The following is a 60,948-nucleotide window of genomic DNA, read 5'->3' as shown; positions in this document are numbered from 1 at the left end:
TGGAAAATATGTTATTGCTTGATGTTAGTTATTAATAACTTTTTAATGTTTGTTTTTTCGTTTTATGTTTTATTAGAATAAACCAGACTCCCTGATGAAGATGTTATAAAAAACATCGAAACGCGTAGGAGAATAAGAAAAAACAAAAGTTTTTGTCTTTTTATTTATCGGCCGAAAAGCTCCTTTTGGAAAAATTAATAAAAACTATACTCTGGCCCAAAATCACTAATAATTAAGAAAGTTTAATTGGCCCTTAAAATTTAAAGTCGATTAGTGTCGATAGTTTGAAGGAAAAGGCCAATTTTCGCTGAAAGTCGATTACAGCTCTGCCATCCTTAGTTTAAGTTTGCATTTTAGGACTTTATGACAGGTGATAGTTAATTTCATTCTCTTAAGTAATTGAGTTTTAAACTTTTCCTGACATTATTGTTGATAAAGTTATAAGTCCTGCGACACAATGCAGTGCCGTGCCTGTAGGAGGTCCGGTTGCGAAACGTCAATGGACATGGGATATGTTATTCCGACTGATGGGAAAACCTTGTACGACTACTTTAATGATTGTACGCAATTGAAAGCCACCACTTTTGATAATCTTCCTAAAATTTTGTGTATGAATTGCGCTAAACTTTTGCAACAGGCATACGATTTCAGGCAAGAAGCGCGTAAGTCTGACGAAGAACTAAAAAAGTCTTTGGTATTAGCACAAAATAAAGCAGCAGCGCTTTGTGATCCTCCTTTTGGTCAGTCTGCAGGCGTACAGGTTTAAACAGTCTATTCTATTTTTATTAAAAACAAATTAAATACGTCTCATTATTAGAATACAGAAACCGCTTCTCCGTTCCACCTACTATATGTGTCGCCGAAAATAGAAACTGCATTTGTTGATCCTGAGCATGCTAATGTGTCACAGGTCAAATATACACATCTATGCATGTATTCAAAACGAAAACTCAATACATCTCTTTTTATTAGGACACTGAAGTCGATAAATATTATGATTCTGAGCCAACGAAAAATGAATCTCTATTGCTTTATGAAACTACGGATCAGGGTGAAGGATCGAAGGTACAAACTAATATTGCATATAAATTAAGACATTACTATCTTTTATTCTTTTCTTTATAAGGATAATGATAGTGCACCTACAATCGATCCATTAAATATGCTTAAAGACGAAATAAAGCTTGAACTTTCTGACGATATGTTAGAGGAGTCCAACGAAGAGCATTCTGATGACAACATAAACGATACTAATGATAATAATAATAAAGTGAGACGCAAGAAATCTTTTAAATGTGACATCTGTGTTTATAAGGGGCGGAGAAAAGCTGAATTGAAAAATCATATTTTTGCCGAACATAAAGGTAATATCGACGAATTCAAATACTAAACTGATATAAATATAACAGTTTATGAACAGATGCAATCCTATGTGAAGAATGCTGTAAAGTATTTGAATTCCCGGGAGAAACGCAAATGCATAAAAAACTAGTTCATGAAACTGATATTGATATGTGCTGCCCATGGTGTAAGAACTCAAATCTTATGCGAAAAGATATACTCGCAAAACATCTAGAAAAAAATCATAAATGTAATTATTCAAAATATTTTCCCCGCTTGAGAGTGCTCTGCCGTAAAGAAGATGATCCCTTTCAATGTGAACGTTGTCCAAAGTTCTTCCCATCAATTAATGAGTTAGCTGATCATATACAGGAACATACATATGATTGTCCAATGTGTTCAATGAGCTTTAAAAAATTCTTTGGTTACAAAGCTCATATGAAACGTATACATCATCAAATAGTATCTAGCATTGGAACACATTATACTGGAAATCGCCAAATTAATATGCAATTTGATTGTCCTATTTGTAAAATACAATATAAACTAAAAGAAAATCTGCGAAAACATATGCAAACTAAACATAAAGAAGGCGTTTCCCATTCTAAAAATGGTATACCTCAAGGCTCATTGAATGAAACCGGTGGGCAGAAGGCGAGCTTCGAGGATGTAGAAGAATCAACGAAGTTAGTTGAAGGAGAAGAGTGTAGATTAGGAGAACAAGAAAAACAAAATTCCAAAGGATCAAATAAGGAGAAGAATTATATATGTTCTTACTGTCGTGAGTGAACAATACATTCTCACCTGGTTTTTTATATATAGCTAATTATTATTTTTCATGTTTTTATTAGCGCGTGAATTTACAAAACGAAGATATGCCAGCATACATGAACAGACAATTCACCTAGGAGAAAAGTCCCTGCGCAAGACATGCCCAATATGTCAAAAAGAAGTTGTTGCAAGATATTTGAATACACACATAACAAGTATGCATACGTCAGAACCTACATTCGATTGTGAACTATGCGGTGATTTATTTAAAACATACGCTCTTCTTTCAAATCATAAAAGTCGCAAACATTTGAACCGCAAATATCCATGTACTGTGTGTAATAAGCGTTTTATATGTGCGTCTGAGCTTAAAGTACACATGCGAATGCACACCGGAGAAGAGCCATATGCGTGTCATCTATGTGAACGACGTTTTAAAATCAAAGGTTTGTTAACTTATCATCTACAAAAACATGCTGGAATAAAGCGGGACTGTAATGTATGTGGAAAAGAGTTTAACAGTATTGCAAAATTGAAAACTCATTCGTATACACATACTGGAATGCCATATAGATGTCGTTGGTGCGACTATGGATGTGTGAAGCGATTAAAGTAAGATAATAAATGAAAATATTTCTTAATAATGTTCATATGTGTGTATATGCTAAATCACTCTTAAATGTGTTACGTTTTACAGGTTTAAAGAACATCTATTACGTATTCATAGCAAAACTTTAACGGAGACTGAATTATCAGATATTTTCAAAGCGAACACTGGCCGAGAATCTCGGGCAAGATTAGGTTTAGAAAATGCGGATGATGTAATGCAAGACACCGATTATTCCAACTAAAATAATTAAGCGCAAAACAATTTCTTTTAAAATCTAATTGGAATTTTTAATATTACTTAAGCAAATAAGAATACTCGCCTAGGGACTTAGGCCCGGTTTTTCAGTACAAGTTCAACTCAATTTGTCAGTTAAACCACGCTTAAACTTATTCTGCAGTTTTTCAGTCTACCTTAAGTGAATTTTAAGCTGAGCTTAAGCGGCCGATCTGGCAGGGTTAAACTCTAGTTAACCTATCAGTTATTTGCGTTCGTTCGAATTGGCGTCGAATATACCCATTAAGCATTTGGGCTTGAGTACCATTAGAGCGCATGTTGATAACTAGCATACTTCTCAAATCTTAAGAGTTGTTTCGAAACAGTGGCTGAATTCGGGAATCATAGCATACTCAGCAAAAGAGGGAATTTTTTATAAAGCAAAAAATGCTATAAAATTGAAAAGTGGCTTGTGGTTCTCTAACTGTACTCAAATGTAAGATTCCATACTATAGTATTTTCACGAAAATAAATAAAATATATATACTTTATTTTTGATGAATTAGAGTTCATTACTGGTATCTACCAGGTGTTTATTTCTCACAATAAACCGCTGCTGGTTTTGGTGGTACCACCTTGGCGATTTTTTTCAACTCCATCTCAACTCGATATCCAATGTAGGATATCAACTGGAGAAATGTGTTGGATATTCATTTGAGAACTATAGGTTAGGTTGCAAGGGCTGAGCTGGACACTATGGTAACAGCTCACTACTTAGGCCACCAGTGGGCCCATTGTAATACCCTATACGGTCTCAAAGAGGACCCCTACCCTGCCTAAAGCGGGTCAAATCACCTCGTGGAAATTATAAATTTTGCTAGAGCCTTTACTTCATAGCAAGAGACCTCAGCGAGGTCATTTAGAAAAGGTTTACCAAGGATAGCCATCCTACGCCTACTAAGCGCTGGACAGTGACAGAGAAGGTGCTGGACGCTATCTTCTTCTTCTGTACATCTGCAGCTGCGACAATAGTCGAAGGTCGTTACCGCCATTCTAGCACCATGCGTGCCTATTAAGCAATGCCCTGTTAGAACCCTTATCAGGGACGATAGAACTGATTTTTTTAAAAATCAGAAGCGCTTCTGTGCGCCTCTTGTCATATGAGGGCCAGGTTTGCCTGGATGTCTCACACGATGATATGGCTGACCATAGTCCATTTGCTATTCTTATAGTACTTGTGTTCACACGAAGCCTGAAAGTGGCCATGGGTATACCTACCAAATCATTTCCCGGAAGGATATGGTCGGTGGTGCCTCTTCTGGCCAGCTCGTCTGCTCTGCAATTGCCTTCAATATCCCTGTGCCCAGGTACCCATATAAGGCTGATACTGAAGTGCTGAGCCATCTCGTTAAGAGATCTGCGGCATTCAGTGACCGACTTTGCGTTGTCGACGAATGAGTCCGCGGCCTTTCATGCGGCCTGGCTGTCTGAGAAAATAAACACCCGTTTACCATCCTTAGGCATAGACCCGAGATGGTTCACAGCCCTGTGTATTGTCAGCATTTCCGCTTGGTAAACACTACAGTAATCTGGTAGGCGAAAAAAGACCTCTAGACCCAGATCCGGCGAAAAGAGGCCTGCTCCCACCTTCCCGTCAAGCTTAGAATCATCCGTGAATATGTTGATGGCACCCGGTACCGTATGTTGTCTGGTATTCCAGTCCTGTCGCGATGGTATATATATACTATAGTTTTTAACGAAGACGTTTTTTGGCGTGCAGTAGTCAGTGCGCACCGGTATTTGGACTGGGGCGTTCGTGCCCAGGATTGTTGCGTGTCCACTAGATCCATTTGACCAGAGACCTGTTTCCTTTATGCGTAGAGCGGCGATGACCGCTATTTCCTTCGCCACCAGGCCAAGAGGTGGAAGGTATAGCATTGTGTTGAGTGCTTCAGATGGAGTGGAGCCGAGAGCCCCGGTGATGCAGAGCTCCGAACTCCGTTGCACCTTTTGTAGCGTTTTAAGATAGGTAGTTTTAGCTAGTGCGGCCACCAGACCAAGGCACCATAAAGAAGAATCGGGCACACAATGGCTGTATAAATCCAGTATGTCACCTTGGGGGAGAATCCCCAGGAGCTGCCAATTGCCCTCTTGCAGGTGAACAGCGCTGCTGCTGCCTTCTTGCATCGCTCCACTATATGGTCACTCCATAATAGCTTCCTATCCAGAATTACTCCCAAATACTTGACTCGATCGCTAAACGCTAAAAACGTACCCCCAATTCTTGGCGGTGTTAGATTTGGTACTTTGTACCTCCTCGTGAAGGACAAGCTCGGTTTTATCCGGGTTGACTTCCAAGCCTGTGGCTGTGGCCCAGTGCGAAATTTTGGATAGTGCCCCTTCCATTAGGTTGCAAAGAGTTTGCGGAAATTTCCCCCGCATGGTGACGCAGATATCATCTGCATACGCGATCACTTGGTGACCTTCTGATTCCATGAGGTTGCGAAAGAAGCGACGGCTCAATCCTCCTCCTGATGTGGTCCACTAGAAGTCTTTCGAGCGCTTTAAGCAGAAAAGAATAAAGACCACGTTGACTTCCCTCCATGATACTGGTACGTAATTGAGCCTAAGACAACCTATAAACATTGTGATCGGTCGCGGCTGTTAGGTGGGGCGAAGCATTGCTACAACAACAACAACAACAGTAGGATGAAATCGCTTCGTGGATTTGCCGCTCTCACGAAATGCCTGATATTATCCGGTGGTAATGAGCCTTGGTGATCGTGCGCTAGGTAGAAGGAGGTGTTGGGTCACCCTAATATACATACGTAGTATGCATACATTATTCTATACTTATCATGACTATTTTTTATGTACAAAAACTAATTACTCTAAACCATACATTTTTGCTCTCCTTATAAACACATATCCTATTCTGCACTTCATGAATTCAATAAAAGTTAGTACTTGTATAGCAATCGAGCGGTCGCGTTCTTATTTATGTTCGGTGAAAAAGGTGCTAAGTGAGAGCAAGTGAACTGTTAAAAGGCATTAGAATACAAGCTCCAATACATATCATTGCAGCAACAAAAAATTAAGCTGCAAAGTCAAAAAAAGGCTTTTGACTATTCATTTTGGCGCCCAACGTGGGGCCTAGTGTTCTTTAAAATAAAAATAAACAATAAATAATTTGTGTAACATTGATTTAATCATACATACTCGCATAAAGTGCACGCACATACATATATGCGTTTTTTATCACAGTCGCTCGGTTAAATACAGTCGCGACCCTTTTCACCTTCACGTGAACTTAGTTCGATTCTCGAACCGTTACCGGTAAATTCTATTTGCTCATTTGCTCTTTGCAAATAACTAAAGTCATACATCTGTCGCAAGTGACGTCATCGCACCTTACGCCAACTCTTCTGATGCGCCTTTGCTAGCATTTCAATAGGAGTATATTGTAGTTTTTGCTGCATCACAATATTTTTTTCTCCGTACGATTCTCAGCCTACGTTTCTTTTGTTGAAGGTATCGCACCACCATTCTAGTTGTTGTATTTTTCGCAAAGTCTCGCTCAAACATCATTGGAATGACGGACACACTCAAGCAGCAACGAGCCAACACAAAAAAAAATATTTCGCGTATTAAAACAATTATCGAGACTAATGGTAAAGGAGAAGGGAAAGGCTTAGAAACTATTGAGTTGAAGTGTCGCTTAGGAATACTGGAGTCTTATTTCACTCAACTCATGAGTTACCAAATACAAATAGAAAAGCTAGAGCCCGATGATAACATGAGAGGTGAGTTGGAAGATTTGTATGTAGGCGTTAAAATTGCTATTCAAGAACAATTGGGTGAGGATTTGAATAGCAGCATATTGGGAGAAAAGCAGGTTGTGATTCCTACTTATAACTCCAAGTTGCGGGTGTTAAAATTGCCTACATTTACTGGAAAGTACTCAGAGTATAAAAATGTCATCACTTCGTTTAATCAAATAATTGATCGTGAGCTTGGCCTTTCCAACATCGAAAAATTCAACCACCTTCGGAATTGCTTGCAAGGGCAAGCATTGGAAACGGTGAAGGTATTCCAGGTAAGCAACGAAAATTACAAAAAGGCACTCGATAGGTTGAAATCGCGCTATGACAATAAAACGCTCATTTTCATGGAAAATATAGAAACTCTTCGAACTCCCGCACACAAAGAAACAAAATTGCATTCAACTTCGTAGTCTTATTGACAACATCTCTGCACTCCGTGATTCCTTGCAATCTCTAGGCACGGACACAGATATTTTTAATGCCATGGTGATATATATTGTTATGCAAAAGGTGGATGATGGCACTGAAAAAAAGTCGCTAGATTTTATAAAGTTGCCAACCTGGAACGACTGCGCTAAGGTGCTTGAAAGACGCTGTCAGTTTCTTGAGAGCATCGAGTCTTCGAATTCTACTGTATAAACAGCAGGTAAGCTTGACAATAAGCCTGTTAATTAAGTTTCCCTCCGCTAATAATTTTGGGTCACTTACTCTCACTGAGGCAGACATAGTTGAGGGGATTAAAAAACTTAAAAATTCCTCCAGAACTGATGGTGACAATCTTTCAGTTATTCTATTGAAAAATTGTCCTTCGCTAGTACGACCGTTAATGATTATATTCAATAAATCATTGGCATCGAGTATTTTTATTGATGACTGGAAACAAGCATCCGTCACTCCCATTTTTAAGTCTGGCAACAAAAGTAACTGTTCTAATTACAGGCCTATTTCCAAATTGTCTACAAATTTGAAGCTTTTCGAATGTGTTGTCAATGACAAGCTTTATTTTAGTATTAAACACCTGATTTGCGCCAATCAACATGGTTTTGTCCCGGCCAGATCCACATTAACGAACCTCGCTGTGTTTTCTGAGGATTGCTACGCGGCATTTAGGCGGGGTTTTCAGGTTGATACAATATACCTAGACTACTCCAAGGCATTCGATAAAATTTCTCATAAAATTTTAATTGCGAAATTAGCTTGTTATAGGTTCCACTCTACGTTCCTACAGTGGATTATATCTTACCTGCACAACAGAAGTAATGTTGTAAATATTGACGGTGTTTATTCGAAACCATTTTGGGCCACCTCTGGAGTGCCACAGGGCAGTATTCTGGGCCCTTTACTATTTATCTTGTTCATTAATGACATTAGCTCTTGCTTCTCATCTACCAAATTTCTGCTTTATGCTGATGATCTCAAGATCTATTCTGAGATCAGTTGTTATAATGATGTCGTTGTTCTTCAATCTGAGATTAATAAGCTTTATATCTGGTGTGTTAAGAACCGTCTTTTCCTTTATATAAGTAAGTGCCACACTGTGACGTATGGTAAACTGCTGAGGCCGCTTCATACCTCCTATCATATTGCAGAAACCTTTCTTCGTACGACTCCTGAAGTTAAAGACTTGGGGGTATACTTCGACTCAAAGTTTAATTTTAACACTCACGTCAGCTTCACAATTTCTAAGGCGCTTTCAATGCTTGCTTTTGTCAGACGCCACTCCGCAAACTTCTCTGACCCCTACACACTCAAAGTTTTATATACGTCCTTTGTGCGGTCCAAACCTGAGTATGCGGCTTTCATTTGGCGGCCCTACCACGCAGTTCACATCAACCGCCTGGAGCGGGTTCCAAAAATCTTTATGCGCTTCGCGCTTATTTCATTACGTTTCTCTGAACCGATCCCGTCTTATGAGTCCCGATGCCAACTAATATCCTTACTATCCCTAAACAGTCGCAGAATTCTTTTGGCCTCGTTGTTCATTTTCGATCTTTTCACGGGCAAAATTGACTGCGCGCTGCTTCTTGAAATACTATGCTTAAATACTCCCTGTAGAAACCTCCGCCACTTTAAAATCGTTTTCATAGGGCTGAGTAGAACTGTTTATAACTCAAAAGCGCCTATTAACAGAGCCCTATCAGAAATTAATTGCTTCTCAAGTGTTTTGGATATTGATTTCTCCGACTCAAAATACGCTCTTCAACTTAAACTAAAAAATTACTTAATATGTAATAACATAAATTCTTTTTGCTAGTGTTCTCCATAGCTTAATATAAGCTGGTCTATGTAATTTAGTCATAAGTGTCTGTAATAAACATTTGTTACTAGACTAAATAAATAAATAAAAGGGGTAGTAAGCAGCAGTCGACAAAACAAAACTATTCCTTTACCTGTACCAATCGCGCATGTATTCTCTGTGCAAGCACTGAACATATTCTCGGAGGTGGCTGTCAACGATTCAACGATATGAGTATTGCTGATCGTTTCAGCAATGCGAAAAGACTTTCCCTTTGTATAAACTGCCTCTCGAAAAACCAAAAGGTTACCCACTGCTCATCGGCATTCAAATGCAAGGTTTGTGGCCGGGCTCACCACACGATGCTTCATCGCTCAAAGGTATCGCCTACTCCAATTTCATCATCATCTTTGGCTTCGCCCGTATCATCAACTCAACCACTCTCGGCATCAACTCAGAATTCTACATCGGCTGCGGTTCACACCCACCTTGAAACACCATCGCAAGACTCCGTGATTCTCGCTACGGCTGTTGTTCTCGTTCGGGACGCAAGTGGGTAGAGCACTACTCGATTCTTGTTCGCAAGTCAATCTTATCACCGATGGTTTCGCACAAAAACTTCACTTGCCACGTAAGAAGCACAATGTTCATATTTTAAGCATTGGGGAATCAAGCACAAAAATTAAGCACAAAACTTCAACTATCATTAAATCTAGCTTCACTAACTACCAGCTGCCCTTAACATTTTGTGTGACTTCACACATACCGTACCAGCCAGAGACTGAGATAGACATTTCACCTTGGAATTTGCCAGAAAATACCACGCTAGCTGATGAAAATTTCTTTAAATCTAATCGCATAGATTTGTTGCCTGGTACGGAGACATTTTTTGATATGTTATCTGTAGGTCAAATAAAACTAGGCGTTAATTTACCAAAAAACGTTGCTGGGTTGGGTAGTGTCGGGGAAGTACAATGGCTCGCAAATATCCTCATCCTCGCGGACATGTTTGCTTTCCTGCGAAGAGTCAATAAATCAACATCTTGAGAAGCTTTGGAAATTGGATGCAATACCGTCACCTTCTACGCTATCTGATGAGCAGGCTAGTTGTGAATCATTTTACATACAAACCGTTTCACGCAGCACCACAGGCCGAGTAATTTTTCGTTTACCCTTTAAAGAAAGTCCACAGTCTCTTGGAAATTCAAGATAAATAGCTGTGCGTAGGTTCATCGCGCTAGAACGTCAATTGGCACGTTCACCAGAAACAAAGGCGCAGTACGTTAGTTTTATGCGTGAGTACGAGGAGCTCGGCCATATGACCGCTGTAAAAAACCATAATATCACTGTCCTGTAGAACATCTACACAGAAGTCACTCAACGAAATTTTAATGGTAGGCCCAACTATACAACAGGATCTGTTCACGCTGTTACTAAAATTTTCGCATACATCGCTACGTTATTACTGCCGACATCGTTAAGATGGACAGGCAGATCAGCGTCGATGAACAAGACCGGTGCTTTCAATATATTTTATGGCGTTACTCAGAGCACGAAAATGTGGCCACATATCAACTTAATACTGTGACATATGGCACAGCAGCTGCTCCATATCTTGCGGTAAGAAGTTTGAACTACTTAACAGACATCTACACTAGTCAATTTCCCTTGGGTGCAGAAAGAATCAAATCGTCTTTCTACGTCGACGACTTCTTGTGTGGAGCCAATACTTTAGAAGAACTATCACAAATAAAATTTGAAGTTACTACTATTTTAGAAGAGGGCGGCATGAAGCTCGCTAAAGGGCACTCGAATGTTGAGTCATTCGTAGATGACCAAACAATGAATGAGCTCAACATCAACGGCTCAAATAACCAACGCACTCGGCATTACTTGGGACCAACATAATGATATTTTTTTATTTTCGTTTTTGCCCAGGGTTCTAAAGTCGGACAAGTAGACAAAACGCAATATATTGTAACTAGCATCGTCGCTTTTCGATCCTCTCGGTCTCCTTGCTCCGCTGCTTGTTACAGCGAAAATCATCTTACAAGAGTTATGGTTACTCAAGCTAAATTGGGACGAATCGGTGCCCCAAAATCTCCATTGTGCCTGGCAAAACTTGCTCAAAGAATTCTCTTCGTTGTCATTATTGCAGGTCCCGCGCTATTGTTTACAAACTACTGTTTTGTCAACTCAGCTTCACGGTTTTTGCGATTCTTCCATTCGCGCCTATGGATGTTGTGTCTATGTTCGTGCCGAGGATAAAAATGGTAATGCCACAACAAGATTGATAACAGCCAAATCTCGTATGGCTCCAACAAAGAAAAAATCGCTACCAAAGCTTGAACTCTGTGGAGCGCAATTGCTCGCACAACTAGTTTCAAAGGTCAGACATATATTCGTTGATCAAGATTTGGTAGTTTACTTATGGACAGATTCGCAAATTGTCTTACATTGGCTACGTATGCATTCCTCCACTTTATCAGCCTTCGTTGGCAACCGTGTATCTGAGATACAAGAGTTAACTAGTAATTGCCATTGGAGACACGTACCGACGCAACATAATCCTGCAGACATTGTGTCCAGGGGCTGCACAGTATCAGAGCTCCAAAAATCTATATGGTACTCGGGACCACCATTTTTAAAACGTTGCTCAGAATTTTTGCCTGAAAACTCGCAATCCTGCCCTGACATGGATGAAATCATCAAAGAAAAACGCAAAGCTATATTTTTCGCCGCTGAGAAGTCGAACTACATCATTGAAGGTATCGCAAAATATAGCATGCATATGACTGGTGTACGTGTCATTGCATGGATGTTCCGGTTTTATAGAAAAACCAATAAAGCAAGCAAAAATATCATCGACACTCCAAATTTATCACCGCAAGAAATTGAAACCGCGCTTTGTTGCATAATTTGGAATATTCAACAACAATATTTTTCAGAAGATATATGTTGCGCTAAGAAAGGCAAACCAGCTGAAAATTCGCTCAAATTTCTAAACCCGTTCATGAGCGACACTTGTGGCTTTAACTTTCTTAAAGTGGGCGGCCGACTCGAATTGACATCTCTGCCACACACACAGCGACATCCTGTACTTTTACCAAGCAAATGTCACTTTGTTGAATGCTTAGTGCGCCATTTACACATTACAAATTTTCATGCCGGACCCAAAGCTCTAGTTGCTCTCATTCGCCTCAGGTTTTGGGTCATCAATGCTAGAGATGCTGCTCGTCGGGTTGTTCGGTCGTGTATACACTGTGTGAGATATCGTCCAAAGCTGCTGCAACAAATGATGGGAAACCTCCCCGACGAAAGGCTCACGCCCTGCCGACCCTTCTCTCGATGTGCTGTTGACTTTTGCGGCCCTGTTAGCACGTATCTACGAATTAGAGGGAAAACTCCATACAAAACGTACATATCTATATTTGTCTGTCTTTGGTCAAAGGCAGTACATATCGAAGTCGTCTCAGACTTGTCAACAGACGCATTCATTGCAGCGCTTAAACGAATGATAGGCAGAAGAGGTTTGCCAACAGACATATTTTGTGACAATGCCACAAACTTCGTTGGCGCTGATCGTAAACTGAGTGAGCTGAAGCAATTTTTATTCGATCCTAACACAAAAAACAAAATTACACATTTTTGCTCAAACGAATTTTTAAACTTCAAATTCATTCCTCCCAGAGCACCACACTTCCGTGGCCTATGGGAAGCCGCAGTAAAATCAGCGAAAGGGCACCTAAACCGAACGCTGGGTAATGCGCGTCTCACATATGAGGAACTGACAACGGCAGTTATAGAGATAGAAGCCATTCTCAATTCTAGGCCACTCACGCCACTTTCCAGCGACCCAAATGATTACGAGGCTCTAACGCCTGCTCACTTCATAATTGGCAGCTCATTAAAAGCAATCCCGGAGCGAAATGAGGAAACAAATAAAGAGCTACACAACATAGACCGATGGAAGCGCATTAGCGCAGTTAAGCATCACTTTTGGCGACAGTGGTCGCGCGAATATTTAAGCGAACTGCATTCACGCAATAAATGGGTTCGAGATCAACCAAACGTTCACGTCGATTCCCTAGTGATCATTCACGAAGATAATGTGCCTCCGCAGCGTTGGATAACAGGCAGAATCGTAGCTGCCATTCCCGGCAAGGACAAGCGCGTTCGAGTAGTTGATGTGCAGACATCTATGGGCATAATAAGGCGTCCCATCCACAAAATTGCATTGGTCCTGCTTGAAACTTCTTTCAACGGGGGCAGATGTTGGGTCACCCTAATATACATACGTAGTATCATACATTATTCTATACTTATCATGACTATTTTTTATGTACAAAAACTAATTACTGTAAACCATACATTTTTGCTCTCCTTATAAACACATATCCTATTCTGCATTTCATGAATTCAATAAAAGTTAGTACTTGTATAGCAATCGAGCGGTCGCGTTCTTATTTATGTTCGGTGAAAAGGGTGCTAAGTGAGAGCAAGTGAACTGTTAAAAGGCATTAGAACACAAGCTCCAATACATATCATTGCAGCAACAACAAATTAAGCTGCAAAGTCAAAAAAAGGCTTTTGACTATTCAGGAGGCAAGTTTAAAGCTCCTCCCTAGCACCTCGACGCTGACCGCTGTCAGATCCCCATCTCTATAATTGGGTAGAAGAAAAACATTAAGAGTAGATTTAGCCAATATACATGTGCGAGGCTTACCCTTTTCCTGAGCGTTATAAAGCTTATACGTTGTTGTCCGTAGGCACAGATCCTATTGCCAGCGATCCACGGCTCCTGGACTAGTACGATGTCTACCGCACCTGAAGACAGGTGCAGTAGGAGTGCAGCTGATGCTGCTTTGCAGTGATGCAGGTTTATTTGGAGGACCCGGATCACTGTTTGTTTGTGCTCTCCTCCGTGAGCGTCACGTCCGAATCGCCATCCTCCAGAAGCTGACCCTCAGAGTACAACCCTCTGAGAGCCAAGCTTCCGCTCGAGCCTGACGAAGCGTAGCCACCAGCTTCTTCGCCCTTGTCTACCTCCATCTCGTCTTCACTGGGAGGAGTTCAGCCACCTCCGTACGAGACGAAAGGTTTACCAAGGCTTCAACGTCAGCCTTATAAACCTTAAGGCTTATATTTTTGAAGCCGTAGCTTACCCTGAAATCCTGCCTTTTCAACGCTTCGACGATTGTGCTGTCGAGCAGCAGGACTATCTGCATCGTTGCCCGTTCAGTCTTCTCCACGTTAACCACCTTCCAGTTTTGGGTCGGTAGACCCGGGTTGTACTCCTGGAGCAGCTCCAGGATATCAGCGGGGTCCGTTGGCGTCACTGGAACCCAGGCTCTCGCCCTTGGTCGTGAGGGGATATCACACGCTTCCACTACCTTGAGGCGCGCGCCCGTATACACCTCCCCTATCAGCGAGACGGCGGCTTTGTAAAGCTTCGCCGACCTGACGTCGTCACACGCAATTAGTTTGATATTGCCCTGGAACCACCCCGCATCGGTATAAGAAGGCGGCGGACCAGGGTTATCTTTTTTGACCTTAACGGCCACAGTAGCGAGCGCTGCCTCAATCCACTTCCACTGCTGTTTCGGGATCCTGCCATCTTCACTGCTCTCGTCAATAACACCAATGATCCGCCGATCCTTGGCTATTTCGGCAAAAGACCGAGTCCAGCCTCCCTGCGTCTTGGCTCTTTTCGGCGCCGTAGGGTTAGATTCATCCATAGACCGCTGGCGCTTCGAGGCTTCATCGCTCTCGACCCAGTGCAGCCTGGGCTCCGGCAACATCTTCTTCGCCCAAGTAAGGTCGTGCTGAGCCTTCACCCAGTCCTCCGCGGAAACTTCCCTCTCCCTTATCGGCGAGGAGGCATTCCTACGCAGGATCCGGGCAGCCCACCGCTTGTCCTGATGACTGGGCTTTTTGACTCCATTGACCCTATAGCCGGCCACCCCCACACCCCTGGAGCCCCCAGCAGCCAAACCGCCAGACGCTTGACGCCGAGTGGCAGCCGTGCTGGTGGCTACGAGATGGGCGGCAGCCGCCCCAAGGGCCTCCCTGTCGGTGGCCCCTCCCCGAGAGGTACCGGCCTTTGGTATACCAAGGCTGGATTTTCCCTCAGCCCTTTCCTGCCTACATTGGCCCTTGGCCCTATAGCCGACCGCCCTACCCCCCCCCCCCCCCCCCCCCCCCCCCCCCCACACCTCGATCCAGCCCATTAAGGAGAAGGGGAGAGAAAAAGGAAGAGGAAGAAGAAAGGAAGATAGGGTTGAGGGGGGTGGGAAGAAAGGTCGCCGCTCAAATTAGCCGCCGAAGCGTTACCAGGTGCCACCACGAGGAGGCTCCGCCCCTACATGAGGGAGGGAGGGTGTAAAAAACACCTACGAGTCGACGGTTTGGGGTGACGCCGGTGAGTGCAAGGCGCAAACACCCCCATTAAAGGCACTGTAAATTTCCCAAAATCTCTCAAAGTTTGGATAATAATTTTATAATGATAATAACGTTGGAGATCAACTCGAAAACTCTAAGTTTTACAAAATTCCTCAAAGGTTGGATAGTGATTGGAGTATGAAGTTGGATATCAATTCAGAACTATTTCGTTTAAGAATAAATTAATAATGATGTTGAATATCACCTCCGGACTAGATATATACTTCGCTGGAGAAATATTTTTCCCATGTTTGTTGGGTAAACAAAATCCAGCTGTTATCGTATCTACAATCCATCTAGATAATAAATAACATAATTTAAAAAAAAATTTTAGTTAAACGGTTTTATTGAAAACAAGACTTACATGAAGTAATAATAATACTAAAAGCTAGAAAATAATTAGGTAGGTCCTAGGTACTAGTCATCACACTCCCCATCGATCTAGGGCGTTAATCAGACAATTAAGTAAAAGCGTTGGACGCGTGAAATTTCTAAAACTGTGAGGCGTAGCATAACCTTATTAAGGTTCATTTGGTCCAACGCTTTTATTTAATTATCTGATCAACGCCCTAGATTGGTGAGGAGTGTGATGACTAGTACCTAGGACCTACCTAATTATTTTAGAGCGACATGACACGACCAAGTTGGCCAATTAGGCAAAAATGCCGCGAATATTTTGTGGAACGTGTCGGTACGTGTCGCGTCGCCTAGGGTGAACGGACTTCAATTGGTGATGACGCTTTAATTCATTGAATGGGCCAAATACTTCGATTTATAATCGACCTCCCTAGCCACGGTGCGGGAATGATTTAAACCAGGCATGCTTAACCAACGAACCGATATCATATCGTTACGATAATTAACGTTAGTAAACGAAACAAAGTCATTTCGTTTCGTTTATTAACGTTAAGAACATCAAATTAACGAAATGATTTCGTTTCGTTTTCTGCCATATCAAAACGAAATCAAATCGTTTATGTTGATTATTATTTTCAAGCTATGCTGGCAAAGCTGACTGATGGCGGAGTCATTAAAGGTGAAAGCATTAGCCAAGCTGATTGCAACTTTTCTCATGAATTTTGACAGTACGAACATTTCTCAGAGTATTTTTAACATTACCACCAACGAATTACACAAACAAATTACATGGAGTTTGTGTGTGTATGTGCGCTCGTTGTTACCATCTTACGGCTTCATCATGGCTATAGCATTGCCAGCACAATTCAAACATAAAGTATCACGTTTTTGTTAACGTTTTTAACGTTAACGAAAGCTTTTCGTTTCGCTTAAAAACGAGATACAATTTATCTTGGTAATTTCTTTATCGATAATATTTCGAAGTGTTTGAACGGAAACGGTGGAAATTTTTTGATAAACGATTAGCTTAACGTTAAGGTGCATCCCTGATTTAAACCAAAAAAAACAAAAAAAAAATTGTCATTCAATTCATGTTCAACATGTATGCAACGTTTCAATAAAATTAGTGTTCGCTGAATGCGTCCAATGAATTTCAAAATATCGTTATCGACTGCCGAAAGTATCGAAAAGCTAACGTCTCAGTTGAAGCACCATCTCCTGTTTTGAAAGTGAGAGTTGTTTACTTTATTACATGATCCACTGATGACACATGATCTATTATCATTTTTAAATAAGTTTGCAAAATGCAATGCCGTGCCTGTGCTAGTTTCAACTGTGAAGATTCATTGGACATGAGTTTCGTTCCACCATCTGAAGGGAAAACCTTGTACGAACAGTTTAATTATTGTACGCAGCTGAAAGCTACGGCCAAAGATGCTCTTCCGAATATTTTATGTATGAATTGTATTCAAAGTCTACAACAGGCATACAATTTTAGGCAACAAGCGCATAGGTCGGATGAAGAGCTGAGAAAAACTTTGGTATTAACAAAAATTGAAACAGATTTGGTTAGTGATTCTGTTGAACAGCCTGAAGTGGTTGAGGTACAAAAGAAATTGGATTAATAAATTAAAAACTAATTCAAAACATTTTTTTTTGTTAGAATACTGAAGCAGTTTCCTTGGTTCACCCATTAGCCACACCGCCGAAAATAGAAACAGACTACCCTTCTGGTGCTGAGCTATCCAAAGTGCTAGATGTACAAGACATACCATAACCCTCTTATTCATAAAAAATAAAATTTTAATAAGCTCTTGCAATTAGAAATTTGTATTGAAATGTTATCTTAAGAAGTTTATAAATTTTTGTATTATTTGTGAATAAGGGGTGAAGCTATAAACCTATTATAATATTTCATAATTTTATTAGGGTATTGAATGCGCTACATTTGATATACCGTCTCCCCCAACAAAAGATGAGTTCACTGAAGTATATGAGGTACAAAGGCAAAATTTCATACATTTAGAAACTACAAAATGTCTGCTTTAATTATTTAACAGGATATTGACGATACACATATAATTGATCAATTATCTGCATCAGGATATGAGAGGCGAAGTGTTGGTACAAAAACAAGTGATTTAAATATACTGAAAGAAGTAACCAAGGGTGGACTAACTAATGACATGTTGGAGAATGTCAACGAGGGGCCATCGCATACTGATAATGAAGACAATACTAATAATCACGTAATAAAAGCCAAGCAAAAATTTAAATGTGGTTTCTGTGATTTTAAAAGTAGCAAGAAAGGTGAATTAAAACGTCATGTCTTTGATCTTCATAAAGGTAAAAATTATGTACTTTATTTTTCACATTTAATTTATTTAATATCCCTTTTTACAGATACCATCTTATGTCATATATGTTTCAAAATCTTTGAATTGCCAGATGAAATGGATATACATAACAAACTTGTACACGATAGTGATTCTGATATGTCCTGCCCTTGGTGTAAGAACTCTTACACTATGCGTATTGATGAGCTCATTAAACATCTACGAATCAGACATCCTTTTGTTTATAAAAAATATTTCCCTCCAAAGCGTGTGCTTCGTAGAGAAGATAATCCATTACAATGTGAACGTTGTCAAAAAATTTTCAGCTCAATCTATGATTTAGCTGAACATAAACGTGAACATAAATTTGACTGTGCAATTTGTTCTTTGAGTTTTGAAAAAAAGAATGTTTACAAAGCACATATGAAACGTATCCATAATAAAACATTAACTACTTTAAAAGAACCTTCAACAAAATGCCATGAGGTCAAAAAAAGCTTATCCGGTTTACAAATTGATATCAATACTCCAGACCAATTAGAGATCTTGGATGATGCCAGAAAACAGCAAGAAGTACCATCGGAAAATGAAAAAAATGGAAAGAAATTTCTATGTGCTTATTGCCGTGAGTATATTACACGTGTTCATACATATTTCGCCCTAACGGCTAGGCATGTTTGTAAATGTACGAAATGTTATTTTAATTTTGCAGCACGTAAATTTAAAAACTCAGCTCATGTTAAAACACATGAACAGAAAATACATCAGAGCTCAATGACGGAACGGGAGAAATGTCCAATATGCAAAAAAATACTGGATGCACAATATTTGAAAACCCATATGGCAAATATACATAATCCAGAGCGTAAATTTAAATGTGAGATATGTGGAAATTCATACAGAAGTAACGCTCAACTTTGGAATCATAAATACTTACATTTAAATCGCAAGCATCAATGTACTCTATGTACTAAACGATTTGTTGGTTCATATGAACTTAAAGTGCATATGCGTGTGCATACCGGGGAGGAGCCATATGCCTGTCATTTATGTGACCGGCGTTTTAAAATCAAAGTACACCTAACCTATCACCTACAACAACACGCTGGAGTCAAGCAAAAATGTAAAGTATGTGGCAAAGAATTTAATCGTGGATTGAAGCAACACTCGTATACACATACCGGCATGCCGTATAGATGCACTGTTTGTGATTTCAAAGTTGCGAACCGAAATGCGTAAGATTTAGAAAACAAATCATTATAATTCTTTACACAGGCGATCCCGTTTAACATGGGGGTCACATCAAAGTTTTTATTGAAAATTGTCGATTGATATATGAAAAAAAAAAACAATTTTTCACTTTGCTTACGTCCAAAAATATCACTAAAAGCGTCGAAAGACGCATTTTGAAGCCAGGACTGCGAATCCGAAAGAAGAAAGTTGTGATGTATATTGAAACGATTTTCCGTCATCCCTTGTCGTTCGAAGAACAAAAATCGACACTGGTGATGGCGCAACGCCGAAACCGGTTTGTCTCAAATCCAAATTTGACAAGGGATGACGGAAAATCGTTCCAATATATATCATTTATCCACCCTGTCGGAAATTCAACAAAACAAAATAAGTCAAGAAAGTATGTTCTATGGATCCCACGCCCGGTATCGAAGCGGTCCGGGGTAATTTTTCGGCGTTTACTTCTTTATATTAGTTTCGTTTGACGTTTTTATCCCAATTTCCATACAAAACTGGAAAATCTTGCAATCTTTTTTTGAGGTACTTCCCGGAGAGCTTGAAACTTGGAATACACATCAGAATCCAATGACACTTGACCATGAGGGAAAAACAAAGCAATTGGCCGCTCGCTTGCATGCTACGCGTCCCCGATATGGTTGCCGAGCCTAGGGCCTACTGATTGGATGAAAATGCAGTCCTAACAAAGCACTGCTCTCAGAATCGCTACGGGCTGTCTTATGTCCACAAAACACCATGCACACAATCAGGCGAGAGTAGTCTCCATTAGGGAGTGAAATGAAATGCGTACAAAGAGTTTCTGTTGAATATACAGAAACCTGGGCATCACAACAGATATCTGGTTGAATATGCCCCACATCCGAGGACCTAAGATGTAGGGGTGGGACTATTCGAATACAAATTATTCGAATAATAAACTCTTTTATTCGCCAGGTATTCGTAATCCGAATAATATTTATTCGAATTTCTTATTCGTTTATTCGCTTTCATTTATTCGAATTCCTTTCCTTATTTTTAGGATAGTAAAATAAAGACATTACGTTTATGTTACGCTCATCGCTTGTGCAGATGAGCATGCACATATATGTATACGTACATATATTTATGTGTGTATAGATGCATATGTGCATATATTTTTGTTTGTTTGGAGTTGCTTTGTTAATATTCTTTTATTTAGTTACATATATTTACGTGACCAAAGTTGTGCTTGAGTCTTGAGCTAGAAATAGTTATCGGGGTCGTTTACTGCTGTACTGATCATAGAACTTTGTTTATTAGTAAACGGGTGTGGAAATGTTCATACATAGTGGTACATGTAAAATATTGTACCTAATTTTAATAAGATTAATATGGTAGGGATTTTTGTTTCCCATATACATACATACATTCATACATACATTCAAAGTGAACAATTTTTTTTAATTTCATGATAAAATTTCTTTTATTTATTTCTTTTATATACATACAATAAAAACAATTTCAGCTTAATTACTCATTTCAGTGTCATATAAAGCTGATTTTCTTATTTATATATATGTAAATGATGACTTGGTTCTAAAATCTGTGTAAATATTAATTTTTTTTTATTTAAAAATATTAAAGCTGATACAAGATATGGTTTAAGTTTACTTCTTGAAGGCTTAACAATATTACCTGCACTTGAGAAATCTCGCTCGGAACATGTAAAAATATTTTTTTAATGGTGACCAAAAGATATCAAAACAAAATTTTTCCATACAACTTACATACATACATATGTATGTAGGTATGTATATGGGAAACAAAAATCCCTACCATCTTAATCTTATTAAAATTAGGTACATATTTTACATATTTTAATTCAGAAACAAATCGATCTCAGATTATATTGAAAACTTAAATGACAATATTAATGATGATTACAAAATATGGAAAGCTACGAGATACCTGAAACGCCCAAAAAAGAGAAATGTACCTATAAAGGACTGTAATGATGTATGGTGTAGATCTGATAAAAGCAAGGCAGATGCATATGCCAAACACGTGGAAACAACATTCACACCCTATACAACCAGTCATGACAACGAAACCGATATTCTTCAGTTTCTTGATGCTCCATGTCAATTATCGTTGCCTATCAAACATATAACACCTAAAGAAATTCGTATTGAAATCGAAAAGCTTGGCAAAAATAAGTCTCCAGGATACGACAAAATTGATGCTAAAGTAGCCAAGTGCTTACCAAAAAAAGGTATAATGTTTTTGACACTAATATACAATTCTATATTAAGGTTAAGTCATTTCCCTACGCAGTGGAAATGTGCAGAAATTGTGATGGTCCCCCAGCCTAACAAACCAGAAAACGAAATAACCTCATATAGGCCCATCAGTTTATTGACACTGTTCTCAAAAATATTTGAGAGAATATTTTTACGTAGAATCTCGCCAATACTTAAAGAAAATAATATAATACCTGACCATCAATTTGGTTTTCGGCGATATCATGGTACACCTGAGCAATGCCACCAAGTTGTAAATTTCATTGTTGACTCTTTTGAACGAAAAGAATACTGTTCAGCTGTGTTTTTGGATATACAACAAGCATTTGATAAAGTTTGGCACTATGGCTTGCTATATAAAATTAAAGAATTATTCCTCTCACCAATTTATCTGATTCTAAAGTCGTATCTTGCTAATAGATCCTATTATGCAAAAGTTAATGATGATACCTCTACCATAACATACATTAAAGCAGACGTACCTCAGGGAAGCGTTCTCGGACCAGTCCTTTACACAATTTTTACATCCGACATGCCAGAAACTGAAAATGTATTTATTGCTACATATGCTGATGACACGGCTATACTAGCGTCCAATGTATCTCCAATCGAAGCTTCCAACCTAGTCCAGAAGGAACTAAATGAGATCCAGTCCTGGTTAGACCGTTGGAAAATGAAGGTCAACTCAAATAAATCTGTGCATGTGTTATTCACATTAAGGCGAAATGACTGCCCCCTTGTCGTATTTATGGTAATACCATTCCAAAACGTGACAGCGTCAAATATTTAGGCTTGCATTTAGACAAGCGGCTAACATGGAAATGTCATATTCAAGCCAAAAGAACGCAGCTAAAAACTAAAACTAAAAAACTATATTATATAATTCACCTCTATATCTCGAGACTAAACTCTTATTATATAAAGCTATATTAAAACCAGTATGGACTTATGGCATACAGCTTTGGGGTACAACATCAAATTCAAATATAGAAATATTACAAAGATATCAGTCTAAAACCTTAAGATTGATCACAAATGCGCCCTGGTTCATCACAAATAAAGCCATCCATTCAGATCTAAATATTCCGTTTATAAAAAATGAAATTAATAGATTCAGTGCAGCATACCTACGCAGAATCAGCTATCATGACAACCTGCTGGCTATTACGTTATTAGATGAAACCAACGAAATCATAAGGCTTAAAAGACATCATGTTCTAGACCTACCGTTTAGAAACTAACTAAAAAAAAAACGAAAAACAAAAAAAAAAAAAAAAGTAAAACATAATAATCAAACTACTAATTAATTGATTCTTTCTTTCTCTACATCTAAATATGTATATGTTATCATATGTATATGTACGTTGTACATTTGTCACTGTATTATTATTGACCTCGCTGGCTTATTGTTCTATGAATAGATTGCAAATATATATATACAAAAAAAAAAAAAATATTTTACATGTACCATTATGTATGAACATTTCCACACCTGTTTACTAATAAACAAAGTTCTATAATCAGTACAGTGGTAAACGACCCCGATAACTGTTTCTAGCTTAAGACTCAAGCACAACTTTGGTTACGTAAATATATGTAACTAAATAAATGAATATTAAAAAGCCAACCTAATATAAACGCACGCAAGTCATTTTCTGTCAAAAATGTCTCATGCACATACAACTTGTATGAGAGCAACTCAAATTGAATTTGCTGCGTGAAAACCTAACTCGATTTCCAATTTTTGTTCTGCGTGAAATTTCGATTTGACGTTTGCACACATGCTTAACAATATTACCTGCACTTGAGAAATCTCGCTCGGAACATGTAAAAATATTTTTTTTAATGGTGACCAATTAGATGTTTATACAAGCCAAAAGATATCAAAACAAAATTTTTCCATACAACTTACATACATACAAATGTATGTAGGTATGTATATGGGAAACAAAATTCCCTACCATCATAATCTTATTAAAATTAGGTACATATTTTACATGTACCATTATGTATGCACATTTCCACACCTGTTTACTATTAAACAAAGTTCTATGATCAGTACAGTGGTAAACGACCCCGATAACTATTTCTAGCTTAAGACTCAAGCACAACTTTGGTTACGTAAATATATGTAACTAAATAAATGAATATTAAAAAGCCAACCTAATATAAACGCACGCAAGTCATTTTCTGTCAAAAATGCCTCATGCACATACAACTTGTATGAGAGCAACTCAAATTGAATTTGCTGCGTGAAAACCTAACTCGATTTCAAATTTTTGTTCTGCGTGAAATTTCGATTTGACGTTTGCACACATGCTTTACATTGTCGCAACGCATGCTTAAGCTGGAGTCATTGGTGCCGTATGTCGTATCGCTGTATCCGTATCCCTAACGTAATCAGCTGTTTATCGTTACGACGGTGAACCAAAACCCAATTGGTTGGCTACGATATGGTTACGACCTTAGCGGCACCAATAATCGATTGCATTGATACTCATAAGGTTGGTCGAATCAGCTGTTAAAAGGTTACCGATACGGTTACCGATAAAGCACCAATGTCTCCAGCTTTATGCTGCAGACATTGGTGCTTTATCGGTAACCTTATAACAGCTGATTCGACCAATTTGAGAATCAATGCAATCGATTATTGGTGCCGCTAAGGTCGTAACCATATCGTAGCCAACCAATTGGGTTTTGGTTCACCGTCGTAACGATAAACAGCTGATTACGTTAGGGATACGGATACAGCGATACGACATACGGCACCAATGACTACAGCTTTATTTGTGTTAGGGCGAAAAACGCCGCCCTACAAGACAGGTACCCGTTACCTAATCGATTACTTAATCGTTACCAATAACTTCCCTACAAGAATACTGACTATCATCTGATTGTCAGCAATATCAACCTAACGATCAGCGCCTCATACAAACTTTCTATCACAAACTTAAGGGGACTTGCGCAAATGTGATGTAAACAACTGTGTACGTTTGAGTTTTTGTCTCCTTCTTATACACCAACATGGCCTACTGATTAAGTATATAGCCGTACTGCTCACTCTCATTCATTTTCCTGGATCAGTGCTGACACTAACTATCAAAAAGTGTCATAAATGATAGTTTACTGTAGATATCAGGTTTGACTGTTATACTATCATAAATGACCATTGATATATTCCGCCAAAAATGAAACAATGCTTTTTGCTTTTTATTTACTTTATTTCATTACATTTTTAATTTTGTACGTGATAAAAGCATACGTGTTTCTTATTTGTTTAAAATAAATAGTTTTATAAGAATTCGAGTTCAGAATGTTCAATTTAAATTCAGAAAATAAAACAACAGAAGAGCGCTTTCCTCATGCGGAAACACATTTAAAAATGAATCACCATTAACCACTATTATTTTTCGCGTATCAATTTTTTGAGTGCGCCCCATACATTCCGACAGCTTTTGGTATTTTTTAGTATTATTTTCGATTTTTTTTCTTTTAGCATGGAGCTTTGAAATGCTATCTTTTTTATTTTTTAAACTTATTTTTTATATGGTCTTCGTCGGTTGAAAATGGTGGAATTTAAAAAATAACAAAACAACCGTGATAATCATTTGATTGTGATATGACAGTCACTAGTGACAACATGATTATATCGGATAAACTGTTTTCGCATACATAAAATTCCGTTGAGAATTATGTATCTGACTCACATGCATAATGGTATCTGCTGTATGTTCTTTTGTTCTGTACCAGGTGTCCGAAGCTTTCCCAGTTTGTGTCCTTTTTCATGATTATAGGCTGTCGTTGGGAACATGCTGACATGCGTGAGCGAACAAAGGAACATACATAAATTTGAGTATCAATGTTTACGTCATCGCAGGATCAGCATTGTCAATTACAAGTTTGAGTGTATTAGTAAAACTATCAGCGTTTCTTGTAGGGTTGGTCACCAATTATCGTCTTAATGACTTTTACATTGCTGTCGTGAAAAACCCTACAAGAATACTGATTATCATATGACTATCATCTGATTGTCAGCAATGTCAACCTAACGATCAGCGCCTCATACAAACTTTCTATCACAAACTTAAGGGGACTTGCGTAAATGTGATGTAAACAACTGTGTACGTGTGAGTTTTTGTCTCCTTTTTATACACCCACATGGCCTACTGATTAAGTATATAGCCGTACTGCTCACTCTCATTCCTTTTCCTGGATCAGTACTGAAACTCTAACTATCAAAAAGTGTCATAAATGATAGTTTACTGTAGATATCAGGTTTGACTGTTATACTATCATAAATGACCATTGTTATATTCCGCCAAAAATGAAACAATGCTTTTTGCTTTTTATTTACTTTACTTAATTACGTTTTTAATTTTGTACGTGATAAAAGCATACGTGTTTCTTATTTGTTTAAAATAAATAGTTTTATAAGAATTCGAGTTCAGAATGTTCAATTTAAATTCAGAAAATAACAAAACAACGGAAGAGCGCTTTCCTCATGCGGAAACACATTTAAAAATGATTCACCACTAACCACTATAATTTTTCGCGTATCAATTTTTTGAGTGCGCCCCATATGTACATTCCGACAGCTTTTGGTATTTTTTTAATATTATTTTCGATTTTTTTTCTTCTTTTAGCATGGAGCTTTGAAATGCTCTCTTTTTCATTTTTTAAACTTATTTTTTATATGGTTTTCGTCGGTTGAAAATGGAGGAATTTAAAAAATAACAAAACAACCGTGATAATCATTTGATTGTCATATGGCAGTCAGTAGTGACAACATGATTAAATCGGATAAACTGTTCTCGCATACATAAAATTCCGTTGAGAATTATGTATCTGTCCCACATGCATAATGGTATCTGCTGTATGTTCTTTTGTTCTGTACCAGGTGTCCGAAGCTTTCCCAGTTTGAGTCTTTTTTCATGATTATAGGCTGTCGTTGGGAACATGCGGACATGCGTGAGGGAACAAAGGAACATACATAAATTTGAGTATCAATGTTTACGTCATCGCAGGATCAGCACTGTCAATTACAAGTGTGAGTGTATTAGTAAAACTATCAGCGTTTCTTGTAGGGAAGGTAACGCATGCGCTCTCTCAAAATAGTGTCCGTGTGACTCGCTTTCTCGCTCTTACCTATTGTGTTTTCGACATTCCTTCTCGCTCGATGTTATTTACATTTTTAAGTTACTTCATTAGGTATGTTTTCGTTATCGCTAACCAAAATATATGCAACAACAACAACTCGGGTAACTGACCTATCGGTTACCCGTACCGGTTACCTTCTGTCAATTCGCTTTTTATATGAATGAAACGCGTCCCTTTTGTTTAAATAATATTTAATTATGAATAAATTATGTATACAATGGTTTTTACAAATAATTTCCTTAATTTTCTAGTAAGCCTTACATATGTGCATATTTATATGTACAAACTACATATGTAAAGACATAAACTTATTTGTAGTCGTGCCCTTTCTGAAACCATTTTAAGTTTCGAAGCTCACACTGATGGTGCTCACTTTTTCCTGCGCGGGTGGTGTTGTTAGCATCAGTTTGCATAGATATGAGTGTTGAAGATATAATACCGGAATATATGCAGCCCCATTTCGTGCTATCAAAGTCGATTTGCAGGTGATGTTGAGCCTTTGAACTTGACCCTTTCCCATAATATGCGTGGTAGGGCCTTATATGTGATACTAAAAAGGCCGAGGGACAGTTGTCGCAGTTTTCTTGTAGTTTGAGCAAATGTACGTTCTTCTTACAGCCACAGCTGGAATATTGCTATGCCCACATCATCAAATCGAATTACCTAGAATGAAAAAGAAACGAATATCAGTAAGGATAGATGATAAGTTTTTAATATAACCGGAAGTGCTTAATAAATACAAGATACTCAAGGGGATTTCAGATAACCAGAATCAGGACCTGTAAAGTAAATTCAAGTGAACCTCCACCATGGTCCCGAAGATTATAACAAGGGATAATTGATAGATGTTGGAGTAATATATAGTAAATTAGGCGTGCTACAAAAACAAAAACGAATAAATGCAGATGACTGTTTAATCCATTATGCGAAGTTCTTTGAATGGATGTGCAAATTGAAACGGGCAAAGTACTGCTAAAACTGCTTTCCCCGAGTAACCCGGGAACGAATTGATATGACTACGTCTATTCTTCTTTAGCAGCAGTGCCGAGCACCAGTTCTGTTTTGGACAGGAAAGTAAACGTTTGGTTGTCTGCAAGTTTATCATATGCCAGTACAGAACATACTCGTTTTCTGGATCTGAGCAGTCCATCTAATTTTCCCAGATTTTCTGGGCTCAGCGAGGGTATCCTCCTGAATGGTGCATGTGTACCCTGCTGCCTTGCCTGGCCGCTCACCCAACAACACCAGGCACGACGGAACTTGCCTTGCGACACCCAAAGTGCACTCACGCTTCTCATGGCTCCAGCGGGTTAGTGGGCTTAGAGTATACCCGTAGCTATGCCTGTCGTAAGAGGCGACTAAAATACCAAATTGATTCAAGGGGTTTTGTAGCGCAATCATTTCAATGGGTTGCCAGTGGAATATATAGCCTCTCCAACCCAATTGTCAACGTCGCCTACCCGTGGCGAATCCTGTTTCTTTAACAGCCGAGGCTCTGGCGACCTCATGTTCCTTATGAATCTACATTTGAAGGCGCTTAGTTAGCTGACATCGCTTACTTAACCGGTAGATTCTAAAGTAAAAACCAAAACACAAAATATAGGTTAGGTTGAAGTGGCCGGTTCATGAGGATCTCACATAGACTGAATGAGTCCGTAGTGTTACCAGAAGTTTGTTTTAACGACCAAGCTGAAAACCCTATCAAGAACCAGGACCTATGTTATAAAAAAACTCCGTCCTCTTGACAAATACTAGAAGCTTCCTAGGACTTAAGCCACTTGCTGCTTCTAGATCTGACAGCTTTATCACTCCTAATAGCTGGAGCCTTAGCCTGGCAAGCGCTGGGCACGATATTTCTCAGGGGGCCCAGTATTTCTCGGGGGGCGCCCGCGATTTAGAGGTACTAAGAAATTTTTTTTAATTCAGGAGAGTCTTTAGTTGTTCCATGTTGAAATTTTAAGCCGAATTTCAAAAGCAACGAATGTTGATAATGATTTTTTACCTGGTCCCTCGAACAGTGAGGAGACAATAAAAAATCAAACAAAAATATATGTTTACATGAATCCGAAATCGTAAAGTTTTCGTGGTAACACTGATGAAGGTTCATCTTCAAAAAGCCTTCCAACAATACCACCAACTCTGTATCAAAGTCTAGATTATTTAAACGACTTCGATATCGGTACCATGAATAATGAGTTTTTGCGATCTGAAGAAGTCAACGAAATAATTCGTCGAGGTCATCAAAAGTGCCCTGTTATTTTTCCACGTGATTGTCATGACGAGGCATTTCCTACCTCGTTGTTAAACAGAATCTTGCCAAATGGAGAGAAAGTGGAGCGTCACTGGTTGGTGTGGAGTGCCAGTAGCAATGCTTTTTATTGCCTACCATGTCGTCTGTTAAGCACCAATACTTTAAATCGACCTAAAATTTGTTGTCCTGGCGAATATTCGAAATTCCAGGTATGGAAGAAGCTATACGCTAAACTGCCATCACACGAAAATACTGAAGATCACATTAAATGTTATATTCAATGGCGATCTTTACAAAACCTAATTCGAAAGGAGGCTACAATTGATACACTTATCAATGAACAGCTAATCACTGAAACTCAAAAGTGGAAAGAAATTTTATATAGAATTTTGGACACTATTTTTTTTCCAAAAAGCGAAAGGATGGACATTTTTTGGGCATCTAAGATCTCATAAGCCATTATGATCCGATACTTAGAGATCATTTGGAGAAAGTTAGGATTTCACAATAGCAGCACAAACGTTTACAAGTTCACTATCTTTCCCCAGACATGCCGAACGAGTTTATAGAAATTTGTGCAAAGCATGTGAGGGAAACTATATTAGATCAAGACAAGAAAGCTAAGTATTTTGCTATTATCGTTAATGCTATGCTTGATGCTAGTCACGTTGACTACGTTCATTTTGCGCTCACTCCATTTCAATTCGAAAGCAACAAATTTACAATTCCAGAACAGATTTTGGCTTTCGTGAATTGTAACCAAACAACTGCTCAGAAAATCGCTGATCTAATTTGCCATACATGATTGAAGATTGTCGTGCACAAGGGTGCGATAACGGCGCCAATATGAAAGGAGCTTACAAGGAAGCACTACGTCACATTCTCGACAAAAACTCGAATGATGATTACTCGCCTTGTGCAACCCGCAGCTATGATAGCGTTTTCTTTTCTGGATAAAGTGTTACGCAAGCGTTGTTGTTCTATTCTAAAAAACAGGCAAAGCCTTTACGGGGCATTTCGTTCTTTTGTGAAAATTCTTGCCTGCTAGCAAAACGCAAAAGCGTTACACTTTTACCCTGTATAAAATGGCGGTGTGGCAGTGCAACTTTGTGAAACTCTCAATTCGCTCTTAAGTTCCACATATACTCTGTTAATATGAGTGAATTTGGTGAGTTGAAATGTTCTTTGTATGCACTATAAATGTTGACCATTTTCTGGGGTAGGAGTAACTCTATTGCTGTTGTTGTTGTTGTAGCGATAAGGTTGCTCCCCGAAGGCTTTGAGGAGTATTATCGATGTGATGGTCCTTTGCCGGATACAGATCCGGTACGCTCCGGTACCACAGCACCATTAAGGTGCTAGCCCGACCATCTCGGGAACGATTTATGTGACCACATTAAACCTTCAGGCCATTCCCTCCCTCCCTACCCCCAAGTTCCATGAGGAGCTTGGGGTCGCCAGAGCCTCGTCTGTTAGTGAAACAGGATTCGCCGCGGATAGGTGAGGTTGACAATTAGGTTTGGGGAAGCTATATATTGCGCTGGCAACCTGCAGGGTTGCGCTACACAGCCCCTGGAATCTGATATTTTAGTCCCCTCTTACGCATACGACAGGCATACCTACCGCGGGTATATTCTGACCCCCTAACCCGATTGAGTAGAGTATTACCATTTACTTAGGTAACAATTTATTTCAGAAAAGAAAACGCTATCAATTTATGTGATGTTGATGCTGCAGAATGTTGTACGGCTGCAATTATTTTCTTCGGCAGCACTCCACAACGATGTGACATCCTCAAAAAAAATGTACCTAGCTCTCTTCATAGTCTTTCAGCCAAAAGCCAAATTTGACTGCGCAAGCATACGGCGATGTTACCGGCATTCTCAAGTACATCAACAAGTTCGAATGTATCTTGCTGTCCTCAATTTGGTTCAAAACCCTACCATTAATGAAAGAAGCGTGGTCCTCCAAGCGAGAGACGCCACCACAGATGTTGAGGTCCGACATCTAGATGCCTTATTAGCTGCTTTGAAGTTGATCAGGAACCAATGGGAAACAATTTTAAACGAATGCAAAACAGTTGCTATTCAATGGAACATCTCGCCAAAGTTTCCGGACATTCGAAAGAGAAAACCCAAAAGGCGTTCTGAAGATAATTTAAATGAGATGATTACGGATGATTCAGAGTCTGATTTCAAAAACAATACATTCTTGGTGATCGTTGATTCAATAATCACTGGCATTACTGAACGATTTGCAGCTATGAGAAATTTGAACGAAAAGTTTTCCTTTTTGTGGCAATTTAAGACATGGATGAAACTACGGTTCGGGCGAGCGCAGCAAAATTTGTCGAAAAATACAAGTCGGATATTTCTCAAACCTTAGAATGTGAAATAGTTCACTTGAAACACATTTACGAAGCAAATTTTGATAAAGGTCTGTCACCATTGGAATTGCTAAATGCCGTCTATTTTCAAAATATGTATACAAATTTCCCCCAACTTTTGTATTGGTTTACGTACCTTTTGCACTTTACGTGTCACTGTATCTAGTCCAGAACGTTCCTTCAGCGTCCTTTCAACAATGAAAGACTTTCCAAGATCGTGTTCATCTAAAGAGCGAGTTTTAGGACTTGCCACGCTTTGTGTTGCATCCATTTTGGCAAGACAGTTAAATTTTGATATTATTATAAAAAATTTTGCAGCGAAAAAAGCATGTAAAGCCACTCTTTGATATCCGAACATTCTATATTGAATAATTAAAATTTATAATCATCATTAAATTTATCAGAAATGTATGAAAATGTTACCAAATAACTAGAAAAGATTATTTGAAATAATATGTGGCTGTTAAAAGAGAATTTTATTTCTACGTTACAATAAAATAAAACAAATAGTAAATATTCTGTGTTAATTTTATTGTCAGCTCTTAGCCAAACATCATTTAGTTGTTGTGGCAAAAATTTTTTTTTGATGGAATCCATCAATAATGATTTATGAATGAAACGTCATTAATTCACGTTAATCAAATGAATTAGTGGATTTTTTATAGGGGGCCCATACATTTTTTTAGTCCCGCGCCCGGATTTTCTCTCTACGGCCCTGGTTCGAAGACGCCAGAGGGGATTGAAGCCAGAGTCTCCGTACCCAGAGCCAAAATATCAGTACCTCTAAAAGCACATACGAGCAGCTTTCAAGCGGAAGTATTCGCCATATGTTGGTGCGCTAAGCTGAACCTTCAGCGCTGATACTCCAATGAAACAATTGCCATACTCAGTCAGACAGTCAGGCCCCACTAAAGGCAATTGTGGCGTTCGAAATAAAGTCAGCACTGGTCCTTGGGTGCACAACGTAGTACTGTTGCACTGGGTCCCAGACCACAGGGGAGTGCAGGGTAATGAGCAGGCAGACTCTAGTGTTTAGTTTGTTGCGTACCTCCCACAAATTATCATCCTCCCAGCAGATTCATGCAGCGGGTCTGCGCCATACTCTCCTCCTCCGGGAAGGTATCGAAACCAATCCGTGTCCTTCTGACCCCAGCCATGAGAAATGGTTTTGCTGCGTTTGCCGGAAAAGAATCTTTTTAGGACGGTCATACTCTTGTCAGTGTGTCACGTGCAAGGGATGGTTGCATCGGACAGGTTGCTCTGGGCTTGATCCCAAAACCCGACGTCCTCGTAATTTTTACAAATCTTTTGTGGCTTCTTGTTGTTCACGCCCTCATTACATTATGAGAAAATACGGGACCTGAGAACACAGCCGTATGAAGCTGAAAAACACAAGCAGGTCCTGAGTGAACTCCACAAACAGGCGTCGGACCTCTATGCCAGGAATTGCCCGGTGAATCCTGTACTCAAAGAAAAAAACTAGCAGAGTAGGAAAGCACTCTCCCCAAGGAATTGGGAGTCACTCTAGCCCAACTTCGATCTGGATACTGTAACAGGTTAAACTCTTACCTATCCAGAATCAACCCCGACATACAAAACATATGTCCTGCTTATAATGTGTCCCCACATGACACCAACCATCTCTTTAGCTGTATTGTGGAATCAACGCCTCTAACACTCCTCTCATTATGGTCCACCCCTGTTGAAACTTTCTGTTTCCTTGGACTCCCGTTAGAGGACATTGATGACAATTTGTGATCTGTCGCACCTATTGGATGGGGCGAAGCACTGCTACAACAAGAGCAGGCGGACAACCCGGAAAGAGAGGCAGGAACTGCATGACCCATCGATCCCGAGCCTTTCCTGTCAGTTGGCTCACAGGGGTTTTTAGTAGGAGAAGGGGGGGGGGGGGGGAGAGAAGAACACTGGAGCAATACGCCAGGTTTGAGACAATCTAAGTTACTGTTAGGAAGTTATAGCACAAGTCGCTACAGGGCAATAATAGACCTATCGAAAGATAACCGAAGAATCCCAATAGCTATTCTTACAGGTCATTATAGACTGAGCAGCCGTATGCAGAAAGTGGGCATACTATCGAATAACACATGCCGATTTTGTGATCGATCAGCAGACGGCGGACCATATCCTCCAAGAATACGAGGCAATCTCAAAACGTAGGGCTAAGTTTTTGGGCTCACCATGGCCAGTGCATTCCCACATTTAATCCCTCAAGTCAAGAACTCTGCTAGGGTTCATCAAAGAAGTCGGCTACGATGAGGTGCTGTGAAGGAGATGTGCAAGTCACTGTGCAATCCTCAATAAATTATCTATCTACGTTCCGGTAACAAGCACCATTGAGGTACTAACCCGACCATCTCCGGACCTATTGATATGACTACATTGAACCTTCTAGGGATTGAATATTAATAATGACCGCAATGCGAAAGTCTGCTAAAATTTACCATTCTCCATGGAATGCTACATATATAACTACCCACGTTTTGAATCAGTAATGAAAAGAGCAAAATTTACTAAAATTTTAACTGGTTGTGGGTAAGGTGTTGATGTCCTCTCTTAACGCAATGTAATGGCAACGGCGACGCAGGGAAAATAAAAAAAATCCTATAAATCTACTGATCATAATTAATTAATCCCTCCCTTTCTATGCAGTTGTATGCATACATACATATGGGTTTTGTTCTCCAAACGCTATTTAAAGAAATCAATTGGTATTTACATGAACTTCGAACTCTTTGGTATTTGCCTTCTTCAGTTGATTATCAACAAAAGCATGACAAATTATCACTAACAAATTCATACATGTTGTTTATATATTTAATATGGTAAGCAATTTACTTACCCTTTCTGGTGCGATGATCCTGTACAATCGGGCTTGACTAGACGAGATTTATTTTGCTTTAACATAGCGTGCTTAACGCGAACCATATCATGTTAGGGCACAATTTCGATTATGCAACCAATCAAAGAAATGTCGTGCTTGTAATACTGCTATGATAGCAGCAGCAGCTCCCGGTGGCGGCACATAAACAACAGTTGCATGCGGATCAGTTGCATTTTTTGCTTCGGCTACCTATTCAATTTTAATTCACATTACATTATCTACTATTGCAATTTTTAATCAATACAAATCAATATAAATTACCGAAGCAAATACTGGCAAACGAAGATGCGTAGTTCCACCCTTTTTTGGGAAAATACATCCAACCAATTTTGTACCGTATTCCAAAGCATGTTGGTTGTGGAAAGTACCTTGTTTACCGGTAAATCCTTGGCAAATGTCACGTGAATCTGCATTTAATTGTAGGTTTCTTGTTGTTTTGGCATATCCTGAGCTGAATCGCACCCCGGCAGAGATGATATATATTAGAATATAACATTTTTTTTTATTATTTAAAAATACACATACGTATGAATGAAAAGCAGAGAGTAAATGATGTTGCTTTGGTTGTAACGATAAGGACACTCCCCGGGAGCGATTTAGTATGACCACCTGAAAGCTTCTAGGCCATCCCGTCGATTCTATACAACTTTCAGATTCTAAAAACGGATCTCGACACGCGTCTTTTGATCCACCTTTGTTTAGGTTGTGCACTGTCTTGAAAACGGTACCTTTTTTGGTTTTGGAAATCGAATCTTCCAATTCCAATTGGTGGCAAGAGGACTTGGCTGCCTCTAGTTAATGCGCCAGGTTAATTTAGAAGTGCCTAAACAGCTAACACACGTCACACCTAAAAGCCCGTAGCACAAGCACTTTTTTAGTTTTTTAGTTTAATTACCACAATTATAGTTTTTCATCGTTTTAAAATGTTTTCCGGAATAATTAATAAATTGTCGTATTAAGATGACGCTGGATTCCGTTCTTGTCTTTTCGCGCGAGTGGACGTGCAGTGTCATCCTCAACTCAACGTCAATTTTCGGGCTTTTTTGCGTTGAGTGGAAAATATAAAATAGGCCTCAAGGTTGGCTACTTTGCTTCCCTCGGGCGTTTTGGCGGTGTTAGGAGATGCAGTGCCTCCCTGACCTGGAGTTAGGGTGGTTTTATGCACTCCTAATAGGAATCACCATATAGGCGGCCACCGTGGTGTGATGGTAGCGTGCTCCGCCTATCACACCGTATGCCCTGGGTTCAACTCCCGGGCAAAGCAACATCAAAATTTTAGAAATAAGGTTTTTCAATTAGAAGAAAATTTTTCTAAGCGGGGTCGCCCCTCGGCAGTGTTTGGCAAGCGCTCCGGGTGTATTTCTGAAATGAAAAGCTCTCAGTGAAAACTCATCTGCCTTGCAGATGCCGTTCGGAGTCGGCATAAAACATGTAGGTCCCCTCAGGCCAATTTGTAGGGAAAATCAAGAGGAGCACGACGCAAATTGGAAGAGAAGCTCGGCCTTAGATCTCTTCGGAGGTTATCGCGCCTTACATTTATTTTTTTTAATAGGAATCAGTGACATTAAAAAATGGCGTGGTGCCAACTAAAAACCTAACCTCAAAATTATAAATACATACATAGACTAACAGAAAACTTAGCGTGATGCCATAAAAATCAAACGGTTTTATATACGAACGGGACTTTTACATTGGAAATATGGCGTGGTGCCAAGAAAAAACCTAACCTTAATATTATACATACATACATACATAAACTGATGGAAAACCTGGCGTGACGCCATAAAAATCAAATGTGTTTTATATACGAACGAGACTTTTACCCATAACGGGATACTGGATTTATCACGAAAAAGGAGGGATAACCTGGCTGTGTTGGAGCACTGCTCCTTGCCATCAATTTCAAACTCAAAAAAAAAAAAAAAAAAGATGACGCTGTCATTTCGATGACAGCAAGAAACGTCGATGTGTTAGCGGAGAGCGAAAAAAGCTTTGAATGTGTGGGTGAACTAGTTATCTCCGTCTTGTAGGGCGGTTGTTTGCGTGCGCTAAAAAAACGAACGCAATGTCTTTTATTTTACTATCCGAATAATAAGGAAAGGAATTCGAATAAATGAAAGCGAATAAACGAATAAAAAATTCGAATAAATATTATTCGGATTATTTGAAACGAATAAATTTATTCGTTTATTCGAATATAATTCGAAAATAATCCCACCACTACTAAGATCTAAGATAAGATCTAATCTAAGCAAGCATTATGTGGAAATACGGCACCTGAGAACTCAGCCGTATAAAGAAGAAATACACAAAGAGGTGCTCAGTGGCGGATTTGCTCAGCGAACCCCGTTCTTAAAGTTAAATACAGTGCGCTCGAAAAAGAGGATAACAATGCCCCCATGTAGACACGCGTCACTGTAGCTCAACTTCGATATAGGTACTGGAACAGGTTAAACTCTTACCTATTCAGAGTCAACCTCGACATACATAATGTATGGGTACAACGCGTGCCGACATGACACCAACCTGTCCGATGCCAGGTTGGTCACGGAGATGGTCGATTTCATGAAGCGGCACAACATCCGCATTGCTGCGATTCAAGAGACTAAACTCACAGCAAGATCTGCACTGCAGACCTGTTCTGGGTATAATGTTCACAGAAAATATCGCGAGAGCGGAAATAGAGGCGGCCTCGCCTTTATCATACACCACTCTGTGCAGTATCATATATTTGATCCCGGCATCGACCGCGGGGACAGTGTCTTAGAGTGTCAAGGCTTATCTGTCCGGTCAGGCGATGTAAACCTAGATCTCATCAACATCTACATCCCTCCTGCCACCTGTTGCCCCAGTGGATACCGCCCTAATATTAGCGCTTTACTCACTAGCAACAATCGCATTATCTTAGGTGATTTCAATGCCCATCACGATCTATGGCATTCAAACTTGCGGGCGAACAGTAGGGGTGAGATGTTGGCGGATCAAATAGAAGAAACGACGTTCTGCACAATAACCGGAGACGCCGTCACACGTATGGTAGGAAGCCGCAGTCACAGTTCGCCCGATATTTCAATCGTGAGCGCAGAACTCGTAAACTGCGTCAACTGGCAGCCGATGGTAACATTGGCATCCGACCACCTGCCTATACTTTTTTCGCTCGAGAGTTCCGCCGACTTCGTCGTCACAGAAAAACGCACTATCATTAACTTAAAAAAAAGAAAGTGGGACGAATACAAATCCTTTACAGACAACCACCTTGCTGCCCTCCCTATCCCGACTGATGCCCACCAAGGGGAGCGTGCTTTCCGCAAGGTCATTGAATCCGCCTCGGCTCGTTTTATTCCCTCTGGTAGAATTCCCGAAATTCGGGCCCACTTCCCGAGGGGGGTGGGGGCGCAAGTTTAACGAGAGAACTTGACCTTATAAGACAGCTCGATCCCGGCGACCCACAACGCATCAGATTGCTTGTGGATGAACACAAGCGGGCGAAATGGGAGGGGGACCTAAGCGGTTGTAACCTCTCTGCCGGTGTAGGTAAACTTTGGTCCACCGTAAAGTCCCTATCGAATCCGTCTAGGCACAGTGACAAAGTTTCCATCGCCTTTGTCGATAAAGTGCTGTCGGATGCGAAAAAATGCGCGAGCGCTTTCTGCCGACAATATATAATGCATTCTACGGTCGACAAAGATAGACGGAGGGCCAACAGACACGCACATAAACATAAATTCAGCGCGTCACCAATTACCATCACCGCCAAAGAGGTTGAGGATGCCATCGGCCATGCTAAACCATCCAAAGCAGTTGGCCCAGACGGCATAGCCTTGCCGATGCTTAAAAGCCTAGGGAAAGAGGGTTTCAAATATTTAGCACATGTCTTCAACCTGTCTCTTTCCACCTTTGTCATACCCGAAAAATGGAAAATGGCCAAGGTGGTCCCGCTACTAAAGCCTGGGAAACCAGCTAGCATAGGAGAGTCGTATCGTCCGATATATCTCCTATCGCCAGTAGCCAAGACGCTTGAAGCCATTTTGCTCCCCTACTTTAAAGCAAATTTGCAGCTAGCCTGTCATCAGCATGGCTTCAGAAAACTCCATAGCACCACTACCGCCAAATGCCATCAACACCCAGATAAATTGCGATTTAAATCAAAACCCCACCATAGAACAGTACTCGTTGCGCTAGACCTATCAAAAGCTTTTGATACGGTCAACCATTGCACGTTATTACAAGACCTAGAAGGGTCTACCCTTCCACCATGACTTAAAAGGTGGACCGCAAATTATCTGGGTGGTCGGAAGTCATCGGTGCAATTTAGAAACGAAACATCAAAACCAAGAAGAATTAAACATGGCGTACCACAGGGTGGTGTTCTATCCCCACTTTTGTTTAATTTCTACATATCTAAGCTACCTTCGCCACCAGAAGGAGTTACTATCGCTTCCTACGCCGATGACTGCACAATGTGCCATTGGCCCAGGCCCACAGATCGATGAGCTTTGCAACAGAACAAACGGCTACCTCCCTGATCTCTCCAGTTTTTTCTCCTCGCGAAACCTGGCATTATCACCGACTAAATCCTCCGCGATCTTATTTACAACATGGACTTCCCAAATGTGGACCATTTTGAACATCCACGTCGAGACACTACGCTACTGACTGTCCTAGACCCCAAAATCTTGGATGTGTCGTTTGATCAGGATCTACATTTTGGTGAGCACGCTGCCGCAATTGTTCCGAAAATCCATAGCCGTAATAAAATCCTCAAATCCCTTGCTGGCAGTACTTGGAGAAAAGACAAAGAAACGCTCATTACCACATACAAAGCAATTGGCCAGCCGATTGCGTGCTACGCGTCCCCTATATGGTCGTACTGCTCTCAGAATCGCCACGGGCTGTCTTCTTATGTCCCCAGAACACCATCTACATAATGAGGCGAGAATACTCCCCATCAGGGAGAGAAATGAGATGCTAACCAAACAGTTCCTTTTGAATACCCAGAAAACTGGGCATCCCAACAGACATCTGATTGATGAGCCAACACCACCTAGGGGCTTAAGGAGTCATCTCCGTAAGCATTTTGAGGAAATACGGCACCAGAAACTCAGCCGTATGAAGCAAAAAACACAAGCAGGTCCTTGGTGAACTCCACAAACAGGTGTCGGAACTTTATGCCAGGAATTGCCCGGTGAATCCAGTACTCAAAGCACATTACCCAAAACTTGCAGATGAGGAACGCATACTCCCCAGGGAAACGCGAGTAACTCTAGCTCAACTTCTTTCTGGACACTGTAACAGGTTGAACTCTTACCTATCCAGAATTAACCCCGACATACAAAATGTATGCCCCGCTTGCAATGTGCCCCACATGACACCAACCATCTCTTTAACTGTAATGTGAAACCAACGCCTCTAGCACCCCTTTCATTATGGTCCACCCCTGTTGAAAGAGCAAGTTTCCTTGGACTCCCGTTAGAGGATATTGATGACAATTTGTGATCGGTCGCAGCTGTTAGGTGGGGCGAACCATGACACCAACTATCTTTTCAATCGCAATGTGGAACCAACACCCCTCTCTCTCTGGTCCATTCCTTGGACTGCCGTTAAAGGATATTGATGACAATGTGATTAGTCGCAACTATTGGATGGGCAAAGAACTGCTACAACAGCAAAAACAACAACCAGAGAAAACTCCTTTGTGTATGTTAAAATATGACCTCTTTCTACACATTTAATTAAAGTTACGTCCATTTGCCTCTTTTCAATTTTTTGTAGGGAATTTATATAAAAAACTAGCTTTACCAGGCGTACGTTGTAACGCCCGAGATAGAATGAATGTTGCGTTATTTTGTCTGTTTTGTTTTCTGATAATTTAATTTATTGTTCTGTAAATTGAATTGAATTTTGTACGCATATTTGGTGAAATATTCGTTTAAAACATTTTACTATTGTATCTTATTGTAATGCAAGTGGGTACATAATATTTTTTGTTTTTTCGTTCGGTGCAAAGATAAGCAAATTTTTTGGTTTTCCAACTCTAGAGCAAGCAACATATAGCTGGTCATGGGAAAAGCACGGACTCTAAATTTAAGCATGCAATAGTAAGCGATTGTCCTTGTGCTTGCAAAAGCAAGGCGTACATGAAGCTGTAAGCGCTTAAAATTGAATGGCAAATCTGTAGGAATGATTGGGATCCGTGCTATGTTCACATCTTCACCTTTGCTTTTACCGCTGATGATTGTTGCTTCGATTAAATTCGGTATTAATTTCTAAACGCAAAGTCCATTTGGACAATTTTGGTGGGTTCAAATTCCGAAAAAGTATGATTGGTGAGCCAATTTTCAAAGTTGATATATACGCAGGCATTCCAGGTGGTTCTAAAGAGTTTAGAAATTCAATTGGATAATTCACAATTTTATCTTCACCTGTAACTGTGTCGATCGATTTATATTTCGTCGCTTCACCAGGAAATTGGTTTTGAATGCGATCATTGATTTTGTTAACATGATCATTTTTGGGAACGAAGGTAGTTCGTTCCCATAGCCAAAAAACAAAAACATTTAAATTATTTAGAGCTTTTCGGCCGATAAAATAAAGACAAAACACAAGGTTTCTCTTTTCCTCCTACGCGTTTCGATGAAATTTTTTCATCTTCATCAGGGAGACTGTATATTTATCATAACACATTAGCTAGAATTACACAATTTACATCACTCTGTTGTTAACATAATACTTACATTCAATTTATAACATTGAAACTCTCAACATCTAATGCGGCAGTTACCCACCGACGTGTGCCGTACGTAAGGACGTTTGTCGTACGAAGCACGTTTGACCGAACTCTCAAGCCCGTAGGAATCAATGTGTGCGTCTGTGTACATGTACATAACATATTTGTGTGTGTATTGTTTACAGATAAGCACTGTTGCCATTGACCATTATGCATGCATGCTTATGGAAACATCAACTTTTTCCAATTTAATTTTTGATGTTGTAAAAGGCTGGAATTAATATTAAATAAATATAAATAGATTACATATTTTTAATCTGCACTTTCACATAATTATTTCGAATTATTTTCACAATTTTTCAAACTTTAATTAGGTGTTTTTGCATAAAATTGCAAACGGTCAAAAATTAGCGCACAAAAGTTTACTAGGCAACTCTGTCTAGTGAGAGAGCGATCAGCTGACACGTTCTTACGGAAAAATCAAAATTGTTTTGATTTCTACGTTCCGGGCTACTTACGTACGGGCGTTGCACGTCGGTGAGTTTTCGTTTACATTGCACACTCATAAGATAGGTCGTGTCAGCTGACACGTTTTTGGTACGTACGTTCGTGAGTAACTGCCGCATAACACATAAATAGAAAAGAACTTTACATTTAATTTACTGCCTCCATTCATGTTTCCTGCTTCGTCCATTGGCTGATAATGCCGTCATATAAGCGCAGTTTATATTGTTGACGTCTTCTTTGAAATTCATTGCGGTATTGATTTTTTGTTGTATTCGTAGAGCTTCCAGCGTCATTCGTGTTCGTTCTTTCCCCTCAACGTCTAATATTTTCGCGTTTTCGAAGCCGCTGTGTGTCCTTTGTTGGTCAAATTTTCGCATAGTGCTGTTGTTGTTTTTCTATTTTTGGCCTCTAGTCTATGTTCGTTAATTCGTACACTTAGCGATCGCTTCGTCGTTCCAATGTATATTTGATTGCAAGTTTCTCCTGCGCTCCCTGCGCTTTATTTCGTATACCACATTATTCTGTTGTTCTTTGTCGATTTTGTCTTTTGTTTGTGTAAAGATTGTGTTCAAAGTTCGATTTGGTTTATGCGCAAATTTTATATTGTTGTTGCGTGTGATGCTATACAACGTTTTGGTGTCCGTTAATCCTGGTATGTAATTGACGCCTGCATATATTTGCTTTTCTTTTACATTCTTTTGTTCAGTGATTCTTTGCGCGCAGTTAGTTTGACTAATTGTTGTTGTTATCCATGCGTCTATTAATGTATTAGGGTAGCCATTCTTATATAAAATATTTTTAATTTTTTTAAAATTTGTGGTCATGAACTCCTGTTCACTTAAGTTGTAGATTTTCTTTATAAAGCTTATGGCCGTGTTCTTTTTTTGCATCCATGGGTGATTTGAATGGTAGTTTATTATTCTAGATGATGATACGGCTTTAGCATACCAATTAGATTTTAGGGTTTGGTTCGATTTTATAACTTCGATATCTAGGAAGGGCAACTTGTTGTTTTTCTCTTTCTCTACTGAAAATTTTATTTTGGTATGTTGGTTATTTAGTGTTTTAAATATTTCTTCCACGTACTTAGTTTAATTATAGCGAAAATATCATCTACATATTTGTTTATGTATTTGATATATATGTCCTTTAATTTAAGCTCAGCAATGCTGTCGTCAATTATTTTGTCTAAGACTATATCAGCTACAGTGGGCCATAGAGGATTCCCCATAGGCATGCCATACACCTGTTGGTAGAACGTACCATCATAGGTGAAATAGTTGTTATCCCTCAAGCAGAATTCGAGACAGGCTTGAAATTGTTTCTTCGATAATGTTGTGTGCATTTATAGGTTACTCCACTGTTTCATGATCGTATTTCTCGCTAGATGAATTGGTATATTAGTAAAGAGGGATACCACGTCGAAAGATACTAGGATTTCATCTTCGGCAATTGTGATATCATTTAAGTTGCCCTTCAGTTGAAAAGAGTTCTTTATATTGAGACTATCCGAGATAATATGTTTCAGTGTTTTCCCCATGTATTTTGATAATTTGAAACATGGCACACTTACTGATGATGATATAGGTCTGAGTGGGATGTTATCTTTGTGTATTTTTGGTAAGCCGTATAGTCTTGGGGCTGTGGATGCAGTTCAAGTTAATTGATTTTTTAAATACAGACTAATATTCTTTTGTTTGTATATCTCGTTTATAATATTATTGTTTTTCCTTAATAATTGTTGCGTTGGATCCGTCCGCATTGTTTTGTATGTTTGTCTGTCTTGCAATAATTGTTCCATTTTGTTTTTGTAATCCACCTTGTACATCATGACCGTTTTATTACCTTTATCCGCGTTTGTAATGATAGCTATGTCTTTGTGCTTCTTTATGAACTGTCTAGTGTCATCAAACATTTTTAGTATCATTTTTTCTGTCGGGTTATTGCGTATCTTGTTTTTAAATGTATTAATTTTTGTTGCCACATTGCATCTAAGTGCATCTTTTTCTCTGTCATCTCCTATTGCTTGAATACCTTGTTCCCGGTCTGCAATCAAGTGAATAGGAGAAAATGTTTTCTTTGATATTGGCAGTGCAAACTTTTTCCCCATTGATAACAACCAACGGCTCTCTGGGGGTACAATTATATCCGTTTCGTTCACAAACCAGTCCCAGAGAGCCGTTGGTTGTTATCAATGGGGAAAAAGTTTTTACTGCCAATATCAAAGAAAACATTTTCTCCTATTCACCTGATTGCAGAGCTGGGAGATGACAGAGAAAAAGATGCACTTAGATGCATGTGGCAACAAAAATTAATACATTTAAAAACAAGATACGCAATAACTCGACAGAAAAAATGATACTGAAAATTTTTGATGATACTAGACAGTTCATAAAGAAGCACAAAGACATAGCTATCATTACAAACGCGGATAAAGGTAATAAAACGGTCATGATGTACAAGGTGGATTACAAAAACAAAATGGAACAATTATTGCAAGAGAGACAAACATACAAAACAGTGCGGACGGATCCAACGCAACAATTATTAGGGAAAACAATAATATTATAAACGAGATATACAAACAAAAGAATATTAGTCTGTATTTAAAAAAGCAATTAACTTGCACTGCAGCCACAGCCCCAAGACTACGGTTTACCAAAAATACACGAAGATAACATCCCACTTAGACCTACATATATCATCATCAGTAAGTGTGTCATGTTTCAAATTATCAAAATACATAAGGAAAACACTGAAACATATTATCTCGGATAGTCTCAATATAAAAAACTCTTTTCAACTGAAGCGCAACTTAAATGATATCGCAATTGCCGAAGATGAAATCCTAGTATCTTTCGACGTGGTATCCCTCTTTACTAATATACCAATTCATCTAGCGATAAATACGATCATGAAACAGTGGGGTAACCTAGAAATGCACACAACATTATCGAAGAAACAATTTCAAGCCTGTCTCGAATTCTGCTTGAGGGATATCAACTATTCCACCTATGATGGTACGTTCTACCAACATGTGTATGGCATGCCTATGGGGAATCCTCTATCGCCCAATGTAGCTGATATAGTCTTAGACAAAATAATTGACGACAGCATTGCTGAGCTTAAATTAAAGGACATATATATCAAATACATAAACAAATATGTAGATGATATATTCGCTATAATTAAAACTAAGGACGTGGAAGAAATACTTAAAACACTAAATAACCAACATACCAAAATAAAATTTTCAGTGGTGAAAGAGAAAAACAACAAGCTGCCCTTCCTAGATATCGAAGTTATAAAATTGAACCAAACCCTAAAAACTAATTGGTGTGCTAAAACCGTATCTTCATCTAGAATAATAAACTACCATTCAAACCACCCATGGATGCAAAAAAAGAACACGGCCATATGCTTTATAAAGAAAATATACAATTTAAGTGAACAGGAGTTCATGACCAAATTTTAAAAAAATTAAAAATATTTTATATAAGAATGGCTACCCTAATGCATTTATAGACGCATGGATAACAACAACAATTAGTCAAACCAACTGCGCGCAAAGCATCACTGAACAAAATAATGTAAAAGAAAAGCAAATATATGCAGGCGTCAATTACATACCAGGATTAACGTACAACAAAACGTTGTATAGTATCACACGCAACAACAATATAAAATTTGCGCATAAAGCTGGAGACATTGGTGCTTTATCGGTAACCGTATCGGTAACCTTATAACAGCTGATTCGACCAACCTTATGAGAATCAATGCAATTGATTATTGGTGCCGCTAAGGTCGTAACCGTATCGTAGCCAACCAATTGGGTTTTGGTTTACCATCGCAACGATAAACAGCTGATTACGTTAGGGATACGGATACAGCGATACTACATACGGCGCCAATGACTCGGGCTTAAACCAAATCGAACTTTAAACACAAACTTTACACAAACAAAAGACAAAATCGACAAAGAACCACAACATAATGTGGTATACGAAATAAAATGTAATGGGAGCGCAGGAGAAACTTGCAATCAAATATACATTGGAACGACGAAGCGATCGCTAAGTGTACGAATTAACGAACATAGACTAGACGCCAAAAATAGCAAAACAACAACAGCACTATGCGAACATTTGGCCAACAAAGGACACACAGCGGACTTCGAAAACGCGAAAATATTAGACGTTGAGGGGAAAGAACGAACACGAATGACGCTGGAAGCTCTACGAATACAACAAAAAATCAATACCGCAATGAATTTCAAAGAAGACGTCAACAATATAAACTGCGCTTATATGACGGCATTATCAGCCAATGGACGAAGCAGGAAACATGAATGGAGGCAGCAAATTAAATGTAAAGTTTTTTTTTTATTTATGTGTTAGATGTTGAAAGTTTCAATGTTATAAATTGATTGTAAGTATTATGTTAACAACAGAGTGTTGTAAATTGTGTAATTCTAACTGATGTGTTAATGTTTGTTTTGCTTTATATCATATTTTATGATAAATATACAGTCTCCCTGATGAAGGTGAAAAAATTTCATCGAAACGCGTAGGAGGAAAAGAGAAACCTTGTGTTTTGTCTTTATTTTATCGGCCGAAAAGCTCCAAATAATTACAATTGTAACAAAAAATTGGCCCAAAATAAATATAAAAATATTTAAATTTAAAATTCTTAATTCTAAATTATGAAAAACTTTCGTCTTGATCGAAGGAACCTGGAGCCAAAATTTGGTGATGATTGATGTATGGAAAACACGTTTTCATAGGGAACACATACACAGAATTTGATTTTTATATATATAGATAGATGTAGATAGACTGAGCTAACAAATTTTTTTAACGGCGGCAGATTACTAAACGTCCAGAAGACATAACAGCGAAACTCAACAATGCAGTCAAACTTTAGGTGTTAAAATAACTTAAGTTTGTACGGCAGCCATAGTTCTGAAAAATCCCATTTGTAGGGAAGCTGCCACGCCCCTTTTCGCCATTCCACATTTTACTGGAGGTGTTGGGACTTAACGTCATATAGCTCCTTACCACTTTTCATTATCCTACCATTACTACATCAAGAGATATGCAGTATGATATATTCCATTTGTATGGGAGGTGCCACACCCCGTTTTCCCAATCCCACAGTTTCTTTGGTGGTGTTAGGGATAACTCCTTACTGAATTTCAATGTTCTGGCATGTATACCTTCAAAGTTATGCAGTACCAAAGATACCATTTGTATGGGAGGTGCCACGCCCCTTTTATATATCGAAATTATTTTTAGCCTAAAACCTTCCCGTTGATCGAAAGAACGTATAACCAAAATTTGGTAATGATTGAAGTGTGGGAAATACGTTTTCATAGCGAACATACACACATACACAGAATTTGATTTTTATATTCTTATGGCTAAACCGATTTGGGATTTCAAAATCAACTAACCATCATCTCTCCTTCCTGTATCTCCTAAAAATGTCATGGCAATCTTTCTATCCGTTCTCGAGTTATGGAGTGACAATCAAAATGTACACTTCTTTTTATATATAGATGACCTTTCCTTCTCAAGTTGACTTTATTATTTTCAACTTTCGACATACTTTGGGTAATCCATTGCAAACCTAATATTGAATAGACCCTCAAAATTCTGATTTAGTGTGCAAAATACCCCTTTCATATTTTAAATCTTAATGCAAATACTCCATGAAAAATAAATAGCAAGATGTTCAAGACAAGGATAAGGAGCGCATACAAAATATACGAAAAACTAAAATTTATCCACTTCGATTTAACTACTTCGTATTTAATCATGAGCCAATTTGGCAGGGAGCCAAATTTTTTTTTTTTAAATCAGGATTCTCAAGAAACTTTTCAATAAATTACCTTGCCACCACCAAAAAAAAAATAAAAAAGTTAAGATCGCGGGTTTGAATCGAGCTCTAAGCCTAACAATAATTATTTTATCATATTATTGTTATAATAACTTTTTTTTCCTTAATTGAAAAAATTATTAAATTAGAATAGAAGAAAGAAAAAATTTAGACAACTGCCAAATCCGTTGCCGATGAAGGAATTTAGCAGTTCCCGGAATGGATCTATACAACCGCTTCGGCAGTTGTCTAAATTTTTTCTTTCTTCTATTCTAATTTAATAATTTCGTCAATTAAGGAAAAAAAATGAAAATAACAATAATGATAAAAATAATTATTGTTAGGCCTTGAGCTCGATTCAATCCTGCGATCTTACAAATCAGTAGGCCGATATAACGACAAAAAATTGTTAAAAAAAAAGTTAAAACAAATGCAGTAGTCACTCACAAACTAGAACCTTCAGTTACAAAAATATCCAGAAATTGAATAAACTTATGCAATACAATACACGCACTGAAATAAGAATCTAAAATTCTACTTTCTAAGCGTATTTTGTTTTTGTTTCAAAAAAGATGAAAAAAGCAAAGTTTCCAATTTATTCATGCCACATTAGGTACTCGGCGGATTTTCGTCGCTGTTCTCTATAGTTTTTGTTCGTTGTGTAAAATCTGGTTGGTTTTATTTGCTATTTTTCTGGTTTAGTGTATACATACTCGTATATTTATGAAGAATAAAAAAAAAAACAATGCATTGCACTGGATTGTTACCTTATGTTTTCTCGTTTTTATTAATAAAATTGAGTAAAACGAAAATTCATTGTAGTTTTTTGATGTAAATTCACTTAATTTTTTAAGTTTTATGCAAATAAAAAACCTTCAGGAATAAGAATTTCAGAAATTAGAATCGCCCTAAAAACAAAGTGGTTCCAATTTGCGAGTCTGTACTGTACACACAATAATGTGTGAGTGTTCATATCTAACTGGTAATTTTTTACATCTAAATTAAAGTAATCTCAAAAAAATATATGCTTTATATATGCTCATTACAGATTTCGAAAGCATCTATTACGTGCGCATAACAAAACCTTGACGGAACATGAATTATCTGAAATGTTTAAAGCGAATACTGGTCGTTATGGTCGTGTCACGATATTCACGACGGACGAGGTAAAACAAGATTAAGAGTATTCTAATAGTAGGATTAAATTTGAAAGTAGTAGTTTTGAAAATCTATCTAGTGATTGTAAGGATCATTAATATACATAACTCAAAATATACATATATGATCTTAAATTTCCTTTATGTCTTTGAACACAGAGGTGCGTAGAAGTTACATCTTTAAGACATAATTTCTTATGAGCTATCTGTCAAAAAAGCTGCAAATAAGTTCAGAATGTGGTTTTTTTTACTATGACTAGGGGTTAGAAACTTTTGCTGTTCATAATCGAAACATCTATTTGGGCTGTTTCCCAACTCATTAATACACTACAACTCGGTTCAAGAACATATTGTTTTTTTTTTTTTAATTTCGACTGCCGAGTTGAATATTACCCTACCCCGGGTGCTGTTTCGAAAAAGCCTTATCAAAGAAAACTTTTGAATAGCGCCCTATTACGGAATTTGTTTAAAAAACGACCTACCTGCGTTCAAATCCAAAGCACTTTAGCTATGGTGTTTCGTTTATTGGCAAAGTTAAACTCTATTCAACTTTAGCTGGAGTTTAACCCCACACAAAAAGCCGGACCCAAGAATGTCTATTGCCACTATAAGTTTATTGAAGGCAAACTGACAATCTTACCTGAAACTTCTGTTCATGTGTTACCGTTTTTTTCCATTGATTTCGATTAACTGACAAATTGCTGTACATACAAGGCGTTGTATGGAAATAATCAAGAAGAAGTAATCAGCTGTTGGTATAACAACACCTTGTACTGTATTCGCCTTGGTTTCTGCTGATGTAATGGTGAATTTAGTTAGACAGGGTTTCAAGGCGAATACATACAAGGTGATGATAAAGCGAAATCAACCAGTTCGCCGTGCAGAAGAATGTCAAGTCAGAAGAAAATTTTCATTGATTTCGATTAACTGACATATTGCTGTACAAGGCGTTATATGGAAAATAATCAAGAACAAGCAATCAGCTGTTGTGATAACACCTGAAGTGGAATTCACTAACTTTTTTGACGACATTTGCCATTGCTTTATTTGCGAATCTATAACTATAACGATTTCGTTATTCAGTAAATATTTTGTATCGATATTCGTTTATCGACGATCAGTTGTGTTGTTAAATAAACGGCGTTTAAAATCACGATATTAATATTTCTGGCAATGTTTGTTAAAAAAGAAAATTCGAACTTTAATTAAATACTTTCAAACGCGAAAAGCTGCTTTATAAATGAAATGGCATTTGAGTACTTGGCGTACGTTTTATCACAAGATGAAGAATTACTAAGTCCATTGCTCTCGAAACGCCAGCGGTCCATGGATGAATAGAGCCCCACGGCCCGAAAAGGGCCAAGACGCAGGGAGGCTGGAAGCGGTCTTTCGCTGAAATTGCCAAGGATCGGCAGATCATTGGCATTATAGACGAGAGCAGCGAAGATGGCAGGATCCCGAAACAAGAGTGGAAGTGGATCGAAGTCGCGCTCGTTACGGTGGCCGTTAAGGTTAAGAAAGACAACCCTGGTCCACCGCCATCTTTCACCGATGCAGGGTGGTTCCAGGGCAATGTCAAGCTAATTGCCTGTGACGACGCCAGGTCGGTAAACCTCTATAGGGCCGCCGTCACGCTGATAGGGGAGTTATATCCGGGCGCGCGCCTCAAGGTAGTGGAGGCGCGTGATATCCCCTCACGACCAAGGGCTATAGCCTGGGTTCCAGTGACGACAACGGACCCAGCTGACATCCTGGAGCTGCTCCAGGAGTACAACCCGGGTCTACCGACCAAAAACTGGAAGGTGGTCAACGTGGAGAAATCTGAACGGGCCACGATGCAGATAGTCCTGTTGTTCGACAGTGCTAGCGCTGGAAAAGCAGGACTTCAAAGTAAGCAATAGCTTTAAAAATATAAGCTTTAAGATTTATTAGGCTGATGCCGAAGCCTTGGTCAACCTTCAGTCTCGCACGGAGGTGGTTGAACTCCTCCCCAGTGAAGACGAGATGGAGGTAGACGAGGGCGAGGAAGGTGGGATTCAAGGGGTTGTGTAGCGCAATATATAGCTTATCCAACCCAATTGTCCACCTCACCTTCGAGTGGCGAATCCCGTTTCACTAACAGACGAGGCTCTGGCGACCCCAAGCTCCTCATGGAACTTGGGGGTGGGGAGGGAGGAATGGCCTGAAGGTTTAATGTGGCCATATAAATCGTTCCCGAGATGGTCGGGCCAGCACCTTAATGGTGCTGTTACCGGAGCGTATCGGATCTGTATCCGACAAAGGACCATCACATCGATAACACTCCCCAAAGCCTTCGGGGAGTAACCTAATCGCTACAACAACAACAACAACAGGGCGAGGAAGGTAGTGGCTACGCTTCGTCAGGCTCGGCTGGAAGCTTGGCTTTCAGGAGGTTGTACTCTGAGGGTCAGCTTCTGGGGGATGGCGACTCGGATGCGACGCTCACGGAGGAGAGTGCAAACATTTTATAGTTAGGGTCCTCAAAATTAACCTGCATCATTGTAAAGCAGCATCAGCCCCTGTCACCAGGTGCGGTAGACATCGTACTAGTCCAGGAGCCGTGGATCACTGGCAATAGGATCTGTGGCCTGCGGACGCCAGCGTATAAGCTCTATAGCGCTCAGGAAAAGGGTAAGCCTCGGACATGTATATTGGCTAAGTCTACTCTTAATGTTTTTCATCTACCCAATTGTAGCGACGGGGATCTGACAGCGGTTAGCGTCGAGGTGCTAGGGAGGAGCTTTAAACTTGCTTCCTTCTACCTAGCGCACGATCACTAAGGCTCACTACTACCGGATAATTTCAGGGAGTTCGTGAGAGCAGCAATTCCGCGAAATGACTACTAGGAGGCGATGCCAATGCCCACCATGCCCAGTGATACAAATGGCCGAGGTGAGTATTTAACTATCTTTTAGGCACTAATCTAAGTATATGTAATAGGGGAAATGACTCCACCTTCATTACGAGGAACCGCGAAGAGGTCCTTGACATAACCCTGGTCAAAGATTCTTTCAGTGACCTGATCGTTTCATGGAGAGTTCTAAAGGAGTACTCCTTTTCTGCCCACAGATATATAAGCTTTTCTATATCGCAGGCGCACACAAGTCCTAAGTATTATTAAGTATATTAGAAGAACGAACTTGGGCTACTATAAGAAGATAATAGGTAAAAAGCTATCTGAAGAGGTGCGAGCCCCAGAGAGCAAGAAGGAGCTGGACGTGCTTGTAAATAATTTCCCGGTGAAACCTTTGATAACCTTTGATAACATTACAAAATTGCCTGATGATGATTACGTTGGCGGTTTTCGAAATGGTCCATCGCAATATGCCAGTAAATGTTTCTCTTAGAAAAAACATAATAATTGAAATTCAATTATTATATGCTGGTGTTAAGCTCATGAATTCTTAAATATAAGTATAAAACTGAACACACCATTAAACAAACATACGTAAATAATTTCCGTCAAAAATGTCGGAATGCTTTAGATAGGGCTTGCCCGACTAAAAAGGTTATGGAAATTCACAAACCACCATGGTGGTCGTCCGATCTTGATAAGCTTAGGAAGTCATGTAGGGCGACCTTTAATAAAGCCAAGCATGACGGACACGAATCCTCATGGGCTGCTTATAAAACGAAAATAAATATATATAAAAAAGAAATCCGAAATGAAAAGCGATCCTCTTGGAGGGGTTTCTGCGGCTGGATTGAAACCACATCCGCAGCCTTCCGCTTAAGGAAGGTGCTATCGAAATCTCCAACTCCGCTAAGTTACGTCCAAAAGACGGATGGGCACTGGACGGACTCCAGCACTGAAACCATAAACTTGCCCATGGATACACACTTCCCAGCAAGCGTGGGCATGTCTTCAAATATTGTTAGCGGAGGGTCACCTAATGATCAGCTAATAAGAGAAATCACAGATGATAAAAGGATTGATTGGGCTTTGCAGACCTTCAAGCCCTATAAATCGCCGGGCCGGATGGAATTTTTCCGGCTCAGCTACAGTATACTGCCGAACTTATAAGGCCCTGGATAAAAGGGATGTTTATAGGTTGTCTTAAGCTCAATTACGTACCAGTATCGTGGAGAGAAGTCAAGGTGGTCTTTATCCCCAAGGCACGGAAAACCTCCCACTCTAAACCAAATGATTATAGGCCTATAAGCTTATCTTTTTTTCTGCTAAAAGCACTCGAAAGACTTAGAGGACTACATCAGGAGGAGGATTGAGCCATCGCTTCTTTCGCAAGCTTAACATGTCTATACTAAGGGTAGGTCAACTGACACGGCCTTGCACTCACTGGTATCCGTTATCGAAAGGTCACTTAACCTCAAGGAATACACACTGGTGGCATTTCTAGATATAGCGGGTGCCTTCAACAACGTTCTCCCTGAGGCCATCACCTCGGCGCTGACCGATCTGGGGGTTGTCGCTTGCTTGGTGGAGTTTACATACAATCTGCTTACGCGTAGGCAAATTAAAACTGAGCTAGTTGGATGCGTGATCCGCAGACCGGTCGGCAGAGGCACTCCGCAGGGCGGCGTTCTCCTCCGCTACTTTGGGTGGTTACCGTCAACCAACTACTAGGCCTAATGGAGGCAGAAGGTCACCAAGTGATCGCGTATGCAGATGACATATGCGTCACCATGCGGGGGAAATTTCCGCAAACTCTTTGGAACCTAATGGAAGTGGCACTATCCAAAATTTCGCACTGGGCTTCAGCCAAAGGTTTGGAAGTCAACCCGGATAAAACCGAGCTTGGCCTCTTCACGAGGAGGTACAAAGTACCAAATTGGGGGTATGTTCTTAGTGTTTACCGATCAATTCAAGTATTTGGGAGTCATTCTGGATAGGAAGCTATTATGGAGTGACCATATAGTGGAGCGAAGCAAGAAGGCAGTAGCAGCGCTGTTCACCTGCAAGAGGGCAATTGGCACCTCCTGGGGATTCTCCCCTAAGGTGACCTACTGGATTTACACAGCCATTGTCCGCCCGATTCTTCTTTATGGTGCCTTGGTCTGGTGGCCTGCACCAGCTAGTCAAAATAGTTGAAAAGTCTATTGCCCAGGCGTTGTTGGAGCTGGAAGCCAACAGTGACCTCAAACCCTATCTGAGGGACATCACTCGTGCTCGCGAGATTGAGTTCGGTAGCAAAAATGCTGTAATCATATATGTACCAATACCACAACAAAAGACGTTCCAAAAAATCCAAAAAATTTTGGTGCGTGAGTTGGAGAAGAAATTCTCTGGCAAGCATGTGGTTGTTGCTGGTGAACGCAAAATCCTGCCTAAACCTACACGTAAAGCTAAAAGTACCTATCTTAAAATGCTTCAAAAGGTGCAACGGAGTTCGGAGTTTGGAGCTCTGCATTACCGGGGCTCTGGGCTCCACTCCGTCTGAAGCACTCAACACAATGCTATACCTTCCACCTCTTGACCTGGTGGCAAAGGAAATAGCGGTCATTGCCGCTCTACGCGTAAGGGAAACAGTTTTCTGGTCAAATGGATCTAGTGGACACGCAACAATTCTGGGCACGAACGCCCCAGTCCCAATACCGGTACGCCCTGACTACTGCACGCCAAAGAACGTCTACGTTAAAAACTATATTATATATGGGGTATTCCATCCCATTTCGACCAATTTTGAACCCGACCCCTTTAGAATTGGCTGAAAGTTTTTATTCTTTTTCTAGCTTACGAAAGACGTTTTTCAGAATTTTTTCAAATTTTTTTCATCCAACTCAAAAAAAGCTATGAATTTTTAAAAAAAAACCGTTTTTGTTTTCAAAATGCTATAACTTTTTCAAAAATTGACCGTTTGGGATCTTTTTTTTTAATTTGTTTTTAAATGTACTTTTCGGAAAAAATACAAAAAAATGTTTAAAGTTTTTTTTTTAATTTTTCAGTTTTTCGAGATTTTTCGAATTTTGGCATTTTTTTTTTTAATAAAAAACTTCAACAATTCTGCAATCATCCCCACTAATCCCGGAGTGGGCCGATTTTTTTTATATTTTTTTTATTTAATTAAAAAAAAATTTCAAAAATAAAAATTTTTTTTTATCAATTTTATTTATATATCAAAAAAAAATGTAAGAAAATGATTTTTAAGTATTCTTTTCTTTATATATTATGGTATACCGGCCTAATGCTGTTGCTGGACAGCGAAAGCGAGTCATTTTAATCGTAGATTACCATAATATACCGGGTGCCAGGCCACGTTAAAGGCTCTGGACTCATTCGTCGACAACGCAAAGTCGGTAACTGAATGCCGCAGATCTCTTAACGAGATGGCTCAGCACTTCAGTATCAGCCTTATATGGGTACCTGGTCACAGAGATATTGAAGGCAACTGCAGAGCAGACGAGCTGACCAGAAGAGGCACCACCGAACATATCCTTCCGGGAAATGATTCGGTAGGTATACCGATAGCCACTTTCAGGCTTCGTGTGAACACAAGCACTAAGAATTGCAAATGGAGTATGGTCAGCCATATCATCGTGAGACATCCTGGCTAACCTGGTCCTCATATGACAAGGGGCGCACAAGAGCGCTTCTGATCTTAAACAAATCAGTTCTCTCGTCCCTGATAAGGGTTCTAACAGGGCATTGTTTCATAGGCACGAATGGTGCTAGAATGGGGGTAACGACCTTCGACTATTGTCGCAGCTGCAGATGTACAGAAGAGGAGGAGTGTCCAGCACCTTCTCTGTCATTGTCCAGCGCTTAGTAGGCGTAGGTTGGTCATCCTTGGTAAACCTTTTCTACATGACTCTGCTGAGGTCTCTAGCTATGAAGTCAAGGCTCTAGCAAAATATCTAAATTCCACGAAGTGGTTTGACCCGCTTTAGGCAGGGTAGGGGTCCTCTTTGAGACCGTACCATAGTGCCCAGCTCAGCCCTCGCAACCTAACCTAACCTAAGTCCATTGCCAGTGGAGAGACACCTTCTTAGAGAAGTAGATAACCCAATCCACTTGAATGCAACGGAATTTCGAAAGCTGTACCGACGAACCCCAGACTTGGCTCATGATGTTATTTCTCAACTTGATAGTCAATTAAGCGGTACAAGAATAACTGCGATATTAACAGAGAAAAAAGAAATTAATACCGCATATACTTACCTTTTGTTAAAATATGTAAACACTTTTAAAAGCAGTTGGTATACGGAATTTATTTATTTTTGGCACTCCTTTTGTGCTTTTCGCATTTTTTAGGGTTCGTAAAATTGTGCTATAAACCTTCCTACTATTAAAACGAAATTTAAATGTCATTTATTTCGATTCGATAAAACTAAGTTAGAGAATAATACAATCGATAAGGCAAGCGACAAAATCATTAATTAAAATCACGACAAATCGCATCGTCATAAGTTAGTGAAATCCACTACTGGTACCATTGTAAATTTTACTAAGTAGCGCAACTAACAGCTGATCGGAGAAAATTCGCACATTCACACGCACAGTTCTCGACTCAGTTTCAAAAAACACTTTAGATTATTTAATTCAAATTTTAAAGTGAGATAATCCTTGCCAATTAATGTATACAGAATATATATGGCGTTTTTGTTGTTATTAAAGCAATAGTTTTATTTATATTAAAGCTTTTCTCATTTTTTTTTTTAACTTTGAAAAAACTCCGAACACCATTCCTTCATTATATGACATTCGACTGCCTAGTCCACTGCCTTCCACTCTATTCGCAACATAACCTCTACTTAAGCTGCCAAACTATATAGTAAACAATGACTGGTACTGAATTCGCCTTGCAGGGTTTGTTGGGTTGGCTCTAAATTTAGAACACTTTCTAGGAATGGAAAAGGGTCAGTAAGAATCGAGTATTGACTTTAAAATCGATAACTGGGCTACATGTCATATACATTTTTTCCTTCTATAATCGGTAATTATAAAAAATGTTTAGGGATTCGTATTTTTCCTAGACCCAGAATCGTTTTTACAGCGTCATCTCTGGATGGAAGTACGAAAGAGAAAACGAAAAGAGAAACGTGGAAATTTCTTCACGTGAAAATAAGCTCAAATTCGGAGATCCTGACAATGGGAACACAGGTTTGTTTTGCTGTCAAGATTGGTCAATGTTAAGGGCCAATTAAACTTCCTTAACCCTAACACCATAGTCGTAACTATACCCATATCCATAACCTTCTCCGATGTGATCGATTAATGGTGCCTTATCCTAAAAATCGTGAAAATTTCATAAAAATGAAGAAAACGCAAAGAATTTCAAACATATTCCACAAAAAATAGGTCTCGTTAGTCATAACGTATCCAAAACAATGAATAAAATCTAGAAAAAGTTATTAAATTCACCAACTCAAATATTTTTTGGTTATGGATATGGCGAGAAACGAAAAACCAATTGGTTGACTATGGTATGGTTATGGCGTTAGCGTTATGGTATGGCACCATTAATCGATTACATTGATTTCCATAAGGTAGGTTCGATCAGCTGTTTTATCTGGTTATGGTTTTATGGTTATAAATAAATGTAAGGTGCGATAACCTCCGAAGAGATCTAAAGCCGAGCTCCTCTTCCAATTCGCGTCGTGCTCCTCTTGATTTTCCCTACAAATTGGCCGGACGGGACCTAAACGTTTTATGCCGACTCCGAAGGGCATCTGCAAGGCAGATGAGTTTTCACTGAGAGCTTTTCATGGCAGAAATACACCCGGAGCGCTTACCAAACACTGCCGAGGAGCGACCCCGCTTAGAAAAATTTCCCTCTAATTGAAAAACCTTATTTCTAAAATTTTTGATGTTGCTTTACACGGGGTGCGAATCCATGGCATACGGAGTGGCAGGCGGAGCACGCTACCATCACACCACGGTGGCCGCCGTTATGGTTATAAGTTACCATTAATTGGGCCTTTATAATTGAATAATGACATTTAAATGGCAAATCTAGTTACATATATAATCACAAATAACACAAGAGAAGATTGCGCATGTAAACATTAGATCAGCTGTTTTTTATGGGCCATTTTTACGTCATTTTCCTTTAGCTCTTGTTTTTTTTCTCCCTTTCTTTCATTAGCTCAAGCAGTCAAGTGTAACGTAGATGCGCAGAACGAAGCAATTTTGAACTCGTGAATGCCGTAATCTGGGTAGGTGATTTTTGATATAATTAACCACTGGAAGCATGAAAAATAAAACAATCTTGTTATATGTACCAAAGATTATCGAAAAGTAAGATGTTGCAGGGACGAAAAATCGTGTGAAGCAAGCTTCACCACTTACCACAGCAGAATTTGTTAAACTACTACTGTCTGTATTTGTTATTTAACAATTATTTGTACACTTTTGTGTTAAAGTTTTTGGTGTGGTGAAAGTGACCTACTAGAATTTTGTGAAGCTCCGCTGCTTTCCACCGAAGTTTGCGCCTGCAACATCTTTTACTTTTCGATAATATTTGTATGTACGCTAGGTCTCAGGGACCAACTTGAGATTAGCAGCTGAATTCAGTAAGCCGTCTCTAGTCACTATTAGAGACTATCTGGGGTGAAAATCACTTTTGAGACAATTTGCCATTCTGTAAGCTGTCTCGCGTCTCCAGCCTCACAAAAGCAATCACTAATTTGTGAGCTGGACCGGGGCAGATCACAAACGTGAAAATTTCAGAAAAAGTATGAAAATTATTTGCGAAAAACGCTTAAAATATATTCTTTTTATTCCTCAAATTAAAATAAGCATAGAAAAAATTAAAAAAACAGAAAATACTTAAAAAAGAAACATCGAACTATGTGGTGCCACTGAGATTCGAACCTACACACTTTGGGATTTTCTATAAAAATTGTGAACGGCATTTTAGCAAGCTCAGCCACAATACCACCTGAAGTTGTGTTGACAAAAAGCAATGCTATATTATTTGTTCAATGTATGAGTAAATTGTCATTTTGGTGAATTTCGTTGATATGGTGAATTGTTTTTGTGACTTTCGTTGACTGAATACCGAAATCATCTCAAGTCACAAAAATTGTCTCTAAAGGAAAATCTCAAATTTAGAGACTTGAGATGAGACTGAGTTACAGAATTCAGCCGTAGATATATAGTTCAGACGGTTTTTAAAATTCGTATCGTGGTTTATTCCTGTGTCTCTATCACCAGCCGGATTATGTATGTGTCGCTTTATTAAACATCCAATCGAAGCGTGCCAAAATTTAAAAAAAGCAGTCTTAAATATCCTGTCAGTCAAGATTGGCAATTATTGCGAAAATTCATGGCAAAATATAAGGATTTCAAAATATCTAATGAAAGAGACTTTAGTCGACTATCGACCGATGTTTTTGTTATTCAATAGACTGCTAACATCGGTCCAATTTGTTATCCCTAAGTTGTGCAAATGTTTAGTACACATAATTCGTCCCTGCTATTTTTGTCGTTTTGCTGTTACGTGTTGTATACATACGTGAAATTGCTTTAATTTTCAATATTGAAACTGGAATAGGTAGTTTAAAGCGTTTCTTCGAAAATGTTTCTAAAAGTAAAATATCATATGTTCTCTTACTATAGCAAAGAATCAAATGAGCTGTTAACTCACGATGGAACCTCTACAACAGCGCCGTGAACGAAAATCAGGAATGGTAACACACCAAATTTACGTAAATGCAATAAATTATCATAACAAATACGTTTGTTAAACTTTTACATACTTTTATATTGTAAAAAAAAATAAATATTTACTTTGGCAAACAGGCACCGCTCTCCCCTTGCCCTATACCGGATATAAGTGATGATGAGTTGGTTTCCATATCTGTACGCGATCTAAATCGTACATTAAAATCACGCGGCCTAAACCGCGAGGAAGTTGTACGAATGAAACAGCGTCGAAGAACCTTAAAAAATCGAGGCTACGCTGCAAGTTGTCGCATAAAACGCATAGAGCAAAAGGATGTATTGGAGACAGAAAAATCACATGAATGGGTTGAACTAGAAACAATGCACGAAGATAATGAACAATGCCGTAAAGAAATTGCAAACTGGAAAAACAAATATAAGGCATTATTACAATTTGCAGCACATAATGATATACCTATACCAGCAGAATTGGAAGGTTGCTAAATAAATATTTGTGGTTATTTACCTTTAATTTCGTTCTTAAGTAGCTTACGATTTTTGGTGTTTTTTATTCTTAAATATTTATATATATATATAGTATGTATATGGTATTTTTAATAAATATTGCTTAAATTATTGTTAAAATATATGTTTGGCAGATGATTTCATTGACTTTGGCCGATAAAATGATGATACTATATAGGTTTTTAGTTAACAAATGTTAGTGGAACGTCTTCAGCATGCTCTTTTAGCATTTCGATTGCATCCTCACAAACATTGGAAGCTGCGGTTATATATTTTTTGGCCAGCGCATCAGTGTAACCAGTTTTGTTGAACAAATGACGATGTACAGTGCGCAAGTGGCGACGTACTCTATTGAAGAAAAGAAAAAGCAATTTTACAATTTCCTACAAGCGCTTGCGATGTGTATTCAGAATGACAATGCAAAAAAATTTTGTGTACATGCATAGTTTTGCGCACAATGGTTTTGTATGTAGGTATCAACTTCGCTTAAGCCTAGGTTTGTAGCTTAGGAAGTGTAAATATGAATGTTTGTCCTTACTTGAAATTGGTTGCAAAACCACGCTGACATATTCCACATAACAATGGCATTCCAGTATGTTCATATTGATGTTGCCTTAAACTAGCCAAATTTATGAAAGTCTTTTCACACTCATCGCATTTATAACGTACACCCAAATGACGATTTTCATGATAATTAAGATGTCCTTTGATCGCAAATTTACGATCGCACATCGAGCAAGCAAATGGATAGTCGCCTGTATGAAAGCGTATATGAACTTCCAAATCTTTAGGTCGCACAAACTTTTTCCCACAATGTGGACAATCTATTGTCTCGCCGCGATGCAGTTGCATATGTAAACCAAGATTTTTTTTACGTAAAAATGTTTTCGAACAAATTGTACATTCGTAATTTGCACGTTTTTCAGGTGAGATATGAACCGCTTGATGTAACTGGAGATTCTCAATCGCATAAAAACGTCTACCACAATCCGCACATTCAATATTACGATCACGTTCCTCTGAATGCAATGCCATGTGTTTATTAAGTGTTAGACGTGAAGCACATATTTTTGCTGAAAAAAACAAAAAGGGTTATCAAAGTTTGTTAGCTTAGTACAGAAAGTTGCAGTTCTCCATATAAAATGGCGAAACAGCAAAAGCGCTTCCCAAGGCAGTCGGTTCTATGTAGAGGAGCGACTCGGGATTTTTCCCGACCAAGGACTGTCATTTCAGTGT

At 39.1% G+C, this 60,948-nt stretch overlaps 4 protein-coding genes across 8 annotated transcripts in view; 2 read left to right on the top strand and 2 right to left on the bottom strand.

Moving 5' to 3' along the window:
- The first annotated feature begins 359 nt into the window (after nucleotides 1–359).
- On the top strand, nucleotides 360–48,717 carry LOC137248775 (uncharacterized). Its single transcript, XM_067779677.1, has 17 exons — nucleotides 360–760; nucleotides 818–910; nucleotides 973–1,065; nucleotides 1,127–1,364; nucleotides 1,421–2,122; nucleotides 2,193–2,724; nucleotides 2,810–2,960; nucleotides 6,507–7,031; nucleotides 11,154–12,199; nucleotides 12,686–13,200; nucleotides 17,090–17,397; nucleotides 17,457–17,552; nucleotides 17,723–17,791; nucleotides 17,854–18,139; nucleotides 18,197–18,754; nucleotides 18,842–19,364; nucleotides 48,494–48,717. Exons 1-17 carry the CDS (start codon nucleotides 458–460, stop codon nucleotides 48,624–48,626), a joined length of 6,171 nt encoding a protein of 2,056 aa, XP_067635778.1. The 5' UTR covers nucleotides 360–457; the 3' UTR covers nucleotides 48,627–48,717.
- Nucleotides 27,234–35,288, bottom strand: LOC137250969 (uncharacterized). 4 transcript variants are annotated; one of them, XM_067784761.1, is made up of 5 exons: nucleotides 35,063–35,288; nucleotides 34,596–34,785; nucleotides 34,293–34,523; nucleotides 31,569–31,791; nucleotides 27,234–27,458 (listed from the first exon to the last, which is right to left on the bottom strand). In XM_067784761.1, exons 3-5 carry the CDS (start codon nucleotides 34,376–34,378, stop codon nucleotides 27,408–27,410), a joined length of 360 nt encoding a protein of 119 aa, XP_067640862.1. In that variant the 5' UTR covers nucleotides 34,379–34,523; nucleotides 34,596–34,785; nucleotides 35,063–35,288; the 3' UTR covers nucleotides 27,234–27,407. The 4 variants fall into 4 exon arrangements, with proteins under 4 accessions (XP_067640862.1, XP_067640861.1, XP_067640863.1 ...); XM_067784760.1 differs by lacking the exon at nucleotides 34,596–34,785; XM_067784762.1 differs by lacking the exon at nucleotides 34,596–34,785 and having other exon boundaries at nucleotides 34,293–34,441.
- A 10,043-nt stretch (nucleotides 48,718–58,760) lies between the features above and the next one.
- maf-S (MAF bZIP transcription factor K) lies at nucleotides 58,761–59,834 on the top strand. Of its 2 annotated transcripts, none has more exons than XM_067784759.1 (3): nucleotides 58,761–59,077; nucleotides 59,143–59,213; nucleotides 59,326–59,834. In XM_067784759.1, the coding sequence occupies exons 2-3, from the start codon at nucleotides 59,172–59,174 to the stop codon at nucleotides 59,689–59,691; spliced, it is 408 nt and encodes a 135-aa protein (XP_067640860.1). In that variant the 5' UTR covers nucleotides 58,761–59,077; nucleotides 59,143–59,171; the 3' UTR covers nucleotides 59,692–59,834. The 2 variants fall into 2 exon arrangements, with proteins under 2 accessions (XP_067640860.1, XP_067640859.1); XM_067784758.1 differs by having other exon boundaries at nucleotides 58,930–59,077; nucleotides 59,143–59,231.
- The window catches only part of LOC137250966 (zinc finger protein ZFP2-like), an 8,836-nt gene continuing 7,602 nt past the window's right edge, over nucleotides 59,715–60,948 (bottom strand). The window contains exons 4-5 of the mRNA XM_067784757.1: nucleotides 60,251–60,785; nucleotides 59,715–60,060 (exon numbers count right to left, since the gene is read on the bottom strand). Of these exons, the coding sequence (XP_067640858.1) occupies nucleotides 59,895–60,060; nucleotides 60,251–60,785 (701 nt within the window). The 3' untranslated portion in view covers nucleotides 59,715–59,894. The remainder of the gene's footprint in view (nucleotides 60,061–60,250; nucleotides 60,786–60,948) is intronic.

The sequence above is a fragment of the Eurosta solidaginis genome, chromosome 4 (genome assembly GCF_040869045.1).
Source record: "Eurosta solidaginis isolate ZX-2024a chromosome 4, ASM4086904v1, whole genome shotgun sequence".
Taxonomy (NCBI): domain Eukaryota; kingdom Metazoa; phylum Arthropoda; class Insecta; order Diptera; family Tephritidae; genus Eurosta; species Eurosta solidaginis.
This window is presented reverse-complemented; position numbering and strand designations above follow the sequence as displayed.

Coding starts and splice junctions, on each gene's coding strand:
- LOC137248775 (XM_067779677.1), top strand. CDS start 458: ATGCAGTGCCGTGCCTGTAGGAGGTCCGGTTGCGAAACGTCAATGGAC. Junction 1,066..1,126: donor ATCAGGGTGAAGGATCGAAG/GTACAAACTAAT, acceptor TTTCTTTATAAG/GATAATGATAGTGCACCTAC. Junction 2,961..6,506: donor AAGACACCGATTATTCCAAC/TAAAATAATTAA, acceptor TTTTTCGCAAAG/TCTCGCTCAAACATCATTGG.
- LOC137250969 (XM_067784761.1), bottom strand. CDS start 34,378: ATGGTTCGCGTTAAGCACGCTATGTTAAAGCAAAATAAATCTCGTCTA. Junction 31,792..34,292: donor GGATCATCGCACCAGAAAGG/GTAAGTAAATTG, acceptor TATTCAATATAG/AATGTTCGGATATCAAAGAG. Junction 27,459..31,568: donor TGACACGTAAAGTGCAAAAG/GTACGTAAACCA, acceptor TTTTCATTCTAG/GTAATTCGATTTGATGATGT.
- maf-S (XM_067784758.1), top strand. CDS start 59,172: ATGGAACCTCTACAACAGCGCCGTGAACGAAAATCAGGAATGGTAACA. Junction 59,232..59,325: donor TGGTAACACACCAAATTTAC/GTAAATGCAATA, acceptor TTTGGCAAACAG/GCACCGCTCTCCCCTTGCCC.